This window comes from Garra rufa, chromosome 13 (genome assembly GCF_049309525.1).
Source record: "Garra rufa chromosome 13, GarRuf1.0, whole genome shotgun sequence".
Classification (NCBI taxonomy): domain Eukaryota; kingdom Metazoa; phylum Chordata; class Actinopteri; order Cypriniformes; family Cyprinidae; genus Garra; species Garra rufa.
In genome coordinates, this window is record NC_133373.1 from 5178820 (window position 1) to 5250908 (window position 72089).

The 72089-nt window shown below is 38.0% G+C and overlaps 2 protein-coding genes across 2 annotated transcripts; both read left to right on the forward strand.

Annotated features, from left to right (window-relative positions):
- The first annotated feature begins 10221 nt into the window (after positions 1-10221).
- Positions 10222-11745, forward strand: gsx2 (GS homeobox 2). The gene is made up of 2 exons (XM_073817050.1): positions 10222-10699; positions 10918-11745. Exons 1-2 carry the CDS (start codon positions 10312-10314, stop codon positions 11256-11258), a joined length of 729 nt encoding a protein of 242 aa, XP_073673151.1. The 5' UTR covers positions 10222-10311; the 3' UTR covers positions 11259-11745.
- Positions 11746-19255: 7510 nt separating this feature from the next.
- On the forward strand, positions 19256-51590 carry pdgfra (platelet-derived growth factor receptor, alpha polypeptide). The gene is made up of 29 exons (XM_073816435.1): positions 19256-19403; positions 21752-21830; positions 22585-22845; positions 22934-23185; positions 24909-25060; positions 26633-26795; positions 26931-27117; positions 28074-28189; positions 28276-28566; positions 29749-30015; positions 32030-32160; positions 32278-32446; positions 32566-32755; positions 34410-34525; positions 35890-36016; positions 36198-36394; positions 37139-37233; positions 39599-39731; positions 40122-40226; positions 40344-40454; positions 40658-40811; positions 41380-41540; positions 42734-42849; positions 43476-43598; positions 43744-43855; positions 43948-44047; positions 44145-44250; positions 47222-47460; positions 49454-51590. The coding sequence occupies exons 2-29, from the start codon at positions 21773-21775 to the stop codon at positions 49596-49598; spliced, it is 4377 nt and encodes a 1458-aa protein (XP_073672536.1). The 5' UTR covers positions 19256-19403; positions 21752-21772; the 3' UTR covers positions 49599-51590.
- Positions 51591-72089: the final 20499 nt, after the last annotated feature.

Below are 72089 nucleotides of genomic sequence, written 5' to 3' on the forward strand. Positions count from 1 at the left end.
CTAAGCAAAAACTCACTCAATTTTAACTTGTTTTTTCTGAAAACAAGAAAATAATTGAGTGAGTCCCGTGCAGCAGTGCAGCCGAATGAAGCACGTTGATGGGTGTGCTCTTGCACTCACTCTGGTCGATGTGTGCGTGGGCGTGCTCTTCCGGGAGAAATGATGATACAAGGTGTCCCTTCAGGACTTCATGAAGACCCATGATCAGAAAAAAACTTTCCAAAACTTGTAAGAAACCTGGAAGTATGTATTCGGCACAGAAATACTCTTATACATCCAAATCGTTTTTTGAAACTTTGGCCATGTTTAGCATAAGAACCCAACTCTTTAATAGTGTAAATAACTTAAAATGCATAAAACAGCATTGGACCCCCTCTTTAAAGTCTTAAAGAGTCCAAAATTCTCGTCTGAAATTTTCTTATGTTAAAAAATAAATACAACCTCACGATTTTCTGTTTTAGCATCCATAGCAAGCATTGGAATAGGAAAGGATGATGAAACTTGTCTTGTTTTCAGAAAAATCAAGTCAAAATTAAGTGCGTTTTTTTGCTTGAAACAAGCAAAATAATCCGCCAATGGGGTAAGAAAAAAATAAATCTGTCAATGGGGTTTTCTGTTTGAAATAAGATTATTTTGCTTACCCCCATTGGCAGATTATTTTGCTTGTTCTAAGCAAAAACTCACTCAATTTTAACTTGTTTTTTCTGAAAACAAGAAAATAATTGAGTGAGTCCCGTGCAGCAGTGCAGCCGAATGAAGCACGTTGATGGGTGTGCTCTTGCACTCACTCTGGTCGATGTGTGCGTGGGCGTGCTCTTCCGGGAGAAATAATGATACAAGGTGTCCCTTCAGGACTTCATGAAGACCCATGATCAGAAAAAAACTTTCCAAAACTTGTAAGAAACCTGGAAGTATGTATTCGGCACAGAAATACTCTTATACATCCAAATCGTTTTTTGAAACTTTGGCCATGTTTAGCATAAGAACCCAACTCTTTAACAGTGTAACTTAACATGCATGAAACAGCATTGAGTCCAAAAATTCTTGTGATGATCTTTATTCTTCTAGTTTTTCGCTATAGACGTTTTTTTCCCATTGAGTATGTCACAGTTTGCTCAGTTACCCGGATGCACGGCCATATTGGAGATACTCGGATGTAAACCACAGCATGGATTGCACGGATAATGTACTACTGAATAAATTGTTCTGCTAATTAATGCTGTCTAAATCATGGAACAAAAACTTGCGGAACCTGCTAAATCACACAGAGTAGGACTCAATAAGCAGGAAATGGCACACTATTGGAAATTTATCGCAGGAAATTTGACAAACTAAAGTTAATAATTGGAAAGATATGTACGAGCAGTATTAATAGTAATTTAATCTACCTGACCAAAAATGTGACCCTGGACCACAAAACCAGTCATAAGGGGCATTTTTTAAAATTAAGATTTATACATCATCTGAAAGCTGAAATAAATAAGCTGTCCATTGATGCATGGTTTCTCCAGAAAATCTGAAATCTGAGGGTGCAAAAAATTTAAATATTGAAAATTTTAAGTTGTCCAAATGAAGTTATTTGCAATGCATATTACTAATCAAAAAATCAAGTTTGATATATTTAGGGTAGGAAATTTACAAAATATCTTCATGGAACATGATCTTTTGGCATAAAAGAAATATCAACAATTTTGAGCTATAAAATATTTTTTGGCTATTGCTACAAATACACCTGTGCAACTTAAGACCAGGGTTCAGGGTTGCATATTTGTTTATTTAGTTAGTTAGTAAGTACATGCTGTCGACTGAGCTCAACTGCAATATTCCTTTAATATTAAGTCTATTTTAGAAAAAGGAAAATTCCAACCCAGACTTTGTTTTTCTTTGACAGTATCAGGTTAAGTCAGGTGTTTCATCCAGTTATGCCTCTGTTGTTTACTAAGCTCCATTAGAGTTATAACTGTTGCTTTGGTATCCAACAATCTCCTACATTTGCATCTATTCCTATTTGTGAACCTTATGTAACCATGTGTTTTGGAAAATCTGGAGCAAGAATGCATCAAATGAATAAACCAATAGCTTTGAGGATAAAATCTGTAATCTAGGTGGTATTAAGATGTCTGTGTGCAGCTCCAGAGTAATTATTACTGTATTGCACACCGTGTTAAAAACACAAGCACTTCAGTTCACTTACCGTAGATTTGGCTTACTATCCTGCACAGCTTAATTCATTCCAGAACTACTTATCCTGGCTTCAAAGCGACGCCTATAGAACACACAGGTTACTAGTGTAGATTGATGTTTATGTAAACACAGAGAACCTCAAATGACTCAATAAGCAGTTCGACCCACTGACGCACGACAGGCCAGGCTAACCTTGGGAACTGGATTAAACATACAAACAGAGCACAACACTGCTGCAAAAAGAAGTGTTTTCATGAATTCGAGGATATGTACGCTCTTAAAAATAAAAGTGCTTCATGATGCCATAGAAGAAGCTTTTTGTCTAAATGGTTCCATTAAGAACCTTTAACATCTAAAGAACCTTTCTGTTTTACAAAAGGTTCTGTGTGGCGAAAGAAGGTTCTTCAGATTATAAAAAGGTAATAAAGAGATGGTTCTCTAAAGAACCTTTGATTGAATGGTTCTTTGTGGAACCAAAAGTGCTTCTTCTATGGAATCACTGTGAAGAACCTTTCAAAGCACCTTTATTTGGCGTTATTTTTATATTTGAGTGTAAGCGAGGATTTAAGTAACAGAAAAGTTATCTGAGACATAATATTATAGATGTACAAAGTACAAACAGATTTTAGGTTAATAAGGTTCTTTTTTTATATATGTAAAATATTATATTCAGGATATTACCATTCTGGCTGATTCTGATAAGCCAATATTTATATTTTATATTTTTTTAAGACTTACCTTAAAATTCTGTGCAATTTTGTCTGGGAAAAAAAAAACCCTGAAAAACCCAAATAATAAAATCAATCATTTTACAGATAGTTTGCATTTTACAGATGCGTCTTCACATGACAGAATAATAAATAAATAGTTTAAGATTTGGAGTTAATGCCTCTTTTTAAGATCTGTGTTAACCTGTGTTGGTATTTTATTAAAATGATACATGCATCTTTTATGACGTTTAAACAGTAAACATATTATTGTGATAATCATTTAATAATTTATTTTTCATATAGTTAGAGAAAAAAAATCTGAAAAAATCCAAATAATAAAATCAATCATTTTTAATGCTGCACACGAATTTTGGCATCACAAAATTATAATGTACATTATGAAAAATGTATTATTTATATGGAGATTTGCTCAAGCTTATATTTAGCAGGGTTATTAAATATTAAAATCACTTAAGTATTTGTTTTTCATGTACATTCCAAGAATGTCAGTGAGGTATGTTTTCCAAAGTGCATGCAAAGAGGATTGAGAAGGGTTTAGTGGTACTTGCAATACATAGAGGGCACTATGCTATAACGCTACCAAAAATAACCACAAACAAGCAAGTAAGTAATGACAGTCTGAGACTGACTAAATGAAATGATGCCCCTAACATTGACCAAATGGGCTCTGGATGGCCTGATCCCAATTTATAACAATATCTTGACACTACTGACCTCCTCTCTCAAACTAATCTCTAACAATCATTCTCATAACTAACACAGTAAAAGAACACAGCAGATAATATCTCAAAGTGGCAGTATACACTCATTTATAACATGTGTGCCCTGTTCATCCAGAAAGAAAGTGATGGGGGTAAGAGAGGAAAGGGTTGATGGCAGTCATTAAAGTCAACTAGTGCTCCCTAGTATGAGGGCAATCTGGGGAAAGAGAGAGAGAGAAAGAGAGAGAGAGAAAGAGAGAGAGAGAGAGAGAGAGAGAGAGAGAGAGAGAGAGAGAGAGAGAGAGTGAGTGTGTGTGTGTGTGTGTGTGTGTGTGTGTGTGTGTGTGTGTGTGTGTGTGTGTGTGTGTGTGTGTGTATAACAATGACGTGCGGTAATGAGGCATGATAAACATTACTGTAATTGACAGAAAAACACCACACTTACACTCCAGTCATGATAGAGTCAATCAATAAAGTGTGCATCTGCTCACAAGAGAGTGAACAGAGAAACCCCTCATCAGAATAATGAAACACAAATGAGCATCAGTGTCTGCCGAATCTGTTCTATGATAACTTTCTAGTAGTTAATTCCTGAGAATATGAAGTAAAATTCAAATATAATTTCTGACAAAAGGAACCGTTCTTTCCAATTGATATGTGACACAGTTCAGCTTAAACTTTTGAAACCAAAAATAAAATTAAAACCAAATCTAAACTAATGATGCTTTGCATTTTACAGATACTTCTTCACATTACAAAATAATAAAAAGTATCATAATAATTTAAGAATTTGAGTTTTTTTAAGATCTGTGGTAACCTGAGTACATGAGCACATTATGTTACAGATGTCTAGTAACATATTAATGATTATTTATTAATTTATTTATTTTTCAGAACAAACCATACTTTTTTATTTATTTATTTATTTTTTGGGGTGCACATTACTAATAAAAACAAACCAAATTTGTGACCCTGGACCACAAAACCAGTCTTAAGTAGCACTGATATATTTGTAGCAATAGCCAAAAATACATTGGGTAAAAATAATCAATTTTTCTTTTATGCCAAAAATCATTAGGATATAAAGGATATAAGTAAAATCATGTAAATTTCCTACTGTAAATATATCAAAACTTCATTTTTGATTAGTAATATGCATTGCTGAAAACTTTTGGACAATTTTAAAGGCGATTTTCTCAATATTTAGATTTTTTGCACCCTCAGATTACAGATTTCTAAATAGTTGTATCTCAGACAAATATTGTCCTATCCTAACAAACCATGCATCAATGGAAAGCTTATTATTATTATCTATAAATCAAAGTTCAAAGTTATGATATTAAATGCAGATGCTAAATAAAGTTTATTTTTAGATTCACAATGATTTAAACAAAACGGGAATTAAATTGGAAAAACATGGAATGCATTTGATTATTATAATGTGGTCATATTTATCTCGGACCAGTAAACGTCTATTGTGGCTAATTTACAGCACCGGACCTCCCAAGTGCATATATATTTTAAAAGAGTGGTTTGGATATAACTCTGCAACTCTCTATGGCGCTTTGATTAAGACCTTTACATATTTACTACATTTTATTTCAGCACGTCAAGCGAAACGCAATCGGCTTAAGGGCTATTCGGTCCCGCGTCTCGCCTGTTGTGGTTTAGTCATGAATGTTTGCCTATTCGTTTGGAAAGAACTGTTGGCTATTAGGAAGAGTTGTGCGCTCTAATAAGGTGATGAGAGAGAGGATTGTTTTAATGATGTTAGTGGAGTTTCAGTTTGAGTTCAGCATCAACGAATCTGTCGGCATTTATCTTGTTTTCTGGCCTTTCCTAATTGCGCGCTGTTTCCGTGGCTTCTCATACAGCCTCAGCCATTCTTTATGTGTTTATGAACTCTTAATAAATATATGTTATCGTTTATTCGTGAAGGAAAACGTTGGAGATACGCAACAGTTGCAGTTTGCTGTGGAAATTCCTATGTGTGTGGCTCCGGCTCCTTTTCATAAAAATCGTATCCGTCATTAAGACATAAATTAGATTTTGACACACACAGGCAATTGAATTTAAGCCCCCCACTCAGCCCCCAAAACGATGAAATGAAGAGCAGGCCCTGCAGCTGCTATTCAGATGAAGGAGATAATTGGCAATGAAAAGTCACTGCGCCGCATTATGTTGTCTGCGGGATCATTGTTCATTTTCCCCTTGCTATTGAAGACTATATTGAAAACCCGAGTGTTTCTTTTCAGTTTTCAGTATTCACCGTGTGTTGCTTAGTTACTGGGAATGGGGGAATCACCCACTGTATCAGTCGGGATGGGCCGCAGGCTGGCCCCTTGCGCCACAATGCAACTTTTGTGAGGAGGCGTTGACACAAATTAATGACACTTATGCAATACTGCAGTTATGGACCGCTTATAGCGCAATATTGCACGGGAATGAACTGAAGGTGAGAGCTTTTGCCACCATAAGCTGACAACTGGGTTCATTTTCAACGCATCAAATTAGAGATACTCACGCATTCGATGCAAATATAATTAGTATAAAATAGTTGCTAACAATAACGATTTTTTTTTTTTTTTGTATGTAGGCTATGCATAGTTTCTCCCAGCACAGTGAAAAACCTTTAATATCCAAAGAACCTTTCCATTGCACAAAAGGTTCTTTGTAGCACAGAAAGGTTCTTTAGACTATATGGTTCTTCACACTCAACATGTTGTAAATATTTTTCTGCAAAGTCAGATGAAGTGAGCTAAATTGTCCTTTCTGGTCCAGAACTCATTCCAGACTCAAATGAGCATAAATAGTGCAATATAAAGTGTTGATTTTGAGTTAGATATATATAGTGTTGTGGTGTTTATTAACAGTAGATTAGTCCTTTTATATCTATTATATCTATTTTTATGTATCCAATGCTGTTTTGCATGACTCAGAACATAATATCACTTATGTCAATTACTAGGCTAACTTACGGAAGATGTCGCTGATTGAATTATTAATTTGCATTTACATTGTCATTTTAACAATTTTTTTTTATCCAAAGCGACTTACAAATAAGGACAATAGTAGCAATCAAAATCAACAAAACATCAATAATATGCACGTGCTATTTATTATAGTTATTAACTATTGTTGCGCAGTAACTCACATAAACGAACTGCACCCACCTCCGTTCCTTGAATTGAAATCTATTAGAAATGCATGCTTTTTGATTAGAATACAAAAGACATTTATTCAATTTTGATAGAGTAACCGTTTAAGTAATGATGTGGTGAAGAATTCTGGGCCAGCAAACGCTGTCAGTTTTTCTTGGTTTTGTTAACAACTTCTGTATTGTGTCAATGTCAAAAAACAAACTCTATTATGACTAGAGCAGTCAGTTTGGACCCACTTTGCACAACCGTCACAAAAAAATCCTTTCACCTCCACTTATGCAAAACAGTTTTGTAAGTATTAACTACAGGTGTTTATGAAAGTAGTGTAGTTTTAGTGCTTTGACAGAAAATTACATGCAGTGGGCCATTTTCCCCAGGTGTTTCCCTTATGTTGGCATAATCTTCGAAAATGTAAAATGGCCATGTGAGGATAATATTGAAAAGGCAAAAGACCATTTCTTCTTATTAAAAAAACTTTAATTCTGTTCCTTTACATGTTCTTGACTATATCACTTGGCTTGGTTTCAATACCAAACACCTTGCGCTATTTATAGCTTAACGAAGATCTAAGGAGAATGGAAGATAAGGTTTTCTTTAAACTTTAAACATGTTTTTGTAAACTTTAATGTAAACTTAGTTAATTTGAAGCAGAACCCAGGCTCCATATAGACCCTATAGCAACCACTATAAAGTGCAACTGAAAGGGGGATAGTTACAACATTTTATCTGCAATATTTGCGTTATTCAACCACAATCGCTTTTCTTTGAAATATGCACTTTGCTGCGCGTTTGTTACACTCTCCGTCTTAAACCAAGCTGACAAAGATGTATTCCTATCACCCGGAGCAGAATGAAAGGAATCAAAGGATTTTTTTTTCCTTAAATGGGCTAATTTTCCCCTTGAATTATGAAAGTAATGGCTAGGTAACACTCTGTGCACAGTACCCGACGGCTTAAGTCTTAAATCCTTCCACGTGGCCCGGCTAGTCGTGGCAATTAGAGCTCATTACAGACTCATAAAGGCTCTCATTTGTGGGATTACTTAATAGACAATGAAATTTTATCTTGAAGAATTATGGAGGGGAAAAAATAATATTGAAGACTGGACGGTATGATGGGCGCGCGCCGCGAATCATTCCGCATGGCTTGTCGTTCATCTCTGTCTCTCTTTCCCTCTTCTCTCGCGTCTCATACGCCGTGTTTCCTCCATTACAACAATTACAGCCAGAATGACAGATGTGTTTGTTTTTTCGCCTCCAAAATTCAGCCCACTTTAAAGTCATATTCTACCTCGTTTAAGAATGAGACTTAAGCAATTAAATGCCTATGAAAGCAAAGCACCCAATAGCATCTTCTCACTAGCACTAAATGCAGATATGAAATCGTCATTACTGCGCTTGAGCTTTGGCCTCAATCATCATTAGTAGACGTTCAGTTCTATTTTAACATCAATAAAAGCCATCCCAAATGAGAGCCCATTTTACCATGTTTTGCATGTTATTGAAAAGCTCAGGTGTCAGGCCTGTAATTGAGTGTGAGCTGAGGTAATTGCAGCCTACATGCACAAGCAACAGAGCTCTTATAGACTGACAGCATTACTTTCACTGTAACCTTCAGACAAGATTTGACGAGGTTAAGTCTTTCCCGACAGAGTAGGAGGTAGAATAATGCCAGACCTACCGTTTTGGTTAGACTTAACCTCGTCAAAGTTCGCTCGCTTGCGCCACTGGCCTCCTCGCGGAGTGTCTGGAGGAAAGAGGCGTTTGCGCGCAGATGAAAGTGGAAGCTCAACCCGCTGCTGACCCGCCGAGAGATCAAACTCGCTAATTATTGTCACAAGATGAGGGATTAACGCATTTCTGAAATAGCTGGCTGTTTATCCACTCCAAAACCTCCACAATAAACACTTTCTAATTGAATCCTAATCGCTATCAAATTGCAAGTGCCCAGACTCCACTGAGAATCATAAATCTTTAATTGCCTGCCCGAGATCTTTCCAAACTGAGGCAAACCAAGATTATACGTCCATTTGGAAAACATAGACAGTTTTATTCTATTTTTCTCAGATGCTTTTAGTCTTTGGATAAAAGTTTTATCACAAACAATACTTGACAAAAATTGGTTTATTAGAGTCATATTTATGGGTTCATTGGCCACTACAGGGAAATAACGAGAAGAATAACAACGTGCAGTAAACGGTAAAACCAATGTGTTCATAATTAAGATAATACATTAAAACAATATAATGTGCAATATCAAGCAGCAAAACCATGCTTGTACAGCTAAAAATAGCTGAATGCAATAAGAAGCCAGACCCATACAATTTACAAATGGCCGCACCCACTCTTACAGCAAGAAACTGTATATAATTTCTTAAATACAGTGAAATAGATGTTTATATAGCCTATTTGTTAAAATAAAAATGTAAAAAAAATAAAATAAGTTTGTGGATGTGACCTATTCAATTTAAGTTTAGGTCAAGATACCTTCATACAGTGTTCAAATACATAAGAGAACCATAGAAAGAAGAACGATTGAACTCTTCTTATATACATGTTTTTGGTCAACAATCTCTTTAGTTATATACTGAGGTCTAATTTTTCATCTAAAATGGAGATTATATTTTTAGAATTCACCATTGGTATAAACCTTATTCTTTAAAGCTGAAGTAAACCTATTGGTGATTCTTCTGGTACATTAGCCTCTATATGGAAATAACAAGAAGAATAACAACATGCAGTAAATGGTAAAACTGTTTGCACTACAAACCAGTGTGTTCATAATTAGGATTATACATTCAAATAATATGGTAAGATACACCAATTTGCAATATCAAACAGCAAAATGAGCTGTTTATACAGCTAAAAATAGCTGGAGGCAGAGATGGAAGACCCATAAAATTGACAAATGGCTTTTGTTAAACGGTCTAGAATTTATTAAATAAAGTTTAAGGTTAAGTCAAGTTATAGGGATAGCCAAATACAACATTTAAACACATGGATGAAAAACGATTGTTAACTTGGCCAACGATCTCTTGAGTTATATGCTGAGGTGTAATTTTTAATCTGACATGAAAGTTACTTTAATTTCAACACAAAAAAACAATGTAAACATAGGCCTGCCTTTCTTCAACATCATCTGAAAATCTAAATAATAATGCCTTATATTAGACCAGGATTATAAAGGGATAATTGTTGATATCTCAGTAGGCGCACTTGCCAAAGCTGTTGTGCCACTTTGCCTGTCGAGGAGCGTATACTCGCGAGCTAACAAGACTGTATGGGCAAAGATTTGATTGGAGGCTCTCATGGGCATCACGTGTCTCGGGACACCAGAGGTACTAAAGCCCCTAGGCCGTGAGCGCACGTGGGTGACGTTAGGGCCGGCCCTCTCCGGGGTCCCTTTTGTTGAACTATCAAACATAAGCCAGCTCCCGAGGGCTTTAGAACAGTGTTAAGACCACTGTGTGCTGGAGCAACGCCATCAGTGCGGTACCACTGACACCATCAGCATCATACGCAGACAGAAGCGATCATGTCGAGGTCTTTCTACGTAGACTCTTTGATTATCAAGGATCCCGCTCGCCCGGCTTTGAGCGAGCACACGGCACAGGACTTTCTCATCCCCATTGGCATGCACTCTCCCGGAGTGATGAGCGTCACTGCGCCCATTTGCCCGTCCCGGAAGACCGGCACCTTCTGTGTCTGTCCGCTGTGCGTCACCTCGCATATCCACTCTCCCCGCGGCGGAATCCCACTGCTGAAGGGACAGGGCTTCTCCGCCGGTGACGCGGCTTTCTGTCAGAGGGTAGCACACCAACAGAGCTCCGCGTTAGCGCACCCGGGACACGGACATGCGCCTGTCTGCACGCCCACAAGCTACAGCGTCACTGACCCTCGGAGGTATCATTGTCTGACTCTAGGTGAGTGAGTGCGCGCGCACGCTATGCACCTGTTACTTCTTCACGCTTGACTATTTGACAGGAAAACAATGTGTAGAATGCCTTTACGCATTTTATCTTGTTGCTTTATTTCACTTTTAATGAGGCGTCTTGATCATGTTTGGCACATTTACTAATGATTTTGCAAAGTTAGTTGACACTGGCGTGATTTTAAGAGTTTCTTGTTTTTTCTCCAATAGGTGCGTCTGACAACAGCCACATACAGAACGGCAAACGGATGCGCACTGCCTTCACCAGCACTCAGCTGCTTGAGTTGGAGCGCGAATTCTCCTCTAACATGTACCTATCCCGCTTACGCAGGATCGAAATCGCCACATATCTAAACCTGTCAGAGAAACAGGTGAAAATATGGTTCCAAAACCGCCGCGTTAAGCACAAGAAAGAAGGCAAAGGCACTCAACGGAGCGCGCACGCAGGATGCAAATGCTCTGGCAGCCACTCGCACTATCCGCGCTCAGAGGACGAAGAATCCCTGTCACCTGTGTCAGCAACAGAAGAGAAGGAGACTTCACCTATCTAGGAGCGTCGCGAACATTATAGACTTAAGTTTGTTTATTCCCTGCATGGCACGGATCTATTAAAAATACTGAATTTATTGGACACTGTCTTCCATATTTCCATAACCCGAAGGGTATGGAAGTTTAGCTACTACCAGTTCCTCTCTCTTTCCGCTTATTGTTTCACCCTGAAACTCAAGTCAGTTATTTGTCTTAAACTGTGAAATAATATTTCAGTGATGCAAGTAAATAACGTTTTGAAAGTGAAAACATTTTCGAAACGACCACGGATAATCTATGCTGTCATCCCTGTTCTTTGAAGAACATGTTGGATATATAGACAAGATAAAACACCCCCTGTGTGATATTGTACATATGCAGACTGTTGATCCGACCTGTCCTAGACTACTGAGAAACTGTGATTTTTTTCACCTGAATTTTATGTGCATATTAAAGAAAATGTGTATATTTGTATTTATTTAAATAAATAAAATGACTTCTGTTACTATACTTGTGAGTTCTGAAATGTATTCTTTGTCCTACTGGATCAAGGCACCTGTTGATATATTACCAAAATTAAAAACATAATACATAAAGCATCATTAGGATGGAGAAAGTTGGGCTGGGAAAAAAGACTCAAATGTGACCCTGGACCACAAAACCAGTCGTAAGTCGTACATTGTATGGGTCAAAATTATATATTTTTTTTCTTTTATGCCAAAAATCATTAGGATATTATGTAAAGATCATATTCCAAGATATTTTGTAAATGTCCTACCCTAAATATATCAAAACTTCATTTTTGATTAGAAATATGCATTGCTAAAAACTTCATTTGGACAACTTTAAAGACGATTTTCTCAATATTTAGATCTTTTTGCACCCTCAGATCTCAGATTTCAAATAGTTGTATCTCGGCCAAATATTGTCCCATCCTACCAAGCCATACATCAATGGAAAACGTATTTATTCAGCTTTCAGTTAAAATAAACCATGCATGGTCACAAATGTAAAATACACTCCAGTTCAACCACATATTTATTTATATATATCTATCTATTGTGAACTTTTGTTTACATGACAGATAGTTTTAAATGCGCCAATCGCATTTGTTTTATTAAGAAAACATTTAACAGCCTTCTGACCTCTTGAACAGCCTACATTTCAAAGAGAACACGATAACGCCTCCTAAAGTGTACCGCTATATGTGAATCTTATCTGTTAGCCAATAGTGTTTGTTCAATCCTTTCATTTCATTTGGTGTTTAAGTGTCATTTAAACATATACGAGATATATTTTCACTTATTTTCCAGTGTTCCGCTCATATATTTCCTACTAGTGCACAGGCCACAAAAGGCCTGAGAGAATTTGTATCTCACGAGCCAGGTGATAGTCAATTATACGTCGACCCTATTCTGTGTGTGCTTTTCAAGAGACGGTTGTCCCCCTGTTAAGTTAATCCGAAAGGAGTTTAATTGCAGTTTTTGTCCCACGTTGGTTGCTTATGTAGCAATTCCTTCAATACGAGCGAGGGGGAAAAAAGCTACGCAGAGCTGGCCAAAGGCTTTGACAGGTTAGATTGTCCTGCCAGGAACTCGCATTTAGCCGGCGGACCCCCGACGGCGGCGAGCTCAAGGCCTTTCACGAGACGTCTACAGGGTTCCTCCGCGCGCGAGAAAACGATTTAGTCACTGTTTCATTAGGCACTATTTGAACCTTTCAACTTGGGCCAAATTGAGGGGGCATGCTGAAAATTGAGGGATTACGTAGGAGGGGTGATAGGAAATTAGCGAACGCTTAATTTAACTCGTGTTCCGTCAGAGTTTGGGATACATTCCTAATTGAGAGGGGAAGCAGGTGAAATTTTGGTCCCACGCAGGTCCTTTCAGACGGGGAATAAATGGCCTCCTTTCACGTCTCGCTTCACGATCATATATTATCGAGGGAAGGCACCTAATGAATATATATTGAATTTCTTATTAATCGAATTAGACTTCACCCCTCGCAGGTGTGAGAGAGAAAGACCTCCCGACAAAAGACTTTTCAACCGTTTCACGACTGACTCCCGTTTTTCACACGTGACACGGTTGACCCCGGACACTTGTCACTTTATTAATATCAGAATTAACTTTTGAGTTTAAAACTTGAAAACTTTGAAATGGCTTTAACTGAGGCTCTTAAAAATAAACAAACTTAAGATAAATCTATAGGTCTTTTTGGTTATACATGGAAATATATTTTTAGCTATTTCTTCATTTAGGTAGGCAGTTACTTTGTTCTGTACTCTGTATTAAGCTATGTGTAACCCTGGACCACAAAACTAGATATAAAAATAAAAATAAATAAGCTTTCTGTTGATATATGGTTTGTTAGGATAGGACAATATTTGGCAGAGATACAACTATTTGAAAATCTAGAATCTGAGGGTGCAAAAAACATCTAAATATTGAGAAAATTGCTTTTAAAGTTGTCCAAATGAAGTCCTTAGCTCTGCATATTACTTATCAGAAATTAAGTTTAGATATATTTACAGTAGGAAATTTACCAAATATCTTCATGGAACATGATCTTTACTTAATAATGACAAAAATCGATCATTCTGACCCACAAAATATACTCTAGACTGGTTTTGTGGTCCAGGGTCACATTTAGGATGTGAGGCAGGGTAATGCAAGCTTTCTGTTGGTGTTATGGCATGTAATATGAGTTGGTGGTGCAGTTGAGTACCAGATATATTAGAGAATCCGATGCTTAAAACCAAATATTAAATGGAAACAAAGTACAGCTCAGCTTTTAAAAGATTACGCACTGTCGCAAAATGGGCAATTACGCATGACAAAGAGCAATTAATAGAAGCCCCTTTTAAGCGCTTGCAGCTGCTTTCGCCTTGAGAGAAGCGGGGCACTCGGGCAATGAATGCCTCCAAAACCTGTTTTGTCTGCAGTCGCGGAAGCCGCTTTTTTAATAGTTTAAACTGCCAAGTGAAATGCCGAAAAACGCCGTTAACGTGCACTCTTGAGCTCGAGGACATCGTTTGGGCATTCCGTCCAAACCCGATTGTTTCAAAGATGATGGAACTGGGAATTCTAGACACGTGTCCCATCAGTGCTGTCCATGGTGACTTAATTTAGTGGGAACTCGGTCATCACACAATATGTCCCGAGCCCTTTTGTCGGGCTCTCTAGAATGGGCCCTTTCTGAGACGTGTCAGCTCCTCTTTAAGGCGTCCCATTGTTGTGCTCCTGAGCGTGCCCACTATATTATCAAGTGTGCTTAGTGGCTTTGCTGGATTAGAATGTATGGCCGTTGTAAAAAGAGGTCAGCTTTGAATGAGATAATATATGATTATATTATATCCATCACACAATGTTAGAGGACTGAATATTATTCATTACTTTGGCCAGCTCATTCAGGTGGAAATAAGGGGAATCATGGTCTGGTACAAGTGGCCTTGTATAGGCTATAGGAGTAAAAATATTTTAAAGTCTCATAGATAGATAGATAGAGCTGTGTGAGACCAACCTGTGGAGTTGATGAGCCTGAGGAACAGGTGGCATTTCTATTTCTCAGTCCTGTTCAGTCAATTCCAGATAGTGTGAGTTCATAATGGCATATGTAATTATTTAGAGAATGAGCAAATAAAATGTCTGCTTCCTCTCTGCTGGCTGGTGTTTTTTGTTGGTTATATTGAGGTTTGGAAAGCAGACCTGAGGCCTGTGAGTAATTTCAATGAATCCAGAAATGTCAGTGCTTGTCATTGTAATCAGTTGTAAATGTTGTATTTTGAGGAGCATTTAAGGAATTATTTCTGCAAGGACTAACAGGAGGAGCCAAACCACATGAACAGCAGGCCTCGGCTTCTGGAACTGGAAAAAAATGTTTATTTTTATCAAATACATTTCCCTTTGAGGTAATAACTGGGCTTAACACTAAAGCTGAATGAGCAAGATTTCAAAACTGCATATTAATTCAAAATAAGGGCAAATCACATGTGAAAAAATCAACACTGAAAATTCCTTTATGGAAATAGCATATACACTACCAGTCAAAAGGTTTTGAATAGTAAGATTTTTAATGTTATTAAATGTCTGAAAGTCTTGTCTGCTCACCAAGCCTGCATTTATTTGATCCAAAGTACAGCAAAACAGTAAAATTAGTAAAACTATTTAAAACAACTGTTTTTTACTGGAATATATTTTAAAATGTAATTTATTCCTGTGATCAAAACTACATTTTCAGCATCATTACTCCCAGTCTTTAGTGTTACAAAATTCTTCAGAAATTATTCTAATATGCTGATTTGCTGTTCAAGACACATTTTTTATTATTATTTTTATCAATATTTAAAACAGCTAAGTACGATAAGAACAGTTTAGGACTCTTTTATGAATAGAAAGATCCAAAGATCAGCATTTATCTAAAATAAAAAGCTTTTGTAACGTTATACACTATACCATTCAAAAGCTTATATCAGTATATATATATATATATATATATATATATATATATATATATTATTTATTTATTTTTTGCGAAAGAAATTATAGAAATTAATACTTTATTTAGTAAGCTTTAAATTGATTAAAAGTGATGATAAAGACATTTATAATGTTACAAAAGATTTCTGTTTCAGATAAATGCTGTTCTTCTGACTTCATATTCATCAAAGAAACCTGAAAAAAATCTACTTAGCTGTTTTCAACATAATAATAATAAATGTTTTTTAACAGTAAATCAGAATATTACAATTCTTTCTGAAGGATCACGTGACTAGAGTAAGATGCTGAAAATTCAGCTTTGAAATCAGGAATAAATTACATTTTAAAATATATTCAAATTGAAAACAGTTATTTTAAATAGTAAAAATATTTCACAATTTTTCTGTCTTTGCTGTACTTTCTATCAAATAAATGCAGGCTTGGTGAGCAGAAGAGACTAATTAAAAAAAAAATCTTCCTCTTCAAAAACTTTTGACTGGTAGTGTATGCCAAATTATCTTATGCTTTCTATGTTTCATTGTCTAATTCTATGATAGCAGCAAAGAAATGCTAAAATTTCAACTTTCTTGATCGAAAGGTTGCAGTTATCAACATTTTCTGTTATAGCGCAACCTATAGGTGAAACTTGGTGCGTGTCCTCAGAATAGCCTCTTGCCTAAGTTTCCTGCAAATTGGCCTTTGTCTCTCTGCAGCTCATGGCTTTCCTTTGAAACTAAACAGTGTTGAGAATCTGGAACTCTAGCCCACACTTTCAGAAAGTAAAAAAGAAAAACATATGGCCATTAAAATCTGGACAAAAACAAGAGGGTTACTTTTATTGACCCATAATGACAGAAAATAACAGGGCTATTTTCAGCACCCAATAATTTAGCCATACAGATTTGAACAAAAGGTAAAATTATTGTTTCACTCTTGCCTTGACATTTCAGATCTCCAGGCAACCAAACCCCACCGAAAAGCGTGTTCTAAATGTTTACTTTAACATTTTACACCCTCCTGTGCCAAACGCCTTATATGCTGACTCAGTGTTTGCGGTCAAGGTTAACCATCATTCATTATAAAGCTTTTCTCCGCGCAGAGCAGAAGCGCTTCTGCCCAGCCCCACGCCCACAAATATATAGCCTAGCAGATATAGAAACAACTGTGAGCTTCAGCACGCTGGACAGCGCGTCTGTGAAAACACCGAGTCAGAGCCAGTGACAACTGACCAACAGTCTTGACTCCATATCAGCACAGATAACAGAGAAACCTTTTTCTTTTGGAGTTGGAATGCTTCTTTTTTCTTAGGCTGAGAATTAATAGAAGTGGGAATAGAATTCACAGCTGGTTAATTTGTTAAATCAGTTAAAAACGTTGTAACAGTAAAAGCAGAATGTGCTAAAAAGCACTAGTAGTCTATGTTTTTTTGTTTGTTTGTTTGTTTGTTTTTACGTTCGTAGGCAACGTATTCTTGTCAAAATGTCAAACCTCAAATCGTTGCTGTTATTGTGCCCTTTCTTTATTAGTCGTTATAGTGCTAATAAAGTTAAATCCATTTGTTTTGATGTGGTTTGTACTTCGATTCCATTTTTATTACTCCCAGGGGGGCTTTAATTCGCTGTCTCCGATTCTCTCTTTACTTATTAGGTTTGAACTGTAATGACAGGAGAGAGATGGATGCTGGCTATCCCTCCAATGGACATATACGCCACCATGTGGTTAGGTTATATCTCTCTGAAGTCGTACTACACTTAAAACTCACGCCGCGTTTCTTCATTCAGACATTAAAGATAAAACTTAGTTGTAACATCAGCCAGATTCTCTCTGGATGTGCATGTTCCTGTGAAAACGATGTATTCATCGTGGCGTCAGACATACTGTGAAGAGATAGACTAAAGTGCTGGTGTCCCGTAGCTTAGACAGATTCTCCCTCCCGTTTGCGCATTCGTCCCATACTGGACATTCTTTTGAACTGACCTGAAAGTCAAATTATATGCGCTATATGCGGAATATTTTAAGTTTATCTTAAAGTTTTGCTTTTATTATACAGAGCAAACGAGTTATGCTGTTTTCTAACAGGTCTGCTTCTTAAACTGAAATAGCCTTTCATGCAGAAATCTTAAGCAAACAATAGCAAAACTACGGTCGAATTAGACCCGCGTAATTGCGCGTATTGGTTGCCAATCTTTTGCTCACTTCAATGCATTTAAACGATTCCAAACTAAAGCACCGATCAAGGTATCCCGCGCTGTTTCTGAAGGCTTCAGTTTTAGTCTCAGAGATTAGAGTCTTTTGTTTCCAGAACAAGGGACTCTGTTCTTTTGAGCGGCCGGGCGGCACGAACATGTGGAAATAATTGTGCTGAGCAACTGGAGATGTGTGTTTCGCTGCGAGGGTGAGCTGCTCTGGACCGGCTGCAGGAAGAACGGAGAGGGCTAGAGGGGGGCCAAGCTTGCCCTGGGGCTTCACTCACCACATACCGGGTCAGTCATCTGCACAGAGCTGCGAAATCACCGTGTGCAGGGACACGTAGGGTACTAATTCATAATGAGCCATTATCTGCAGTCTGGTATGTCTTAGAGAAAACCTGAAGGGCAGAACAGGAGAAGAGGTGGTGGCAGTGCTGTTGTTGCACACAAAAAAACTATATAACGTTCACATTTCACGAGTGGAAATGTCTTAGAAACTACTTAAACGTTTATAAACGTTTAAAAAGAAGGGTATAATAAATGCTATACAGGGAGAGAGAGACCGAATTTGTTTCTTATGTTAGAGCGCCCCCTTGCATGCGTCAGCATGTGCTTTAGATGGACCCCCAGTTTTGCAATTCCTCTACTGAATGAACTATAACTATAATAAACTTTGTTAATTGAGAATCCCAGCCATTAATCCCATTTTGTCTTTATATAAAAGTGTAATATTCGAGCTGAGTAAACTAAAAAAGCGCAAGGTCGTTGTGGAAATGACAGGAGAGCCACAAATGAAAGTCATTTAAAATGAAAATGCATAAAAGAAAGTGCAAATAGTTGCTGCAGCAGCAGCAGAAACAACCACAACTGAAAAGCGCAATCGAAAAAGCTGAACGTGAAGAATGGAGCGTGATGACAGGGTTAATCGAGTAACTGAATGTAATTGTGCATTCCCAATTCTTTGATTTCTTTCCTACCTAAGCCTCTATAAAAACACTTTTAATGGGTCACTTGACTTCATTGTCCCCACAAAAAGATCCCTTTATTCCAAAAGGGCCCCTCTTGGACTTACAAAAAACATATGGTCCTTTTCTTCCCTGCTCAACCTCTTTTCATGCACCTCCTTCAGAACTGCAGAGCGCGGAGAAATCTGACTCCTCTTCGGAGCGGCAGTGTGAAAACATGGACTCTTATTTTGAAAGGGCGCCTGGGGTAGAGGGAGAGGGGAGGGGCCGTTTCCTGAGAGTTATTTACTTTGAGCCAGATGATTAGTTCTCTGGGAAGGATGGACTGTAACATTGAATCAATTACAGGTTGCTGTTGCAGAGGCGCATTTGTGTGAGTGGCCGTGGAGCAGGACGGAGGAGCGCAGCACAAGGGAAAGGATTACTATTGCTTTACAACTGAGGACCCTTGGGCTGATTAGAGTATTTTACAAGAGTTTTACTATTCATTTTGGCTGTTCTTTTATCAAAGGGAACAACCAAAAGGGATTAAAAAGGTATTGTATGTTTAAATTAGTTTAATTAGCTTCTTTTGTGTTTTCTTTCATGGAAACGTTCAAAAACATTTAAACCTTCAAGCATAATTGCACTTACTCAGGATTAGACCAATTAAAGCTGTTCTTTTATTTCTTTTTTAACAATTGATTAAATTAATTAGTTTCCTCTGTATTTCTAAAAAAACAGTAAAAAGAAAAGAGTAAGAAAAACAGTTCAACACTGTATCAACTCGAGAAGTTGTTTTAGTCTTAAACGATACGGGGATTTTATTTTTTTATTTTTCATCAACGCTCACAATGGACACGTCAATCATTCGTTTTCATCTCAGAGAAAAGAAAACGGATTTTCAACACTTTTGAGCAATTTTGCATCGAGCAGGATTATATACTTTTTTCAGCCAAAAGGAATCACCAGTAAAGTCAAAGCCTGGTTGTGCTGGCTCTCAGTTGGAGCCGCTGGCGCGCAGCTGGGGGTGTCTCAGCCTGTGGAGAGGCGCAGTACTGGCATCTAATGGCAAACACATTTCGGACTAGATCTGGAAACTTGTTTACCCATCAAAATTTAATTGGGATGTCCATAACCACACTGGAATACCATACTGGAGATTTGTTTATGGCGGAGCAATGGGGTCAAAACACGATTGAGGAGTTTGGAAAACTTATTTGCCGCCTTCTGCACTCAAGTCCGAGTCGATGATGAAGCATGAATGGGAACTTCTCTCACATCTGGATTAACTTAATGCAATCTAGGTACTGTTTACAAATGACCAAAGAGACCGTGTTGCTTTGCTTTGACTGGAATTAGACTAAAACTGGATGAAATGAAAGAAAATTATAGTTTTCTTTTTTTCTTTCCCTCTGCAGGGCACTTAGTAATTGTACCTCAACAGACTATCTTTAGACCACTTTCTTTTATTCCCATGGAAATCGCTTTTACGCGTGAAGTGTTGGAGGGCACCCCTCGACTCAGCTGTTGCCCGAAAGTGTCAAGCGCAGCGGATCGGTTGCGTTTGGCAGCCAGTTGCGCATCTGTGTGTGGGCGCCTGGCGATGGGGGGTGCGCGGAGAAAACTGCGGGCCGAAATTTGCGCTCTAGTCACCGCTGGACAGATGAGCGACACCAAAAGCGCACCCGTCTGCCATTGCAAAATTGATTCCCACAGCAATTCAATGGATTCCCAAATTGCGGCACAGAAAGGGGTCGACTAATTACAGCCTTTCTCAGCACCCCCGGATTCACCAAGGATAATTAGCTTGAGAGGGCTGACATGAGCAAACGGCAGAGCTTCAGTCTTCTCTGGGCTGTAAAAAGAGTTTTTTCCTTCACTTTGAAGTAGACTTTGTGGGACCACATAGCCTATCTTAAAAAAGTGGACATGTTTTTTTTTTTATTTACCTTGATTTTTATTTATTTGAAGAGGGATAAATTAAATAACTGGTGCGTTTCCTCGGGATAACTGAGTTTTAACAGAGCTGACCACTTCAGATTGAGTGGCATTGACTGTCTGCTGAAGCGCTGATGGAACCCAGGGGTCTGAGGATCAGACAGACAGAGATAAAACACGCGTGCTCGGAATGTCTGATTAGAAATTTGCCAAAACAAGCGCTGATGGGACTTTTGAAATCGAAAGAAACAAAGACAGAATGCAACAAAGTGCTGCAAGACTGCAATCTGATTTACGCGCTGTAATCTCAACGTTCAGAAAAAGTTTGAATACCAGTTTAAATTCAGAGCAATTTTTACTTAACATGTTAATTTATATCGCGATTTAAAATTAAGAAAACAGTTACAAATAGTCACAATAATCGTAATGCTGATATACATGTCCATGCGAGCTGTCGTATGTTTTATTTTGCAGTATCCGTCTGTTTTAAAACGTTACAATTGTGCGAATGTAGTGAGAAAACACCATTTTTTCCACATGTGGATTATTGAAAACTATCAACTATCCGTTGATTATACTCTCTGCGGTGGTCTCTCTTCGGGAAAATGTGTGCTGTGTCTCCACCTGGTGGTCGAGCAAAGCTGAACCGAACTATCCAAGCGCTCCGCCGACAAAGAGTCTGGCGTCGGTTTACTGACTGAATAGCGTCCAGACTTTTAAAGACCTTTTATGTCTTGGCACTGAACCTTTCCAAAACTTTCTGCTGCCGATTATTCAATGGTCTCCCTAGGCTACCTGAGTTATTACTGAATAGAGGTTCATCTTTTATACTGGATTAACCGCAAGAGATCTATGCAATACAAATCCAGAATTGACACAGAAACTGTCTGTGTTTGGATTTGCTTTTGATCGTTTTCATGTTCTGTCTATTTTTAAAAACGATGTTTATTTTCTCCTCTTTCAGCTGAGCACGATCAAAGTGGTCATGGGGTTCCTGGAGACACATCTCGTTTTGGGGATTGTCTTATTAGGGGTGTTTTCAGGTATGTGGATGTTAAAAATCAAGGATAATGTGGAAAAAAAGTGATTGTTGTTTTTTGTTGTTGTTTCATTTACATTTATATGTACCACTGTTATTAAAGATACATTTTAGAACAGTAAGAAATCTCTTCTGCTCACCAAGCCTGCTTTTATTTGATCCAAAATGCAGTAATATTGGGAAATATTTCACTATTTAAAATAACTGCTTTCTATTTGAATATATTTTAAAATGTAATTTATTCCTGTGATCAAAGCTACATTTTCAGCATCATTACTCCAGTCTTCAGTGTCACACGATCCTTCAGAAATCATTATCATATGCTGATTTGTTGTTGTTCGAGAAATATTTATTATTGTTATCAATATTTAAAACAATTGAGTAAGTTTTTTTTCAGGATTCTTTAATGAATTAATGAAAGATCCAAAGATCAGCGTTTATCTGAAATAAAAAGCTTTTATACACTTATAATGTTACAAAAGATTTCTAATTCAGATAAATGCTGTTCTTTTATACTTCTATTTATCAAAGAAACCTGAAAAAATCTACTACTAAAAATTCAGCTTTGAAATCACAGGAATAAATTACATTTTAAAATATATTCAAGTAGAAAACAGTTGTTTTAAATAGTAAAAAAAAAAAAAAAAAAGTTTTTGCTGTGCAGAAGAGACTTCTTTTAAAAATCTTGCTGTTCAAGAACTTTTGACTAGTAGGGCGTAAGCTGTAATTAATCAAATACATTAAATATCTCCCTGCAGATGTTTCAAAACCCTGGCCGGTTATTAATTCAGATAAAAAGGAATTTATTCTGACACCTAATTCTGAGTTGATCATCACTTGCTCGGGTGAGAGGAGAGTGACATGGGTTGAGCCGCTACCGCAAAACAGTGATGTCCATTACGGAATTAATCAAAGCACTTTGGTGATCACTGATGCTGAGGCCTCTAACACAGGATACTACACCTGCTTGTATGAGGATCCACCTGAAAAAGACATTGACATCTACGTTTTTGTTATAGGTACATCATTGTGACTACTAATACACATGCACATAATAATTACCACATTTTGCATTTGTTAAACGGACTCCCAACTCTTGTTCCTCAGATCCTGAGGTTCCGTTCGTGTCTGAACCTGCTGTTGAAACAGACGAGACGGGAACAACTATCCCCTGCCGCGCGACAAACCCACATTCTCAAGTGATACTTAGAGACCTGCAGAGCGGGGATGAGGTTTCTCTGCTTTACGACCACAAAATCGGCTTCTTCGGTGTATTACCACCAGGTCGCTATGTTTGCGAAACGAGCGTGAATGGCAAAACAATGCAGAGCATCGTTTATGATGTGACAAATCATAAGTGTAAGTAACGTGTTTAATATTTTAAACAGTATGAGTTGTTTTTGATTGTGACAAAGAAAAGTGAAGCATTAGGTCATAGCTTTGACATGACACAAGTACCAAGGGAGATGACAAATTCTTGTTAGTGAAGAGTGATGACATTTTGAGTCGGGGTGGGCCGCAGGTGTGAGATGCTGACGCACACTTGCTTCATTTTGGATCATCGTACACTGCAAGTAAAACGAAAAGAACATTTATAGCCTGTTGAAGGCACCGCTTAAGCAATAAGCAAGAAATAGAGTGACTGAGTGTTTCTGCATTAGTCTTAAAGGAGAAGTTCACTTCCAGAACAAAAATTTACAGATAAATGTCATCCAAGATGTTCATGTCTTTTTTTTTTAAAAGTCTTAAAGAAATTATGTTTTTTGAGGAAAACTTGTCAGGATTTCCCTCCAGATAGTGGACTTCTATGGTGCCCGCGAGTTTGAACTTCCAAAATGCAGTTTAAATGCAGCTTCAAAGGGCTCTAAATGATCCTAACTGAGAAAGAAGTAGAAACGATTGGTTATTTTCTAAAAAATGACAATTTATATACTTTTTAACCTCAAATGCTCTTCTTGTCTAGCTTTGCGTCAGCTCTGTGTAATCTGGTTTATGACAGCTAGGGTACGTCAAAAAACTCACATCTCATTTTCTACTCCAACTTCAAAATCATCCTACATTTTTTTAGAAAATGACCAATCGTTTTGCTAGATAAGACCCCTCTTCCTCAGCTTTGAGCCCTTTAAAGCTGCATTTGAACTTCATTTTGGAGGTTCAAACTCGGGGGCACCATAGATATCCATTATGTGGAGAAAAATCCTGAAATGTTTTCCTCAAAAAGAATAATTTCTTTACAACTGAAGAAAGAAAGACATGAACATCTTGAATGACAAGGGGGTGAGTACATTGCCTGTACATTTTTGTTCTGGAAGTGAAGTACTCCTTTATATGTAGCTTCAAATCTAGCAAAATTATTGGTTATTTTCCAAAAAAAATCTAAACAATTTATATACCTTTTAACCTCAAATGCTCATACTGTCTAGCTCTTCATCAACTGTGTATTCCGGTCAAAAAACTCCCATCTCAGGTTCTTCTACAACTTCAAAATCACCCTGCATCGCTGTTTTACCTTTTTTTTTTTTGTAAAGGCTGTTTGATCATCTTTGCATGTTCACTTAGTAAACACTGGGTCAGTACTTCTGCAGCGATGTAGGACAATTTTGAAGTTGGAGGAGAAAATGAGATTGGAGTTTTTTGACATAACCTAACTGCCTTGAACCGGAATAAACAGAGTACACAAAGAGCTAGACGAGACGAGCATTTGATGTTGAAAAGTAAATAAATTGTCAATATTTTTTAGAAAATAACCAATTGTTTTGCTAAATAAGACCCGTCTTACTTGGCCGGGATCTTTTAGAAACCTTTGAAGCTGCATTTAAACTGCATTTTGTAAGTTCAAACTTAGGGGCACCATAGAAGTCCATTTAAATGTTGTCGTCAAAAAACATAATTTCTTTATGACTGACTTAAATAGGGGTTAGCGAATTATCTGTAAATTTTTGTTCTAGAAGTGAAATTCTGCTTTAAGTACTTGACCCTGATTTCACTCATACATGTTTTTAGTATTATTAGAAGACTAGTAAGCAAAATGAGTTTTATTGTAGCATTGTTCATGTTTTGAATGATTTGTATTGTATTAAAGATGCAGATGATGATGATGAAGAAGAAAAGAGCTTCAACATAGATTTGAGAGCCAGTATGGAGGATGTGAAAGAGGGGGATGCTGTCAATCTTACCTGTGAGACGCCTCCTGGAAATGTTTTCAACCAGCAATGGTTGCATCCCCAAAAACAGGCAAGATGCTAATCTGTTTGCCGTTTCTCTCTCTCTCTTTCCATTTCTGTTTTGTCCGTAACTAATATAAACAAAACTTACTTGAGGTGTGACGCAGAGTTGCAGTGCTTTCTCGTTTTTTTATATAACGGCTGGAGGGAAATATAAAAATGTAAAGAAGTTAAGGTAGGAACCTCAAAGGAAAGGAGTGACACTAATTTACTATGTACTTTGACCTATGACCTGTATGTCCTGTGAGTGTTGAAGACAGATGTGCCTTTCTCACCTCTGTGAGCCCTCTGTGGTTTGGTGAATCCACATGTGTGCAAAATTCACAAGACCACAGATGTCTGTTTGTATTAACATGTTTAATAAAGGGTTTTTCTTAGTTTTACGTAATGTTTTTGTGCATTCCAGATGTTTGTTAGTTAGTTAAAATTATTGTTTATTTGATGAGACTTGTACGTTCCTAATCAAAAGAAATTAGTTTGTTAGTTTTACTTGATGTAATGGTTGTGATAGTTAGGTATATAGTTAGCTGGTGCAGTTTTTGTTTGGTTGAGGAACAATGTGAGTTTCAAATCAAAAGATGTTCGTAGGTTAGTTTGTTTTTTCGTGCATTTGTGCATTCGTGAATATTAATTCCAAATCAAAAGATGCTAGTGAGTTATTTTGTAAGTTGGTTGGTTAGTTATGTAGGAGTTGGTTTAAGTTTATGAAATTTGTGTGTGTTTGATGTGTTTATTTGTGACCCTAGACCACAAAACCAGTCTAAAGTAGTGCAAAATACATTGTATGGGTCAAAAGAATACATTTTTCTTAGCAAAAATCATTAGGATATTAAGTAAAAACCATGTCCCATGAAGATACTTTGTAAATTTCCTATTGTAAATATATCAAAACTTATTTATTAGTAATATGCATTTCTAAGAACTTCATTTGGACAACTTTTCTCAGTATTTAGATATTTTTTCAACCCTCAAATTCCAGATGTTCAAATAGTTGTATCTCAGCCAAATATTGTCCTATCCTAACAAACCATACATGAGTGGAAAGCTTATTTATTTAGTTCAGTTTCAAAAAATGGACACTTATGACTGGTTTTGTGTCACATTTGGTTGTGGAAAAAACATGCCGGTTAGTTTTTGTGTGTTTCCTGAAAAGAGGTGTTTATATTTCAGTGAGTTTGAATGTACATGTAGCTCACCATCCGAGTTTGTTTCAACTTCTGTCAGAAGCATTATCTTTAAAAATAAGAAAGCAGTGTGGAATTGTGTAGAGATGCTCCAAGTCCTTGTCTGGACCGGAGCCGTTCTGGGTTCTGCTGGGGTTGTTTGTGATGAGTACGGGCCTTTAAAAGACTTGTGTAGAGCTGATTTATCTCCTGCAGGCTGCCCTGAAATGTGGACAGAGACATGTGTTACAGACACTAATGTACATCTTTGCAAGGAAAAGCTTAGTTGATGAATTGGAATTTAAAAAAAGAACGAAAGAAAAATTGCAATTGATCGCTGTCATGTCGTCATCATTCCACATGTGTATTTATAATAAACTCAATGTGTGTAATACTGCTCTTATTATTACTCTGTTCAGGCTAGAGAGGCTGTTCCAATGAAGTTAACTTTCCCAGACAAGGTTCAATACATCCTCAACATCCCAAAAGCCTCTGTGGAAGACACTGGACACTATGAGTGTGCTGTAACCAACCAATTAACTGGGAAAACCAAGTCTCTCATCCTGGGAATCACAGTCCACGGTGTGCACTTCTCTTTCTCACTTCGACTCTACACACCTCTGCTTTCACCATTAAAACCAGTAAACGGAGATGGGCTGAACAGATGTGGAGTGGACAATCAATCAATGTTCTTTCTTTCTTTCTTCTGACCTTTAGAGAGCTCTTTTGTGGAAGTAATATCTAATGGCATTGGGCCAGTGGAGGTTGTGTCGCTTTTGGAGGAAAAAGAGTTCACTATTTACATCGATGCTGACCCTGAGCCAAAGGTCAGGTGGTTTAAAGATGGCCTTCAGCTAAAAGACGGCTACATCTCCACCAAGACCTCTCATCTGGAAGGCCTCAGGTAGAAATTCACAAAATTGTTCATAAAATAGACAATATTTGTCCTTCTGTTTAAAATAGCAATGTTTTATCTCATAATTTCAACCACTGATAATATTTCTATAAAATACAGTGTATCATAATACCCAAATAAACAGTGTATTAAATAAATACATACATAAGCTGTGAAATTATTTTATTTTTGAATCTTAATATTAAAACAAATATTTGAAAAATATTTTTAAAACATATTATGTTAATATAAAAAAATCAATAAATTCTATATCAAAAACATTTGTAATATTTAGAAATGAACATAAACCTAAATAAATACTGTAAAAATATATATTCAAAAAATATTTATTTAGGTTAATGTTAATGTTAGATCATTTAAAATATACATTTAACTTAAAAAAAATATTAGTGCTGTCAAATGATTAATTGTGATTAATTGTATCCAAAATAAAATTTTTGTTTACATAATAGATGTGTGTGTACTGTGTATGTATTATGTATATATAAATACACACACATGCATGTACTGTATATATTTATAAAAATGTTTAAATATAATAAAATATGTGTATATATATAATATTTAAATACTGTATATACATGTAAATATATGAAAATATTTTCAAAATATATACTGTATGTTTGTGTATTTATATATACATCAAATATATACAGTATACACGCATATATTATGTTTACGATTAATCATTTGATAGCACTAAAAAACTATATATCATTAAATGTGAAAATGAACACTGACCTAGATTCATAAATGCTATAAAATATAAATACAAAATATAAATAAAATATTGTTGTGTTGTGGTAATAAAGTACAGTTATTATGAGCTAAGTACTGTTATTGTTGCATTTACTTTTGTTACCAAACTGAAGCTTATTAAAAGTGTCACTAGTTTCATAATTCCACTGAATTAATTTATAAGAATTATGTTTTTTCTTATAAAGGTATGAGAATATTTTGGTTCTTCGCCACCCCATAGAGGAGGACAGTGGCGTCTATGAGATTGTTGCCTCCACTGGTTCCAGAACTTCAAGATTTGCATTCAAACTGCTAGTTGAAGGTATAATTCATTCAAATCAAACAGCAAAACAATGTATAAAATGAATCAGAAACCCAAATCTAAAAACTTGCTCATGTTCTGATCAGCCACGTATCCAGAGCTGCCACAGTCAGTTTTGGCTCCAGTCGTGTGGCCACAGAGGGACAGCATGGAGGTGACTCTCCACTCCACTTTCAGACTCACATGTCGAGGTCAGGTCGAGCTCTCCTGGCACAGCCCTGTTTACCTCCACGATCAGATCGACTCTGAAAAGAAAGGACTTTTCATCTCCACCGTGACTGTTGGCAACGCGACAGCCGCCCATACAGGAGACTACATCTGCTACTATGACTCCAGCAACAACACTGAGGAGACATCCATCTATATTTATGTTCCAGGTGAGTACTTTTTTGTGACACTGGACCACAAAACCAGTCAGACGGGTTGATTTAACACATTTGTAGATTAATAAATACATAGAATGAATAAGCTTTCCATTGATGTATGGTTTGTTAGGATAGGACAAGTTTGTTAGGACAACTATTTGAAAATCTGGAATCCGAGGATGCAAAAAAATCAAAGTATTGAGAAAATTGCCTTTAAAGTTGTCCAGATGAAGTACTTAGCAATGCATATTACTAATAAAAATTAAGTTTTGATATGTTTATGGTAGGAAATTTACTAAATATCTTCATGGAACATGATCTTTACTTAATAGCCTAATGATTTTTGTCAAATAGACATTTAAATTTCGCATTTAATGAAACAATATTTGTCCTTCTGTTAAAAAAAGCAATGTTTTATCTCATAATTTCTATTTCTGATAATATTTCTCTGAAATACAGTGTTTCATAAAACCCAAATAAACAGTATAATAAATATATAAATAAACAAATTATTACACAAAAAAGCTGTGATTTTTTTTATTACTTAACTTTAACATGAAAAGATACATACTGTAAAAATATATTTATTTTTTATATTTTAAAAAATATGGAAAAAAGTTATATTAAAAAAAATTATCAAAATAAATTCTATAACACAAATATTTTTAATATTTAGAAATGAACATAAACCTAAATAAATACTGTAAAAATATTTATTTAGGTTAATGTTAACGTTAGGTCATTTTAAATATACATTTAACTTAAAAAAATATTAGTGCGGCCAAATTATTAATTGTGATTAATCACATGCACAATATTTTTTTTTTGTTTTCATAATATATGTGTGTGTACTGTGTATATGTATTATGTATATATAAATACACACAAAATATATATAATATCAATTATATGAATATAAATACTGTATATACATGTAAATATTTTCAAAATATATACTGTATGTGTGTGTATTTATATATACGTAAAAATATATACAGTATATAATGATTTTTGGCATTAAAAAAATCTATAATTTTGACCCATACAATGTATTATTGGCTATTGCTACAAATATATCTGTGCTACTTAAGAATGGTTTTGTGGTTCAGGGTCGCATTTTGTCTTTTTTTTTTTTTTACATGTTGTTTGAAAAATAAGAACTAACATTTAATTTCTTTCCAACAATGCACACAGATCCAGAAATGCCATTTGTTCCATCCATGGCCCCCTTTGAAAACCATGTCATGACAAATCACGAAGACATGGAGATTCCCTGCCGTGTGACGGACCCCAGTGCCAGCGTCTCTCTGATTAACATGGAGACCAATCAGGTTCTACCCAGTGTTTATGACAGCAAGAGAGGATTCATTGGCCTCTTCAGTGCTGGGACGTATGTCTGCAGGGCCCTCATTAATGGACAGGAGCATGACAGCATAGAGTACATCGTTCACGGCTGGACAGGTGAGAACAAGTTTGATAGTGTGAATTGCATGTATAAAGAATATTGCATCACTTATAATATCACTTGTATGGCCTCCTACCTGTAAATTGTTTGTCTTTACTGTGTTTATTGTAGGGCTGGGTGATAAAACAATAATTATTGTGATATAACATTTTTGCTAAAACAATGACAAGAGTTTGATAAATGTTTTAAGCAACAAACGAAACCGCACCACATGGACCGTTTATATGTTCGACTCAAAGCTCAAGCGGAAGCGCAGCATGAGCTTACTAGTGTGGAAGGCCAAATAGTTCAAAAACACATGAGTTTTAACTAGGGCTGTCAGTTTAATGTGCTAACTTAATTAGTTATGGAAACATAACATGATTCAAATATTTTAACACCGGTAAAATAAAGTTAACGCAGACCTGAATGTCATTTTATATTTCATAATGTTGACTGTTGACAAATAGGATGCAGGGCAACAACTCCACAAATGCATTTATGCCCTAAAATTCAAGATATTAGTACAAAAAATGCCTCTATATGTGTTTTGTCTCATATTTATATATTACATATCACATGGGCAGCAAGAGCAATATGACACAAATGCTGATTTCATCCTTAAATGTGCTTTTATACAACAGTTCAGTATGAGAAGTTGATATTGAGTTATATTTTAAACACAATATTATGTTTTTGCTCAATTTTGCAGAAAACATGCTACCTTTGAAGCAGAGCAAAATTGTGGTGTTTAGTTTTTGAATGTATTCACGTTTTGAACAAATTGTGTAAATCAATGATTCAAAAGCCCATTCATAAAGAGAGCCATTTATTTAATTCCTGAATGAATCAGCTGTTTGAACGAATCAAATGATTGACTTATAAAGACATTTACTGCAGATTTAGTTTCTTATTTAGAGAAAATAATTATAATAAAATAATAATTATAATAAAAATATTAAAAGGATAGTTAACCCAAAATTTTTTAATTCTGCTATTATTTACACACCCTAATGGGATATTCATATCAAATTTTACTATATTATTAAAACCAGTCTCAAGCAGCACAGGTATATTTGTAGCAATAGCCAAAAATACATTGTTTGGGTCAAAATTATTATTTTTCTTTTATGTCAAAAATCATTAGTATATTAAGTAAAGATCTTGTTCCATGAAGATATTTTGGTAATTTCTAACCATAAATATATCAAAACTTAATATTTGATTGGTAATATGAATTGCTAAGAACTTCTTTCGGACAACTTTAAAGGCGATTTTCTCAATATTACGATTTTTTTTACACCCACAGATTTCAGACATTCAAATAGTTGTATATCAGGAAATATTGTTCTATCCTAACAAATCATACATCAGTGGAAAGCAAACAAATCATACATCAGTTTCTAAAAAATGACCCATATGATTAAGCCATAGTGCATTTGTTTTTAGACTGCTTTCATACAAATATCTTTTTATTTTTACAATAAAAATTAGTCATAATTAGTCATAAATGGTCAATTTCAATATAAAAATAAGGTTGTTACAATTTTTACAGATGCTACTGGTTTTGGTAATGAACATAAATTGATCTAAAATCTTCATCCTAACTCAAGCTACTGTCAAATGTGCATTTCTAAGAGACCAAAAATTGTAATATTATTAATATTGCAGCCTGCTCTGCAAACTGTGCTGAAGATGTGCCATCAAAGTCAGTCAACAAAAAAACTTGTTTCACGATTTGCAACAACTAAAACATGCAGAAACAAAGAAATTAATCTTTCTATTCAGATTTTTATTTTGTTAAGGAAAAATGACCACTTACTTAGGAGCAAAAATCTTTAAGGAGTCTTTAAACTAAATTAAACAATAAACCTTATTTATTGTAATGTTGTTATTGCATGTGTCTACTGTAATGCATGTGATGTGCTGATCTTGTAAAGACAAATGTGTTTTATGAAAGAATGAATTTAAATAATTCCCCTGCAATGCATTAAAACCTATTTAACTTGCATTCATTATATTTTCCCTCAGGAGGGTCTGATGTGCAAGTTGAGCTCCGAGCAGAGAAGAAAGCTCTGCTGGTGGGTGAGACCATCACTGTTGACTGTGTAACCAGAGGCAGTGAGATGCTGGAAGACCACTGGAAATACCCTGGGAAACTGGTGAGGCAGAAACAGAATAATAAAGAACAAATTTGCTTCACATCGTGTGAATAAAATCAATATTAAACTCATTAAAAATAAATATATTTAAATTCTCCCTCTGTCGTTCTCTCTTAGGCGGATCGAGGAGTAAAGACCGTAAAGGAGAATAAGCGAGATCTTGAGATCCATTATACTCTGACAGTGGCTAATGCCTCACCCAAAGACAGCGGCGTCTACGCCTGCTCCATCACTGACATAATGAGCAACGAGAGCCAAACCAAACAGCTCACTATTACAGTCTATGGTACAGAGATGAAAAATACACAATAAAATACCCATGATTTTTAATGCATATGGCAAAATCACACAGTTCTGAGTGATTCATTTGCAGTCCTAATCTGCCCTTATGGTTTTCATATGCAGATCGTGAGTTTGTGAGCATAAATCCAGTGACTGCTCCATTGGAGACTGCTAGTCTGGATGAGGTACGAGAGTTCAGGGTGGACATACAGTCTTTCCCTGCCCCTAAAGTCACATGGTTAAAGGACGGCTTGGTCCTAGGAGACGTTACTGCAGAGATCACCACCACCCTCCTAAAAATCGATGAAACCAGGTGACTAAAATAGCTTTGCCTTAAAGGATAACTATTGCCAAAATGCAACCTGGGCTGTTTTTTTTCCTGTAAACGAGACAAACTTGTATCTAAAAGCATAATTACGACAAACGTGCCGTTTTTGAGATTGACCGTGATTTCGTTTTGTGGTCAATGGCCGGTGAATGAGAGTACTAAGGGCATAAATTTGAGTGCATCAAAATCGATATTTTTACAACACTAAGAAGGCTCGACACACCATGAAACTTTGCTCGAAGTATCGCCTGGGTCTCTACACATGAACTCGAGCATTGAGAACATTGTTTGTGTATACAGAGTTTACTAAAAAGAAAGTTTTGAACAACTCACTTTCACTGTTTAAGTTTCCGCTCGCGGCCGTCTTGCCAGTCTAGAGGTGTCGATCTCAGAATGCGAGGAGAGTAAAGATGGATAGCTCCTAAAGCATATTTCGATATAAATGCACGGCTAATTCGTTGTTTTGTTGCAAGTGAAAAACAATATTAACCTTCTAGTTGTAAAAAGAGCCTCATATAAGCCTAATATTTCGTCCTATGGAGTCCATTCATTCGCATTCGGAGATCGACACCTCTAGACTGGCAAGACGGCCCGCGAGCAGAAACTCAAACAGTGAAAGTGAGTTGTTCAAAAACTTTCTTTTTAGTAAACTCTGTGTACACAAACAATGTTCTCAATGCTCGAGTTCATGTGTAGAGACCCAGGCGATACTTCGAGCAAAGTGTCATGGTGTGTCGAGCCTTCTTAGTGTTGTAAAAATATCGATTTTGATGCGCTCAAATTTATGCCCCTAATATTCCCATTTACCGGCCATTGACCACAAAACGAAATCACAGTCAATCTCAAAAACGGCTCGTTTATCGTAATTATGCTTTTAGATATATGTTTGTCTCATTTACAGAAAAAAAAAAAAAAACAGCCCAGGTTGCATTTTGGCAATAGTTATCCTTTAAAGGAGTAGTTCACTTTCAGAACAAAAATGTACAGATAATGTACTCACCCCCTTGTCATTCAAGATGTTCATGGCTTTCTTACTTCAGTCGTAAAGAAATGGTGTTTTTTGAGGAAAATATTTCAGGATTTCTCTCCATACAGTGGACTTCTATGGTGCCCACGAACTGAACTTCCAAAATGCAGTTTAAATGCAGCTTCAAAGAGCTCTAAATGATCCCAGCCGAGGAAGAAGAGTCTTACCTAGTGAAACGATTGGTTATTTTCTAAAAACATTTACAACTTATATACTTTTTAATCTCAAACACTCGTATTGCCGAGCTAGACAAGACGAGCATTTGAGGTTAAAAAGTTTGTAAATTGTAATTTAAAAAAAATGACCCATAGTTTTACTAGATAAGAGCCTTCTTTCCTTGGCTGTGATCGATTAGAGTCCTTTGAAGCTGCATTTTGAAAGTTCAAACTCAGGGGGCACCATAGAAGTCCATTATATGGAGAGAAATCCATAAAAACATAATTTCATTATGACTGAAGAAAGAAAGACATTAACATCTTGGATGACAAGAGGGTACATTATCTGTAAATTATTGTTCTGAAAGTGAACTACTCCTTTAACATATTCACCATTTTATTTTTGTGCTTAAGTAGAAAAAAGTGTTGAGTTAAAGCTGTTGTGTTGTTTGTTCAGTTACCAGGGGGTGTTGACCCTGATCAGAGCTAAAGCGGAGGACAGTGGGAACTACACTATCAGGGCAGATATAGGCAGCCAGACTGCCAGCAACAGTTTCTACCTTCAGGTTAAAGGTGGGACCTTTTCTCTTTTCTGTACCTGCAGGTTGTTTTTGTCACACCATTGTTTACCTACATTTGCATGTGTTTGCTTTTCACTCTGCTTGATGTTTGTTTATCTCGGTGCACCTCTATATCTTTCTTAACCACTCTTTACATACATTTGTTTAGGTTTTTCTTGTTGTCAACTGGAGGATCTTTGTCAAGCAGTGTGTAGCTATATGTGCAGACAGTATAAGTGCTGGTTCTGTCCTGACCAGAAGTGTAGAAAATAAAAATCTGTAATCAGGTTTTATATTAAATAGTAGTTAAAAATGTGAAAAAAAGGAAGCATCAAATAAATAAATAATCATTTTATAACAAGTGTGTGTATAAAGTCATCATACATTATGTTTGTATGTGTTGCACTATATTGTTTCAAATGAAAAAAAAAAATAGTGGTATATTATATTTTTGGTAAAGAAAACATTACACGAAAAATAAAAAAATATGTATTTTTCATATATTTAGGAAATCTTCCTGATGTCTTTAACTTTATGTTTACTTTAATGTATCTGACTTTTTTTTACCTAAACGTTTTTAGCACCCGCTTTTCTAATTCTATTCAAAAAAACTTGCCCTTTTAGACTTATACTCTATTCATTTACTTACTGCTTGTTTTCTAAAAAAAAAAAAGTATCACTAGCCTCTCTGTTTCTGTTGTATTCTGTCTATTTGTTTTTAGGCATCTAACACTAGCTTTGTTTTCTTTTCATTTCTTTTTATTTATTATATTATATTATATTTATTAATAAAAAACTTGATACGTTTACTGCATTAGGCTAAATAAATAATTTTGATTGCTTCCAAAGCGATCGAAGCGTCTGCTAAATGTAATGGAAATGGAAATATAAGTTTTGGGTCAGTAAGATGTTTTTAATGCTGTAATTTTTTTTATCAAAATATAGTAAACCACTGTGCAATTAAAAAAAATGTAAATTAAAAAATATATATTTTAAAATGCAATGTATTCCTGTGATGCAAAAGCTACATTTTCAGCAGTCATTACTCCAGTCAGAAATCATTTAAAAAATTGCTGCTCAAGAAACATTTCTTATTGTCATCTTCATTGAAAAGAGTTTTGTAATATTGCATGCATATTGCATGATGCATTTTTTTCATGATTCTTTGATGAATTGTAAGTTCAAAAGAACAGAGCATTTATTTGAAATACTTTTGTATCTTATAAATCTTTTGTAACATTATAAATGCCTTTACTGTCACTTTTGATCAATGTGTCCTTGCTGAATAAAAGCATAAATTGCTTTTTGTTGTCAAATAAATAGTGGGGCCAGTGAGAGTGTTTGGCAGGAAAAGTAAACATCTTTCTCTTCTTACAGTTCCCCCTGTGATTGTGGACTTGATGGACATCCACCACAGCTCTGCTGCAGGTCAGGAAGTGGTTTGCACTGCTGGAGGCTCCCCTGTGCCTGATGTGGACTGGTATATCTGCAAAAACATTAAACAGTAAGCTCACAGTTTCATTCTGCTACCATATAGTTATTATCTCTATATTTCTGTCTTTTCTGTAATTTCTCACTCTTTCCTTTTATGAAATCAGTTCAAAATAAATGACACAGTCTCATCCCTAGACATTAAAGTCACCATAATGACATCAGGCTGAGCTCACTTTTCTTCCTTCCACCAGCTGTGCCAACGATTCCTCCCAGTGGATGCCACTTCCGATCAACTCAACGGACATCACAGTGGAGCTGCAAATGGATGTGGACAACCATATTGAGAGTCACATCATTTTCCATCATCTGGAGAGCACAATTGCTGTGCGCTGTCTGGCCAGAAATGAGATGGGCGCTGTTTCACGGGAAGTTAAACTTGTGTCAAATGGTAAGAAGCTTGTTTTTGTCTCCTCAGAGACGTCTTTTTTAAATTTTAAGAGCAACTATGTTGATTTTATTGAGCTGGCCATTCATTTCAAGTGTTCTAAGTCTCTTCAGTGTTCAGTGTTCACTGTTTGTCATGAGTAGACAAAGTAAACAAAGTCTCAAGCTGATTTGAAACTAATTTGAATCACAGGTGTACAGTTTATTTAGGGATGAATTGCTGGCAGTAGATCTGCACTGAGGCTAGGTTTTGTTTGTTGTGGTTTCAGTCATTGTAAGGAAACATCTTTGTATTTATGTGCTTTTGTGTGATTATCATGGTTCTTTAAATTTAGCAATTGCTACCTTAGTAGTCTTTACATCTGTTAGTCTCATTTTGTAAGCCGTGCCTGTCTTGTCAGGCTCCCCATGTCTTTTTCCTGTGATAGATTCCTCAGGTGGACCGTCCATGGTCTTTAGAAACAAATCCATATGTGTTTACACTAGATTCTGTTGGCAGGGGTTTTGCTTCACTAAGTTACCGTTTAAATAAATTGCTCGCACTGGGCACCTTGATTAATACAGCATACGAGAGCGATGCAGTTCAAAATATTTATACTATTATGATGACATTATTAGGGATGTAAATTAAGCTGTAGCTCATTACGACAAGCTTTGTTTTGGCCGTTGTTAAAGTTTAGTTTTGCACCATATCTTTCCATATCTCCACCCTCCTCCTCCTCATTGCTGCTGCTGCTGGTGTGTTTAGGTCCGCACTCGGAGCTCACTGTGGCTGCTGCTGTTCTGGTGCTGCTGGTCATTGTCATCATCTCACTCATTGTGCTGGTCATTATCTGGAAACAGGTACTTACTCATTCATCCACTCACTCACTCATATGCATTGACTCAGTTACTCTCATTCACTCACTCGTATACACTGACTCACTCACTCACTCACTCACTCACTAACATTTACTCAATCACTCACCCATTCAACCATTTACTCACTTACATTTTCTCACTACCTTGCCTACCCATTTTAACACTTGTTCATTTATCCATACTTATCAAAAGTAAAAAAAATTCTAAGAACCGAATACTTTAAATTGTGCAAAGGTGACAGTAAGGACATTTATAATGTGACAGTTTCACTGTTTCAATGTTTCAATGTTCCCAAGACATTCTGTTCCTTTAAATGTTCTTTTTCTCAAAGAATCCTGAATTAGCAAAAATATTTGTTTTTTCTAAAAAAAAAAAAAAAAGAAGCAGCTCAACAGTTTTTAACATGGATAATAATAAGAAAATTTTCTTGAGCACCAAATTATTTCTGAAGGAATTATGTGACACTAATGAATTGAGAAATGGCTGGTAAATATTCAGCTTTGTCATCACATAAATTACTTTTTGAAATATATTAAATAAGAAAGCAGTTGCTTTAGATTGTAATGTTTTACAATGTTACTGTTTTTACAGTATTATCAAATAAATACAGCCTTATTTTAAAAACATTACAAAACTTTTTAGTATTTTAATTTAGTCATTCATTCACTCACACACTCACTCACTCACTCACTCTTTTACGTATTCAGTTATACACTCACTCACCCACTCTCTTATGTATTTAATCACTCACTCACCCACTACCTTTATGATTCATACATTCACTCACTCACCTACTCACTCACTCTTACGTATTCAATCACTCACTCACTCGCTTATGTTTTCAATCACTCACTCACTAACTCACTCACATATCCACTCTATGTATTCAGTCATTCACTCACTCACCCACTCTCTTATGTATTCAATCATTCACTCTCTCTTATTCAATCATTCACTCACTCTCTTGCTTACATTTTCAATCACTCACTCACTCACTCACTCAATCATTCACTTACCCACTCTCATATTCAATCATTCACTCATTCACTCTTTTATGTATTCAATCACTCACATATTCAATCATTCACTCACTCCCTCATACACTCACTTTCTCAACCACTCTCTTACGTATTCACTCACTCACTAACTTTCTTACATATTCAATCACTCATTCAATCACTCAGTTTCTTACATATTCAATCAATCATTCACTCACTCACTCACTCACCCACTCTCTAACATAATCACTCACTCACTCACACAGACACACACACACACACACACACACTCACTCAAACTCACTCACTCAACCACTCTCTTACATATTCAATCACTAACTCACTCACTCAATCACCCACTTTCATACGTATTCAATCATTCACTCACCCACTCTTCTACATATTCAATGACTTACTAACTCACTCAGCCACTCAACTCACTATTACACTCCCTCTTATGTATTCACTCACTCATACATATTTAATTACTAACTCACTCACTCACTCACTCACTCACTCACTCAATCACCCACTCTTTTATGTATTAAATCACTCACTCACTATTACACTCCCTCTTATGTATACAATCACTCACTCATACATATTCAATGACTAACTCACTCACTCACTCACTCACTCACTCACTCAGTCATCCACTCTTTATGTATTCAATCACTCATTCACCCACCCACTCTTTTACGTATTCACTCACTTACTCACTTACTTACTTAAACTTAATCACTCACTCACTCACTCTTATATGTTCAATCATTCACTCACTCACTCACTCACTCACTCACTCACTCATCCATTCTCTTACATATTCAATCACTCACTCACACACACATTCACAAATCACTAAATTCACTCTCTCACTCAGTCATCCACTCTTTATGTAATCAATCACTCACTCGCCCACCCACCAACCCACTCTCTTACGTATTCACTCACTTACTCACTTACTTACTTAAACTTAATCACTCACTCACTCACTCTTATATATTCAATCAATCATTCACTCACTCACTCACTCACTCACTCACTCATCCATTCTCTTACATATTCAATCACTCACTCACACACATTCACAAATCACTAAATTTACTCTGTCGCATTCAGACTTGTAGTCACTCATACACAAGCATTAATATACATAATGCATAAGCACAGTCAAGTTAGCATCTGTGAAGGCTGAAATGAAATTGTTGATTGAACATCTATCATATTGCTTGTGTGTGAATGGCACCTCTCTCCTCTCAGCCTGAGCAACAGCCTGACCGTTCTCCACTATCTGAAAGCTCTGTTACTGACCAAATGAGAATTAGTCTCTCCTTGTGCATCTCTTGCAGAAACCACGTTATGAGATCAGATGGCGTGTGATTGAATCGGTCAGTCCGGACGGTCACGAGTACATCTATGTCGACCCCATGCAGCTTCCATATGACTCCCGCTGGGAGTTCCCTCGGGATTCACTTGTACTGGGTAAGTCACAGCTGTAGTGAATCAGTCGACCACGACCCTGTCCTGTGGATTCTGTGTGGTTTAACCATCTTTAAGTTACACTTTATCGTGGTTGTGTCCTTGATAGGATTGTGGTCGTCTTGATAGCCCATCCTAATATGACATCATCACAATCTACTGCACAGATCATATTTAGGAGCTTTGTGTGGTGACTATACAGACTGATTGAGGTTTTTAACTCAAACATCAAGTATGTTCTTTTACTAACAGGAAACCACTGCGGTAATACTGAAAGTTACAGAAAGTGCTTTGACTTTGCATGCTTTTTTTAGACTAGATAATGTTTCAGTGGCATCCTCTGGCTATGCAAATGATTTCAAGTTTGTGTTTATGTGTTTGTTTCTGTTGCAGGTCGTGTCCTGGGCTCAGGTGCTTTTGGGAAAGTGGTGGAAGGCACTGCCTATGGACTCAGTCGCTCTCAACCCGTGATGAAAGTGGCTGTCAAAATGCTTAAACGTAAGTTAACTGAAGTTTAACTAGAAGTTGCTTGTATAAAATATATGATGGCAGTTCCCTTTTGGAAGCTTTATTTTCAAGAGTGTATTAAAGTGGTTAATATGATTGCTTCCTCAGCGACAGCACGCTCCAGTGAGAAACAGGCTTTGATGTCAGAGCTGAAAATTATGACCCACCTGGGCCCTCACCTAAACATTGTCAACCTTCTGGGAGCGTGCACCAAATCAGGTGAAAATGCACAAACACAAACACTTGGTCTCTAGGGTGGTGTCTTCTTGGTTCATGGGTGTTTATAGTGTGGTGTTTTAACAGGCAGAGTTAAGTGCAATGTAGAACTTTAACCTCCTGCTTTTAGACATTTTACAAGTCTCTGATAAGATTAGACCAGTTTTATTAACACTGCTCTCACACTTTCTCTTTTTGTCTCTCAGGACCAATCTACATTATCACAGAGTATTGTTTCTATGGAGACCTGGTGAATTACCTGCATAAGAACAGAGATGGGTTTCTCAGCCGGCACACAGAAAAGGGCAAGAAAGATCTAGACATCTTTGGCATCAACCCAGCCGATGAGAGTAGCAGGAGGTCAGCCAACACGCACACCCACACAAACGATCTGAATTAATTAAAATGAATCGTAAAAATGCCATTTTAGGTCAAAACATGATGTTAAGAAATGTTTATCTTGCTCTTTAAACTGATTGAAGACTGAGATTGGCAGGATTTCAGTCTAATTGGGTAAGTGAAGTAATTTATGAGAGACAACAGGCAAGGAAAGGCTGTAAACCCTTTGTTCATCTTCGGAACACAAATTAAGATATTTTTGATAAATCTCAAGAGCTTTCTCACCCTACATAGACAGCAACAAAATTACGACGTTTAGGGCCCAGAAAGGTAGTAAGGACATTGCTAAAATAGTCCATGTGACATCAGTGGTTCAACCATAATTTTATGAAGCTATGAGAATATTTTTTGTCCACAAAGAAAACAACAATGACTTTATTCAACAATATCTTCTCTTTTGTGTCAGTCTTTGACACACGATCTGATGATTTATTAGCATGACTGACAATACAGACAGTGTGAGTGTTCATTTGGCTAGAGTGACCTTACACAGCATGATATAATTATTTCTATATGTATATGTGTACAGCTACGTCATCCTGTCTTTCGAGGGGAAAGGTGATTATATGGACATGAAGCAAGCAGACACCATGCAATACGTCCCCATGCTGGAAATGAACGAAGCTTCAAAATACTCCCCCATCCAGAGATCAGACTATGACCATCCTCCCTCTCACAGACAGTTCAACGGTAAGAGAAATGCGAAATTCTGGTGGCGTGGACTGATGGGTCGTTAATGCACACTGATGATATTCACATTTCTTTGAAACCCTCCGCCTCCCCAGCTCCACCTGTATAGATCTGCTATGGGTTTTTATATATGCTATTTGTGCAGCAGCATTATGTCTTAAATACTCCTAGCACTGTATCTGCTTATGTATTGGCAGTAGCAAGTTCCTGTACTTGCTTTGCAGCAGTAATTCAACAATGTAGCAGATATATTCCACCAAAACCTAATACATTAACATTGTCATATCATTACCATTCTAAAATCTTCTAAGAGTTGTCATGACAGAATACTCTTAAATACATAATATCCTAACACAAAATCAGGTATTTTGAAGAATGCGCTGATCGCTCTTTTCTGTCCAGTACAATGAAGCACTAAAGCTTTCAAGCTTTAAAATTAATGTAAAAGGACCATAAACGTATAATTAAGGCTGGCTTTTGTGCTGTATTACAAGTCTTCTGAAGCCATACAACTGCTTTGTACAAGGAACAGACTGTACAGCATTAGTCCGATCAAGTGATTCACTGAAAAGTATCATTCATTCCCAAATCATTAACTTTTGTCAAGCAGAGCTAAAGCTCATGTCACGATTTTTAATTCAAAAGCTACAGGTTTGTAATTGCATTGAAAAGAGCATGAAAAACTATTTTTTCCTTGGTTAATGGAAAAAAAGAAAGTCAAATGGGTTTGGAATTAAATGAAGGTGAAGAAATGATGACAGATTTTTTTTATTTTGGGGCGAACTGTCCTTAAATCACATGCTCTACCTCATTCCCTTTCCTGTTTTCTCATTCTTAATCCTCCTGATTTTTCCCTTCAGCACTTTATATTTCGATCTGTCCTTTGCTTGCTCCACATACTCATGTCGGTTTGGCATGCTGTGGTCTGGTTTGGCTTGGCCGGTCATTATAGGACACACACACACACACACACACACACACACACACACACACACTGATGTTTAGCTAGTGATAGCAGAGGTCCACCCATGTCACTGCAGTCTGTGCACCCTACAATTACAGAGGGTAATTGCAGCACAAACGTCGTAATGCATTCATCTGCCTGCCATTCCTCAGACTCTACACACAAACACACACACACAATCATTTTCAGCATGCAATGCTAATTCAAAATGTCTTTTTGTGAACAACAGATAGTGAAGTTGAGAACCTTCTCTCAGATGACACCAATGAAGGCCTGACGACAATGGATCTCCTCAGTTTCACCTATCAGGTGGCTCGAGGGATGGAGTTCTTGGCCTCTAAGAATGTAAGTTAAATCTGTTTGTGCAGGATAAACCACCTCTGTCAGTTTGTCTATAAACACTTGCATCGAAACACTTTTGAACTGACACATAACATTAAAGTGATTTAGGAAGTCTGTGCGGAGGAGGTGATCTGATGGCAGGTTTCTATATTTGAGAAAATGCTGGCTTGTACAGTATGTGCTGTGGCGGTCTGGTTAAAATTCATAGGACTGAGGGTTTGCAGAACTTGCTTGGTTAAATAAAACCTCTCAGGAAATAGGCCAAGCATTGGAAATTATGTTGTTTCATGTTATGTTACAACAAGCATTAATTAGACTTTTTCTGTTTAAAATTTGGTAGCAGAGGGTTTACTAAATCTCATTTTACAAAAGTGGACTTTCCAGACCACCCTTGAAGAAAATCGAGGGTGGGATTGAGCGCTGATGAAAGGGAATAGAGCATGAACAGACAGTTACAGCTATGATTTCCAACCAGGGCTTACTTAAGCAGATTCTAGAAGGTTCCTGGAGATGTGAAAATGAAATAATATCTCAAATAAATAATCTATATAATACAACCCACTTTAACTGAACTGAATGTCTCTGTAACACACGCTCACTCGTTTAGTTCTCTCGTCTGTTTCTCACAGTGTGTGCACAGAGACTTGGCTGCACGTAATGTCCTGCTGTCTCAAGGCAAGATAGTGAAGATCTGTGACTTTGGGCTGGCCAGAGACATCATGCATGATAACAACTACGTCTCCAAAGGAAGCGTGAGTGCTTGTCTCAGTCCTAATGTGGTGTTCTTGATTATTCGTCTTTGATTATAGGTATTTGCAATGTTTTAACATAACCTTTTTTGGAAAGAAGAGCTGGAACGATCATCTTTTAATACTTATTTTTGTCTTTTACACACAGACCTTCCTTCCAGTAAAATGGATGGCTCCTGAGAGTATCTTTGATAACTTGTACACTACACTCAGTGACGTCTGGTCTTACGGCATCTTATTATGGGAGATCTTCTCGCTTGGTATGATTATCTCTAAACTTTACAGTGTTTTCAACACATTTAATTTAGTACATAGTTAATAAAAATACAATATGTAATGGGTTTTTTTCTAGGAGGGACTCCTTATCCAGGTATGGTTGTGGATTCCAGCTTCTACAACAAGATCAAGAGTGGATACCGAATGGCGAAACCCGAGCAGGCTTCCAGTGATGTGTATGTTCCATTACAAACTTTGCATGACTGTTTCACTGTGGTTGGCTTCAGTTGGAGCAGATGTCTAAACAGTGTGTTGTTGTTTGTCTATGTGCAGCTACGAGATTATGATGAAGTGTTGGAACAGCGAACCAGAAAAGAGACCATCTTTCCACAACCTGAGTGATACGGTGGCCTCTTTGCTGCCCTCAGGATATAAGAGGGTAAGCCTGCAACATAAATACACAATTTCAAGTTTCTCAGTTCTTTCTTTCTCTGTTTATCACTCACAAATGGTTTCAGTTTTTTGGGGGAGCAAATTATTTTTGTCATCTGAAACTGAATAAATAAGCCTTCCATTGATGTATGGTTTGTTAGGATAGGACAATATTCGGCTGAGATACAATCTGAAGGTGCAAAAAAATCTAAATATTAAAAAAATCACCTTTAAAGTTGTCCAAATGAAATTCTTAGCAATGCATATCACTAATAAAAAATTATGTTTTGATATATTTATGGTAGGAAATTTACTAAATATCTTTATGGAATATGATCTTTACTTAATATCCTAATGATTTTTGACATAAAAGAAAAATCAATAATTTTGACCCATACAATGTATTTTTGGCTATTGCTACTTAGGTTTTGTGGTCCAGGGTCACAAATGTGCACTAAAATATGAACAAAAAACTTAAAATCTGATGTAGTAATTAATCTGTACCACAAAAAATATTATTTATGATAAAAAAAAAAACTTTAATAGCTAAAATAGCTTTCTGTATGTTTAGGGGTCAATAAATCTTGTGCTATAATTACAACGTAATTTCACAAATATTTTAACGTATTCTTATTGTATATAAAATAGTATGTTATCTAAAATAACAAAAATGGATTTGGGGAAAAAATGGCACAAATTAAAAGCACAAAAAACTATAAAGTGCACTACAAAAGCATCTAATCAATGTATTTTTTAGAAAGGATCTGACTGATATTTATTAAAAAAAAAGTTTTTTGTGAAGTTTAGGAGCAAATACATCTTAAATAGATCATAGATGACATCACAATAATAAAAAAAAATTAAATTAAAAACAAAAATAAATATCTTAAAATGAAATTCTAAATAAGTAATTTTCAAAAATAATTTAATAAAATAAAATTTAAGAAATTAAATAAATGCTGCTTATACTCCCTCTACTTATACTCCTGAAACTGAAATTGAAAACTATAATATAAAATTATAATGACAAATAGTGACTAAACTATATTTTTCTAAGTTATAATAAAATAGCCCGCCATGCCCTAATAAATGGCCCATATAAAAGTATGGTGGAAATGGCTTCCCACTTCCTTTAGCTTAAATACAGTGCCTCAATCTTGGCTTTGAGGCCTCGGCTACGTGTATGTCATCTTTGCCAACGCTGCCAGACCGCTAACAGAGATTAGCACAGCAGCGCTCCAGCTGGCTTACACCCCAGCAAGGCACAACCCAGCAGTGCTAATGACCAGGAGCATACAGTTAGCGTCCGCCAGCTAGCCATAATTGCTCTATTAAACAGACACCACACGTGGTACTTCAAAACTTTGTTTCCCAGAGTCACATGGCAGAGGGAATAGCTAGCTCCTGTTATAGCACCTTGGGCTGGGGTGTGGTGGCAAATGCGGTTCGTAAATGGGCCAGTAAGCCCTCAAGTAACCACAGAACGCTCGCAGAAATGGGGCAGAACTTCAACGTTGAGCCGTGTTTATGGTGGTGTTGAAGTGCTATTTACAACTACCAGAAATGATTCAATTTCTCCCTCATTTCCTTTAGTACAATGAATTAGAACAGTGAATTGCAAGCTTAATTTGAGATAAGTGTTTCATTTACAGCTACAATCTTTGTCACGTAAAGCCTATTCAAAAACTCTTTTTCTGGTTTGTTTTATTGTTATTGCACATGCTGTAATACTCTTTTTGTTTTAAATATTAAATGATTAATTTATATGATTTAGCACATACATACATAGTGGTGTGAAAAAGTGTTGGCGCCCTTAATGATTTTTTTATTTTTTTGCATGTTTGTCACACTTTAATGTTTCTGATCATTAAACAAATATTAAATATTAATCAAATGAGAAAGAAAGTAATTGAGATCTATCAGTATGGAAAAGATTATAAAGCCATTTCTAAAGCTTTCCAGCGAACCACAGAGAGCCACTATCCACAAATGGCGAAAACATGGAACAGTGAGTGGCCGGTCGACCAAAATTACCCCAAGAGCGCAGCGACGACTCACCCAAGAGGTCACAAAAGACTCCACAACAATATCTAAAGAACTGCAGGCCTCTCTTGCCTCATTTAAGGTCAGTGTTCATGACTCTGCCATAAGAAAGAGACTGGGCAAAAATGGGCTGCATGGCAAGACAAAAACCACTGTTGAGCAAAAAGAACATACCTGTAAAGGCTCATCTCAGTTTTGCCAGAACACATCTTGATGATCCCCAAAACTTTTGGGAAAATACTCTGTGGACTGACGAGACAAAAGTTTAACTTTTTGGAAGGTGTGTGTCCCATTACATCTGGCGTAAAAGTAGCATTTCAGAAAAAGAACATATCAACAGTAAAATATGGTGGTGGTAGTGTGATGGTCTGGGGCTGTTTTGCTGCTTCTGGACCTGGAAGACTTGCTGTGATAAATGGAACCATGAATTCCGCTGTCTACCAAAAAATCCTGAAGGACAATATCCGGCCATTTGTTCGTGACCTCAAGCTGAAGGCAACTTGGGTTCTGCAGCAAGATAATGATCAAAAACACACCAGCAAATCCACCTCTGAATGGCTGAAGAAAAACAAAATGAAGACTTTGGAGTGGCCTAGTCAAAGTCCTGACCTAAATCCTATTGAGATGCTGTGGCATGACCTTAAAAATGCGGTTCATGCTCGAAAACCCTCCAATGTGGCTGAATTACAACATTTGTGCCAAGATGAGTGGGCCAAAATTCCTGCACAGCGCTGTAACAGACTCATTGCAAGTTATCGCAAACGCTTGATTGCAGTTGTTGCTGCTAAGTGTGGCCCTTCCATTAAAGTTTGCCAAACATGCAAAAAAAGAAAAAGAAAATCAGGAAGGAGACCAACACTTTTTCAAACCACTGTAATTGAATGTTATATATTCATAGTTTTTCATATTGTATGTATATTTCTTTTGGCCTGCAGTGCTACGAACGCGTGAATCATGACTTCCTGAAGAGTGATCACCCCGCTGTGACTCGGGTGCAGTGCATTGACAATGATGATGCCTACATGGGCGTGCTCTACAAGAATCAGGGCAAAATGAAGGACCGTGAGAGCGGCTTTGACGAACAGAGACTCAGCTCTGACAGCGGGTACATCATTCCTCTGCCGGACCTCGACCCGCTGTCGAATGAAGACTATAGCAAGAGGAACCGTCACAGGTAGCCCACATATTACATCACATTTTCACTCTGGCGTGTTAGGATGATTATTCATAAGCATTTTGAATAATTGTGTCATTCTAAACCTTTGTTCTAGACCTTTGTTCATCTTCGGAACACAAATTAAGATATTTTTGATGAAATCCGAGAAATCTTGTGAATATGCATCGAAGGCTGACAAGGAAGAGAAGAAATTGTTGAATAAAGTCATTGTTTTAGCTTCCTTTGCACACAAAAAGTATTCTCGTAGTACCACTGATAGGGTTAGGCGATATGGCAAAAAATTAAAATCTCGATTTTTTTTCAGAACATTTGCCTGATTCTCGATTTCTTTTTAATGATTTTTAATTAGTCAATTTGAAAATGTATCTACAACATGATTTCAGTAACTTTTTCTTTATTAACCCTCTAGTTAAAGAAAATTCTATTCCAAGTGCACTGCACACAAACTTGCCAATATGATGTAAATGTTAAACAAATATCTTTGCAGAACATATGCATGAACTACAAGTACGTCTTGTACAAACTTGTCTTATACAAATGATATGTTCAGGAGTAATACAAGGAAAATACTTTAAAAAATCTCAAGGTAATTCAAATTCAGAATGACTGAAGGTCTAACATCAGTAGATTATTAATTATAAATGTACTGTAAAAACAATGAACTGCAGCTTTCAGCCTGTCACCATGATGCAGACATGAAATATCATAAATACAGTAGTAGTTCTTCATAAGTGTTTTATTTGTGTGTGCTGATTTTACATTGTTTATTCTATGTAAACATGAATGCAGTTGACTGTTGCTCTCATGTCTTAATCATGCAATGGCATTCTAAAATTGACGTGTCAATAAACTGAGCAGAGTCAGTAAGCTCTTGGATTTCATCCAAAAAATCTTAATTTGTGTTTTGAAGATAATCAGAGGATTTACAGGTTTTAAATGACATGAGAGTTAGCAATTAATGACAGAATTGATTTTTTTTGGGTGAACTATCCCTTTAAGTTTTTATTTATCAAAGAATCTTGGAAAAAGTTTTGTGCTTTTCACAAAAATATTAAGCAGCATAACTATTTCTACTGTATTTTTGATTGAATAAATGCAGCGCTGGTTAGCATAAGAGATTCTGAGACTTCTTTCAAACAAATTACCAAATCTTACAGCCCCAAAATTTGACATATTCAATTTGAAAAGATTCAATTTTTTAAAAAGACAGCTAAATACAGCACAAGCAGTGCTATTCTGAAATATTTTGACTTATTAAAATAACAGTTTTATATTTTAATATATTTTAAAATGTAATTTATTCCTTTGATTTCAAAGCTGATCCTTAAGAAATAATTCTAATATTCAGGTTTGCTGTGTAAAAAAAAAAAAAAAAACTTTTATTATTATTTTTATGTTGAAAATATATGTAGACCCCCCCAGTTTCTGGACAACATTGGTCTGAAATAGAAATTCTTTGTAACATTATAAATGTCTTATCCCTTTTGATTAATTTTAAAACATCCTTGCTAAATAAAAGTGCTAAATTCTATAAAATCTTTCCCCTTTAAAAAATTGCACTGACTCCAAGCTTTTGAATGGTATAGTGTATAATGTTACAAAAGCTTTTTATTTCAGATAAATGCTGATCTTTAGATCTTTCTGTTCATCACAGAATCCTTTTTTAAATATTGATAATAATACTAAAAAATGTTTCTTGAACAGAAAATCGGCATATTAGTATGATTTCTGGAGGATCATGTGACACTAAAGACTGATGGTGAAAATGTAGCTTTGATCACAGGAATAAATTACATTTTAAAATATATTAAAATATAAAGCACTTATTTTAAAATAGTAAAAATATTTCACAATTTTCTTCTTTTAACTTCTTTAAACAACATTAAAATCTTATGTACAATTTCAAGTTGAAATGTTTTCAGTATTGCATTTATACTTAAAAGTCCTGTTCATTGAGGCTTTACTGAACTATCCTGTCCTTTCTCTGTAGCTCTCAGACGTCGGATGAAAGCGCAATAGAGACAGGCTCTAGCAGCTCCATGACGAAGCGTGAGGGAGAGACCCTGGAGGACATCACCTTGCTGGACGAGATGTGTTTAGACTCAGGAGACCTGGTGGAGGACAGTTTCCTGTGAGAGAAAAGATGCAAAGAGTGAGAGAGACATCTACAGACAAACATTCCTCAGAGTCATTCCAAGTTGTCTCTCTGCGGCTTTTTGCCATATTTTCCTCACTACACTTTCTTGGAGCCTTCAGAAAGAAGAAAATCGAACAAACTTTGATGCGTGAATGTCATTGATAGTTTTCGGAATAGACATCGCCCTCTAAAGGTCTGGAGGAATGAGCAGTGCACCACAGGACTCTATGAGCGCTCTTGATGAGCCTCAGTAAGTGACTCTAATGGAGCTAAGACCAATGAGGAGGGCAAGTGGAAGACATATTTGTTTTGTATATCATTTCTGTATGTGTTTGAGTGGATTGTATGGACTTTCCCTGCTGAATATTTTTTGGTGCTGGGATGCTGGTTTTAGCTGGTTTATGCTGGTCCTTTGCTGGTTTATGTTGGTCCTTTGCTTGTTTATGCTGGTTCTTAGCTGGTCTATGACCAACATGACCAGCATAGACCAGCTAAGAACCAGCATAAACCAGCAAAGGACCTACATAAACCAGCAAAGGACCGGCATAAACCAGCTAAAACCAGCATCCCAGCATCCCAGCACCAAAAAATACCTAACCAGCATATGCTGTTTTTTTCAGCAGGGTTATTTTGACGGGCATTCCGATCAGCAATATAAGCATGTCATTTATACTCATATCAATGACCTGAGTGGTTTGACAACTGCTACCTTTTACAATCAATCCAACTGAGCTACAAAAACCACTATAGACATTTAGAAACCAGCACAACTGAGTCAACATGGCCACTGTTTTTTCCCTTCACTCCCACAATTTCACAGGATCTGGTCCACCAACTAAACAGCACATAGAGGTTTTATGTAACTGATCATATATTGTTGATGTCTCAATAAGTGTGGCAGTTTGAATTTTATTTTTGTACTGGATCGCTTTTGTTTGGATAGTGTGGATATATTATTTGTGAATACTGGGCTGGGTAGGGAGAACTTATGTAGTCCTAAATGAAGTAAATGGCAACTGTGTTTTGACCTGTGAGTCGCATGTATTTTTGTGACTTCAACCTTTATAAGATGCTGATAAGACACTATTTATAACATCTTTAAGTCAGGCCAAAGTTTTTACCAATTGTATCTAGAGGCATTAGCTATGCTTTTGTAAAAAAAATGATTCAATGGCTTATTTCATGACCATAGTTTAAAGAATGTACTCCAATGCAAGACTTTGTGATTCAGTGAAATTACTTGCTCATGTTGAAAAGTCGGTACCTTTTTCTGTTTCCTCAGATTCCTCAGCTCCTACCTTCCTGTTAATTGAATTTTATATGTGAGCATTATACCAAATAAGATAATGGAGATAGTCATGCCCTGACAGACGTGGTAGTTTGCTGCTTGTGAAGATTTCTGTGACCTCCCTAGAGCAAAGCAATTGAAAACCAAGGTGTAGATTTACACATAGCCAAATCCTGTAGTCTTGAAGCATCTTAGTGACACGTCATTTAGATTTTTTTTTTACTTTGATGTTATACATCACTGTTCATTGTAAATGTGTATCATTGTATATCAGGACTTCAGCATATCACTGCCTGCCCCCCGTCTTCACCCTCTACTGTGGTCTGGTTCACGGGCATGTCGAGAGGAGATATAAATATATATTAAAACTGTTGCACTTTTTAAAACTCTTTTTTTTAAATGCTATTTTAGCTTTTCTTTATTCTGCTTTTGTGTGTATGTGTGTGTGTGTGTGTGTAGATGTTCAAAATTTGTCTGTGGTGAAAAAGGAAGGGAAATGATTTCTAAAGACACAATGGAGTGAATGTTCTTGTTGTGCAGGACGAGCGGAAGCAATGGAGAGTTATGAAGTATATTCTATGGTACAATATGTGTAATTGTAGGTAGTTATTCCCTTTAACAGATGTTATTCTTTCGCTATAATATGCATAATGTCCATGTACATTGAAAAGATTTATATTTCAATAAATGAGATTTAATGGACTCCGTAGTTTGTTTGTGTGTTTATTTTTTGGAGATATTGCACTGATTATAGGGGATAATGGGGTAAGTTGAGCCACCCCTTGTATCTTGGCAACTGTACACATTTACTGTCATGTGACCATGTATTTTGGAATCACACATTATTTCTGCCAACCTGTGAAAAGGAGAAACACATGGGAAAAGTGGAAGGTGCACATTTACTGTTTTTTTTTTTTTTTTTGGCTTGTTAAAGTAATATATTAGCATAATAGATGTAATGGTTGTTACATCAAAACAAATTTATCCAGGTCTAAAAATGTATGATGCATATAGGTGATTTGGCAACTTAAAATATTAGCCTGACTTGGTAAGCATTTTTCAAAATGCCAGCTATGGGGCAAAGTGAGCCAAATGCTGTGGGGTAAGTTGAGCCAGCACTTTAACTTGCCCCACCATGAGACACTGAAATTAAGTACAATCTCTGAAGTATAAACTGGTATTTTAATGTGATATTATGCAACCTGTTTTAGTTTATCATATTTATATATTTATATCATATTTATAGTTTATTTGATAGGGACAGTGTACAAGTGCACTAAATCCTTCTCTGAGAACCAAAAGATGCTTTTTATCACATTATAATCATGTACATCATCCCACCTGTAGTCCCTAATGGTCTGTTCGACATTGCAGAAAAGCTTCCATGCCAAGAGTCTTTTGACTAAAATATTTATTAGTTTCAGTGACATTTATTCCTTCATTCTTTTTCAGTGTTTATTTAATTTTACTTAACAAACTCTCTGTTTATCTGTTTTTGGGAAGGTTAAAACTTTGGCGTTTAACATATTGTTTCAGAAAAGCAAACACTTAAAGATTGAAAATTAAATTTTATTTGATTGGTTGTTTTTGTTTAAGCTTTAAGAAAAGAAATATGACTGTTTGTAAAACTAAATTTGATTATTAAATGTAAAATATCGTTTGAATCACATTTGGTCAGATGATCGGTTTTCACCCAGATGGTTCATCTTACTGACTCAGGTCAATTTTTTTATAAGAAGCCATCATTTTAGAACCCTTTGTCATAGATGCCCTCTGGTAATTTAAAATGATGGGTAACATCCTGAAATTACTTAAGACTGTACTTCTGCCTCATTTCCTTTATCTTGAGGACCAAATAAGTAAAAAATGACTAATTTTACCTCACTCTCCCCCACATAAGTGCCTGAGTTTACAGATTTACAGAACTTAAGTCCAGTCATGTGTAATTTGTGTTGGTTTCAAACACCACAATCAGAAATGTTTTAAATCAGAATGTTTGGCAAACTATATCACAAACAAAAAATCCAGTTAACTAAAGTTAAAATGGGGTCATAAAATATCGACTGAAATAATTAAACTGAGATTTTTTTTAAATACAACTAAAAATAAATATGTGCGCATGGTTAGGCTGAGAGTTAATTTGACTAAAAACACCAAAAGCGGAAATGGAAATACTTTTTTCGTGAAGCTTTATGAAGCAGACGAGACTTCCGCTTTCAAGAAAAAAGATGGATATCTGGATAAAACCACACCGGCATATTTATTCAGACAAGACTTAGCATATGTGACCCTGGACCACAAAACCAGTAACACGGGTATATTTGTAGCAATAGTCAAAAATACATTGTATGGGTCAAAATGATCGATTTTTCTTTTATGCCAAAAATCATTAGGATATTAAGTAAAGAGACTGTTCCATGAAGATAATTTGTAAATTTCCCACTATAAATACATCAAATCTTTTTTTATTATTATTAATAACATGCATTGCTAAGAACTTCATTTTGACAGTATATATATATTTTTTTGCACCCTCAGACTTTAGATTTTCAAATAGTTGTATAAAAAAATACTGTCCTATAACAAACCAACAAAAAGATATATATATATATATTTTTTTTTTTTTTAAATGACCCTTATGACTGGTTTTGTGTTGCAGGGTCACATATGTCATTTAACTTACAGTATTTTTAAGAGTAAAAATATATTACGGACGTTTAGAAGATGTACCACACACAAATTGACCCTGAGAAAAATAATCACTGGAGTAAAAAGTGATTTTTGTCGCCCTCGTTTGGTGCAAATCATGCACTGTAGGTGCATGTCAAGTTCAAATATCAAGTGAACTATTAAAGAATGATGTTATAGTGCAGGGATCATCAAATCTGGACCTCGAGGTCCATTTTCCTGCAGAGTTTAGCTCTTACCCTAATCAAACACACCTGAGCATGCTAATCAAGGTCTTCAGGATCATTAGAGAATAACAGGTAGGTAAGTGTGATCAGGGTTGGAGCTAAACTCTGCAGCGCATTGGACCTCCAGGGTAACCATGTGGCCACTAGAGTGCGCAATGACATCACCTGTAAGTGTGCACTTGTGTGTGTGCGCGTAAGCGTGTGAGTGTGAGCGCGCGCTTTTCTCCGTCTTTTGCCTGGTGTGTTTTGTAACAATTCTAGAGGCGCCGCCTTCGTCTTACCTTGTGATACCAAAGTTAAACATTGAGTGAGTTTCTGGTTTTACAACAACAGGATATGCAAATGTGTGGATTAGGATAGAGAAAGAGAGAGGGTGTATGATAGATGTGATATGGGTTCCGTGAAACGGTGTTTATTCAAAGGTTCACCGGTTTGAAAGTTGTCATCCCTGGGCCCACTTGGGGAAAACCCTTAAAAGGATATCTCTGAAGAGCCCCAGGGAATAGGGATGTAGGTCTACAACTGAGATGCAGACGAAAGGAGACAATTTACAATGTTTTTATTATTGTGTAAACATTTTTTATTGCTGAAAAAGGCTGTGATGCTGAAACGTTTAGATCTACACTTAAAAGATTTAACCCAGTTAATTTAAAGGCTTTTTTAGTATATGAGTGCCTTTACTACAGGTAGGCTATATGAGTATTTCATCTTCCCAGTTTGATATTTACCTCCAAATATCCAAAGAGCATCATTGACTACATTAAGAGACCAGTGCAGCATTCTTGGCCCTTGTTATTTTGTCATGTTTTATTGTTTATTTTGTGTGAACAGTGCATAGCCTGTGAGGAGAGTTATTGAAGTTTTTTAAGATCTGGTGGATGCACTTGCAACAGTATCATCATGAAGAGCCATTTGTGGCAAGCTCTTGCACACATTTTAGATAGGATTGTGCTATACATGATGCCTTAATGAGGATGGTTTTTAAAGGGTGCCATGTTGGTGTTCAAAAAACTGCATTTTGATTTCAGCCTTTATCACTTTTAGCCTCACCAGTAACACAAATGTGACCACAAAACCAGTCATAAGGGTACATTTGATTGAAATTGATGGAATAGCTTTCCATTGATAAACAGTTTGTTAAGATAGGACAATATTTGGCTGAGATACAGCTATTTGAAAATCTTGAATCTGAGGGTGCAAAAAAAATTGAAATATGGAGAAAATCACCTTTAAAGTTGTCCTTAACAATGCATATTATTAATCAAAATTAAATTTTTGACATATGGTAGGAAATTTACAAAATATCTTCATGGAACATGATCTTGATTTAATATCCGAATGATTTTTTGAAAAGAAAGAATAATTTTGACACCTGCACTGTATATTGGCTATTGCTACAACTATACCTTTGCTACTTAAGACTGGTTTTGTGATCTAGGGTCACATATACATATACATTCAGTTTGCAATATCATGCTGTATTATGCATTACTTTTTGTGCATAAGAGTGTTGTTACCATTGATCCATTGTTACAAAACACATTTTGGATGGATGGGAAAGCTTAAAGAGATACCCGAAAATAAAAGTATAAATGTATTCACCCTCAGATTGTACTTCATCATAAAATATTAAAGATTTGGGAAAATTCATAATTGCATCACTTGTTCACCAATGTATCCTCTGGAGTGAATGGGTGCTGTCAGTAGAGAGACCAAACAACTGATAATAACAGCACAGTAATCCACAAGTAATTAACACAACTCCTGTCCAATTCAGTTAATTTCTTGTAAAGTGAAAAGCTGCGGGTTAATAAACAAATCCATGATTAATGCGAACTTTAAGCCATTGCTGCTTGCCAAAATACAAGTCTATAATCCATAATAATGCTTCTGATATCAAATTCTAACCAGCATATTTGTTTATTAGTGTTTTGGGCAGTTTTTGCTTGTAAATGTTGAAAGAGGACTATTATGGATTTGTTGTTTTTTTATAACCATGCATCTTTTAACTTCATATGATTGTAAATGATGGATGAGTGTGGATTATTGTGATGTTTTTATCAGCTGTTTGAACTCTCATTCTGATGGCACCCATTTACTGCAGAGGATCCATTGGTGAGCAAGTGATGCAATGCTAAATTCTCCAAATTTGTTCTGATGAAGAAACAAACTCCTCTACATCTTGGACCCTGAGGGTGAGTATAGACCTTTAGTAGATTATTATTTTTGGGTGAACTATTGTTTTAAGACAACTGATCTGTGGTTTATTTGCAATACCAGTGTTATGTATGTGCAAAAAAATCTTCTGAAACATGAAGAGTCCTCTCATTATCAATCATTTTTCTGTGGCTCAGTTCAGTACCATATCATAGCCACTGTCTTTATCTGGTGTTATATGGAAAGAAAGATCTGTTTTTGCCTTCCAGGGAATGGGAGGTCCTTCCAGCAAACCTGTGCGTGTGTGCGTATGTACATATGCAAACTGCAAAGCTGCATAGTATCACTTGACAGTTCTATGCAAAAGAGGAGGCAGTGAAAGATCATGTAAACAGGGCGACAGGAGTGTGTGAGAAGGAGAGTATGGGAATGAACCAGAAAGAGAAACCCGTCAACCACATAAGAAAATAAAATCACGCTTTGGTAAATAATTATGATGTAAAAAGCTAAAAAAGATGACGTGGTGGTCGATTTGTGAGATAAAGTTGAAATTATGACACAAAAAGGTGAAACTATGACAAAAATTGAGATAAAATAATAAATAATTATGAGAAAAAATGTCAACATATTTAGCTACTAAGTCATAGTTCTGATATACGAAGTTGTATAGATACTAAATCACAAATATAAAAGTCAGAAGTATGACATAATTCAAAAGTCATAATTATAAGATAAACCATTTATTTACTTCATAATTTTGACATTTTATCTTGTAATTACCTTAATATGTCACAATTTATTCAGACCTTTTATGCATTTTGACTTGCCATAATGACTTCATCTTATAATTTGAACTTTTTTTCACAAAATGTATCTCAAAATGTCTCTTTTATTTAACTACAACTCATAATAGTAACATTTTATCTCATAATTATGAATTTTCACATTGTTTTTCTTATGTGACAGACAAGAACATCCATGCGTTCATTTATATATGTACCGTACATGCTAAATATATCTTGTTTCTTGTAGATCTGGAAATACAAGATCGATATGGAGGCCAATCAATCTACTGTTACGTTCAGCTTCCCCAAAATACATCAACGAACATCACAGCTACACCCAAGGTAGTCACATTAGCCACACCTATGTGTCTCTCATTAAAATGGGGATGAAAGTCGACTATGTATATATAATCTTAACCGTTTTCTCACAATATCTTATTGATGACAGTTTTACTCCCACCTTATTGTTCCATCTTTCAACAATCAGCTTGCCTTCCCAGCCCAGACCTGCCTAAGAATGACATCATCACTGAAAATAAAGCACGAGCTAGTTCACTTAGCGTTGTATAGCTAAATACACCGGCATGAACTGGTGAAGAAGTGAATTCAACAGGTCTTGTAAACATGACCTCACCATATGCGTTTACCTGCCAGCGGTGCTTTTGGGGACTGAGCTCAGCTGTCATTTATTTATGAGACATTTGCATGTTCAGTCGTGTGAAAAGAAAGAAAATCTCAGCAAGAACATTTGGACCTATTGATTCAAACACCGTAGGCCGATGCCTGGCGCTTTCTCGCAAGTGTAACCCGTATCAAAGAGCCCACGGTTTAACTCAATCCGTGGAGAGCAATGAACTGAAATGAGATATTGGTTTGTTGTGCTTTATGCGAAAACAGCGGGGTAGAATTGAATTTATGATGAATTTGGCTGCAGATGCATGTGAAGGATAATCACATTAGCAATCTCTCAGTCTTTCAGGTGTAACTGAATCCTCGCTTTAATAGTGCTGCTCTCTCATCACCTCTCATCGCTTGGCTCGGTCGAGAGAATATCGCTCTGAGAGGGTTCGGATGGGCTTTTATGCTGTGTTATTCGTCTTTGGACCCCGCAACCTCCCCGGAGCCTGTCTCTCATTACCAGCCCGTCTCCATGGCCCGCTGCTCAGACCGCTCTTGTTGTTTGAACAGGGTATCGCATTTAGATTAAAACGCCATTTCTGTAAGTGATACCATGATTGATTTATCACTCAGACAATAACAGCCGCAACAAAATACAAATCGAAAACTGACCAAAGGTGCGCGGGGAAAGCAGCCCTTCCATCAGCGCTGTCTTACATAAAGCTTAAGATTAACTTTAAATACCATAGTTGCATGAAATTCTCAGTATGGAACGATGTCAATATTCATGTAGCTTTCTTTGGTATTTAAATGGTTCACTAAGATATTTTACAATTTCAAGGTAAATGTCTAAAAATCTAAAGTATTACCTTGTAACAGGTTCTAAAACATTACAATAGAAGCATGTCCACATGTTGTTACTATTTTTTTTTTTTTGTTGTTATTGTTGTTACTTCATTAGTAATTGACCCCTGGTCAGATGTTTGATTGACAGGCATTCTGACCAATCATAATGCATAGTCTGACATTTTGTTTGACAAACAAGCCAAACAGGAGAGATAATAACTGTGGTTACTGTGATATTTTAACAGAACCTGTAGGTACATTTTCTACGTTTGCACTCGAATTACATAGTGTCATTAGTAATTGACCCCTAGTCTGGAGTTTGATTGACAAGTGTTTTGACCAATTATAACAGAATCTGTCATTTTGTTCGACAAACCAAACAAGACAGGACAGTAGATTAACATCAGTAGATTTTAACTTTTGTTGTTAGTGTTGTTACTTCTGTACAATTCATACAGATTAACAAAAATAGTGGTTACTGTAATATTTTGACAGAACCTGTAGTACATTTTTGATATTTGCTCTTACCAATTATATAGTGTCATTAGTAATTGACCCCCATCTAGAGTTTGATTGACAGGCGTTCTGACCAATCATAACGCCAAATTTGCTATTTTGTTCGACAAACAAACCAAACAGGAGAGCAGATTAACATCAGTGGACCAGAACCTTTTTTTCTTAAAATTATACGGATTAACAATAACGGTGGTTACTGTGATATTTTGACAGAACCTGTGGTAATTTTTTTACATTTGCACTCACAAATTACATAGTGTCATTAGTAATTGACTCCTCATCTGGAGTTTGATTGACAGGTGTTTTGACCAATGATAACAGAATCTGCCATTTTGTTCGACAAACCAGACAAGACAGGAAGAGTAGATTACTATGAGTAGACTTTAACTTTTGTTGTTAGTGTTGTTACTTCTGTAAAATTAATACAGATTAACAAAAATTTGTGGTTACTGTGATATTTTGACAGAACCTGTAGTACATTTTTGACATTTATTAGTAATTGACCCCTCATCTGGAGTCTGATTGACAGGCGTTCTGACCAATCACAATGCCGAATCTGCCGTTTTGTTAGACAAACAAACCAGACAAGAGAGTAGATTAACGTCAGTGGACTTGAATTTTTTTTTAATGTTGTTACTTTTGTAAAAATCATACAAATTAACCCTCTGCTATTGTTCGGTCATTCTAGAAAACAGTTTAGAATTTTTAAAAATTCAATTAGAATGTTTTTAAACTCGATGACTTTTACGGCAGTCGCTATGTGACAAAAAGCTAAATAAACTTCATTCGGAAAAAAAAAATATAGTCACACTTGTGTTGTTCCCGGGCAAAAATAACTGCCATTGGTAATAAATGGGAAATAGGTGAAAATACAGATAAGTTTTTGTTTGTACAATCCATAAATCATTCATGATGCAAAAAAAAGAGTGTGTAGCAATGAAGGGTTGACACTATAAAATATCAAGAGTGTAAAATAGACAAAAAAAAAATTATTCACTCTTACGAATTGCATAGTGTTAGTAATTAGTAATTAGTAATTGACCCCTTGTTGGAACTTTGATTGACAACTTCTGTCTGACCAATAATAACACAGAATCTGCCATTTTGTTTGACAAACAACCCACAACTTGAAAATTGTGTGTATTGACATATTTTGGAAGATACTTTTTGATGTTCATTCATGTTTTTTTTTTCATGCTGTTTCTAAAAGGAAGAGATGACCGATTCACGTGCTGCTTTGAGGTGTTGCAGCACTCTTTCGTACATTAAAGAGCCACAAAATTGCATTAATTCTTTTAATATCTTTAAAAAAAAAGTCATACCAAAAGTATCTTGTTCTGTCTTGTCTGTTTTCATTTTTAGTGTCCTCTTTGCAATGTATTTTTCACTGTGTGAGAACATGGTGTGTGGCATGAGAATGCCATGGCTTGTCGGACATAGCAACAGGAACTTTTTCAGTAGGCATGCATACTTTATGCTCATACTTTATTAGTAGTATAAAGGTATTTGCCGGCGAATGACTAAAATGACTCATTATGTTGTTTTATCTATGACTTGTTTTCACAGCATATATTACGGTTGCTTGATACTATTAATCCCTAATTGCTCAGCAAACATTATTAGCCTTTTTTCTACACTAATCCGTTCACAATACAACGCGTTGGCAGGCAAGAAATGTTTGGCTGGTTTTCAACAGGTTGTCACCTGGTGTATAGCTTTAGACATCCTGGTTAAGTTAACAAATCAACTGCCTTAAGTACAAGTAAAACAACTTGGAGGCAGGCATTATGTACACATGCAATGAATACAAAACACATCTACACACAAATACCCTGGTGTTTTCTTTTTGTGCTGTAATTTAGCTAAACAGAAGGTAGAGAGACTAATAAAGGGACTACTGAGTCTTATGATCTAAGATCAAGCTTTTCTCTATCATGTGAATATGTGCTACAGGCAAAGTATACGCTGAGAAACAAACACTCTTTCTCTTTCAAACACAGATATACATGCAGGGAGACAGTAAAGTAATTCACTTTTGAATCTTGCAAAGGTATTTTTGATTCAAATGCAGTGATGCAGATACAATGACAGCGCAAAAATTGACAATATTCGGCCGGGGTGACAGCTTGACAGCTCAGGTTTACTGCAAAAAAATGCTTTTCTTACTTCTTTGTCTTGTTTCAAGCCAAAATATCTAAAAATTCTTCAATCAAGAAGGAATTTCTAGACAAGTCAAAAATGTTTTCTTGTTTTCAGAAAAAAAAGTTAAAATTAAGTGAGTTTTTGCTCAAGACAAGCACAATAATCTACCAATGGGGTAAGAAAAATAATCTAGTTGTCTGTTTATAATAAGATTATTTTGCTTACCCCACTGGCAGATTATTTTGCTTGTTTTAAGCAAAAACTCACTTAATTTATATGTATTTATTCTGAAAACAAGACAAAAATTTTGACTTGTCTAGAAAATCCTTTTTAATTTAAGAATTTTTAGATATTTTGGCTGGAAACAAGACAAGTAAGAAAAGCATTTTTTTTTTTTTTTGCAGTGTATAGAATGAGGTTTTCCCTTTTATATTATAATAGATTTATTCTTTAGGGGTAATGCTTTTTAAACAAAAACAGTAAAAAATTTTAAAAGTGCTTTATGTATGGCAGTGCGGCAAAACCGGCTAATCGTTTTCGGCAAGAAGTGATCTTCGATTACGACTTGTGCTTCAAACGATCATGAAAATGTACTCCAGATGAAACGATTATTGTGCCCCATTTCACCCCCTTTCCAGTGGTGTTCTTTCGCTCCTCCATAAAAGCCTAATTTCACATGCAAATCAGCAAAATCATGTAACGTGACTTTCATAAAACGGGACGTGCTTGACTTATTAATGTTTCTTTGATGTTGTGTTTTTAATAGCGCGTAAGAAAACTTGCGCTGTTCTGTGTATGTGCTCAGAGATGGAGAAGAACATGGACATGTAAAGTTTTCTTTTAGCTCAAGGTGCGCGCCTAAACGGTCAAATACACACAAAATATTTCAAAATGAGGCGCTTGGTAATTATTCATAAACTCTTGTCAGTTATGTCAAAGTCCCTTTAAGGCAAGTCATATCACTCGACGGCCATCTTTGAAACGCTACTCGGACAGGCATGTGCAGCTCCTATCTCTTTAAATGGGGAAACATCAAATTCTCCAAAACTGTTCACCAAGCTTACGATTAAATTTCATATTTTAAATCTCCAAAGAAATCCAACAAGAACTGCCTCATAACGTCTAGGTTACGTAGGTAACCCTCGTTCCCTGAAGGAGGGAACGGAGACGTTACATGGGAATTCGCTTAGAATCCAATCATCTCTGAGCCTTATACAAAAGGCCAATGAAAATTGGCGAGTGGCATTTGCATGACGCGCCACGCCCCGTACATACGGGTATAAATAGCGACGTCATGCGCCAGTCAGACAGGTTCTTCGCTGAGGAGCCGGGATGAGCCGGCGTCAGCGCGACGACAGGGACGTGGCAGGGGATGTAACGTCTCCGTTCCCTCCTTCAGGGAACGAGGGTTACCTACGTAACCTAGACGTTCCCCTTCAGTCGAATCACTTCGACGTTACATGGGAACTGACCCTATGGAACAAGCCACGTCCCTGCGCCGCGTTACGCAACGACCACGTGCCGGCAGGCGGACGTGTCAACAGGCGGACGTTAACGTAACCTTCCCAACGCCCCGGGGCCCGAAAGGGGGGGTCCCCGGGGATGCCAGAAACTGAAGCAGGGGTTGGGGGGGCGGAGACATGAATTCTGTCCATGTGAAAATAAGAAATTCAATATATCCATAAGGGGGTTTTAGGGATATACGAGGGAAACAGAGGCCTTCTGGTTGACCCCTGGAAAAATATAGAGAAAAATAGCCACAACCTGCGGGGCGAAGGAGACCCGGCAGGAGCACAGTCAAGAGCTACTCCGCGTCTAGCCCGGACTGAGGGGCATGGAGGACCCAGGTTCGCCGGAGGGAACAGACTGGGAGATAGCGCACGGATCCACGTGGGAATGGCGCAGCAAGCCGACACTAGCCGTCCTCCCGGTCACCTGTCAGAACTCGGGAGGACACGGCCTCTAAGCGAAGGTTGTAAAACCTGGCAAAGGTGTTTGGTGTCGCCCAGCCGGCAGCTCTGCAGATGTCCGCTAATGAGGCGCCATGAGCCAAAGCGTAGGAAGATGCAACACTCCGTGTGGAGTGGGCATGCAAGCCTAAGGGGCAAGGCTCTCCCTGATACAAGTAAGACAGGGAGATGGCTTCTACCACCCAATGCGCCAACCTCTGTTTGGAGACAGCATTCCCTTTCTGCTGACCTCCGAAGCAGACAAAGAGCTGCTCAGTGCGTCTGAAGTGCCGAGTGCGGTCTACGTAAGTGCGCAGAGCACGGACTGGACACAACGATGCTATAGCTGGGTCTGCCTCCTCCAAGGGCAGAGCTTGCAGGTTCACCACCTGATCGCGGAAAGGCGTGGTGGGAACCTTGGGCACATAGCCGGGCCGGGGTCTCAGGATGACGTGAGAATCGCCGGGCCCGAACTCCAGGCACGCTTCGTCGACAGAGAAAGCTTGCAGATCCCCCACCCTCTTGATGGAGGCCAACGCAGTCAGGAGCGCTGTCTTCAATGACAGAAACTTAAGCTCAACTGAGGCGAGGGGCTCGAAGGGAGGTCCCCGCAGGCCCTGGAGGGCGACGGAGAGGTCCCAAGAGGGTACGAGGCGCGGTCTGGGAGGATTGATCCTCCTAGCGCCTCTGAGGAATCTCACGACCAGAGGGTGCTTACCTAGGGATGATCCATCCACTGCATCGTGATGTGCGGCAATAGCGGCGACATACACTTTGAGAGTCGAAGGGGACAGCCTGCGCTCCAACTTCTCTTGCAGGAAGGAAAGCACTACTGCAATCGTGCATCTCTGTGGGTCCTGTTCTCGTGAGGAACACCAGTCGACGAATAGACCCCACCTCAGTGCGTACGCCTGCCTTGTAGAGGGGGCTCGGGACTGAGTGATGGTTTCTACCACGGCCTGTGGAAGGCCGGCGAGGTCTGAAGCGTCCCGTCCAGGAGCCAGACGTGCAAGTTCCATAGATCGGGACGTGGGTGCCAAATAGTGCCCATCCCCTGAGAAAGAAGGTCCTTCCTCAAGGGGATTTTCCAGGGAGGGGCTGCCGCGAGGGAAATGAGTTCTGGGAACCAGGTCCTGGCAGGCCAGTATGGGGCGACCAGGAGAACCTGCTCCTCGTCCTCCCTGATCTTGCACAGGGTCTGTGCAAGGAGGCTCACTGGGGGAAAGGCGTACTTGGGCCCCGGAGGCCAGCTGTGGGCCAGAGCGTCCCTGCCGAGGGATACCTCGTTGAGGGAGAAGAACTGCTGGCAGTGGGAGGATTCGGGGGAGGCAAACAGATCTATCTGGGCCTCCCCGAAATGCCTCCAAATCAGCCGGACTGTCTCGGGGTGGAGTCGCCATTCTCCAGGGAGGGTGGACTGCCGTGAGAGCTGATCGGCTGCACGGTTGAGTTCCCCCGGAATGTGAATGGCACGTAGCGATTTTAGCCACGTTAGACTCCAGAGGAGCAGACGGCGGGCGAGTTGTGACATGCGACGGGAGCGGAGGCCGCCCTGGCGGTTGATATAAGCCACAGTCGCAGTGCTGTCGGTACGCACAAGTACGTGCTTCTGACGCAACGTCGATCGGAAGCGACGAAGGGCCAGAAGCACAGCCAACAACTCGAGGCAATTGATGTGCCACTGCAGTCGAGGTCCTGTCCAGGAGCCCGAAGCTGCTTGCCCGTTGCACACAGCACCCCAACCCGTGGTGGAGGCATCCGTGTAAACCACGATGTGCCTGGACACCTGTCCCAGGGGTACTCCGGCCTGGAGAAAAGCAGGGTCTGACCACGGGCTGAACAGGCGGCGACACTGCGGGGAAACGCCAATCCGGAGTGTGCCACGGTGCCATGCCCGTCTCGGGACTCGGTCGTGTAGCCAGTGCTGAAGCGGTCTCATATGAAGCAAGCCCAGCGGCGTTACCGCGGCCGCAGCTGCCATATGCCCCAGGAGCCTCTGAAAAGTTTTTAGAGGAACCGCTGTCTTGAGCCTGAATAAATCTAGACATCTCAGCACCGACTGAGCGCGCTCGTTGGTGAGACGGGCTGTCATGGAGACCGAGTCCAGCTCCACACCGAGAAAAGAGATCCTCTGCACTGGGGAGAGTTTGCTCTTTTCTCGGTTGACCTGAAGGCCCAGGCGGCTGAGGTGCTGAAGCACCAGGTCCCTCTGGTCGCATAGCACCTCTCGAGAGTGGGCTATCAGAAGCCAGTCGTCGAGATAGTTGAGGATGCGGAAACCTGACAGCCAAAGAGGGGCCAGGGCCGCTTCCGCAACCTTGGTGAAAACGCGAGGAGAGAGGGACAGGCCGAATGGGAGAACTTTGTACTGGTATGCTCGACCCTCGAACGCAAACCGAAGAAAGGGCCTGTGGCGAGGAAGAATCGAGACATGGAAGTACGCGTCCTTCAGGTCGATGGCTGCAAACCAATCCTGGGGACGAATGCATGTGAGCATGCGCTTCGTCGTGAGCATCTTGAACGGCAGCCTGAGAAGGGACCGATTCAGGACTCTGAGATCCAGGATGGGTCTTAACCCACTACTCTTTTTGGGCACGATGAAGTAGGGACTGTAAAACCCTGACCTCATCTCGGCTGGAGGGACAAGCTCGATCGCATCCTTCGCCAGTAGGACTGCGACCTCTGCACGCAGGACAGCGGCGTGGGTGTCTGAGTGGACACGAGTGTGAAGGACACCTCTGTACCTGGGCGGAGCTTTGGCGAACTGAATCGCATAGCCGAGACGTACCGTCCGTATCAACCACCGCGAGGGGCTGGGGAGCTGAAGCCAGGCCCCCAAGCGCCTCGACAGGGGTGTCAAGGGAACGTTGACCGACGTGACCGTGGTGGGGCAGCCTAGGGGGGGAACAGGAAGGGGAGACAAGCTGCTCTGAGCAGGGCCTACCTTCTTCCCAGGTTCCCGCGCTGGCGAAAGACAGCTCCGAGTCCGGCTCCGAGAGGGCATCCTGGTGCCGCCCGGAACGGGAACACGGGGCCGAGGCCCCGGAGGTGAAGGAAATTGCTCTTTTATTGAAGTTGTGGGTACCGCCGACCCGTGGGCCGGCGGCAGCGTTAAAGTGCACAACAACCCCCGGCCCTCCACCGGGAGCGGGGACGTAGATGTTCTCGTCCCCTGAAGAACAAACTTCTCCACCTCCGGGTTGCCCGCGTCAGGGACGTTTCGCGGCTCTTTTGCGGGTGTTCTTTGCAGGTCCCTGAGAGGCGGGCGGCGCCCCACCCCCGCGGCCGGCTCGACGTCGGGCCGTCTCCTTCTTGGGTTCAGCAGGCGACGGAGCAGGTTTGGTGGGGGCCGCGGGGGGGCGCCCTCGGCGACGAGCGGAGGAAGGCTGAGCCACCGGCGGCGGGATGGACTCGCGGCGAGGCAGGATGTGTTGGATGGCCTCCCTCTGCTTCTGGACTGCCGAGAACTGCTGGGCAAAGTCCTCGACAGTGTCGCCGAACAGGCCACTCTGGGAGACAGGAGCGTCAAGAAAGCGAGCCTTGTCGACGTCTGCCATCTGGGCCAGAGTGAGCCATAGGTGTCGCTCCTGGACCACGGCTGTGGACATCACCTGACCAAGGGAACGCGCCGTGACCTTCGTCGCCCGTAGGGCGAAGTCGGTGGCGGCGCGGAGTTCTTCCATAACTCCCTGGTCGGGACCACCCTCGTGCAGCTGTTTCAGGGCCTGGGCCTGATACACTTGTAAGATCGCCATCGCGTGCAGGGCGGTGGCGGCCTGTCCAGCGGCGTGATAAACGCGGCCCGCAAGAGCGGACGAACGCTCACACGCCCTGGACGGGAGATGCGGACGATCCCGCCAGGTGGCAGCGCCGCGCGGGCACAAGTGCACCGCTACAGCGCGCTCGACCCGGGGAATCGCTGCATACCCCCTGGCCGCCCCGCCATCGAGGGTGGTGAGGGGAGAGGAGCTGGGGCGGGGCCGTGATGAAAAAGGGGCCCGCCAAGATCTTGTCAGCTCCTCGTGCACCTCCGGGAAGAATGGGACCGAGGGGGGGCGAGGTGGAGCCGCGGGGGCCCTCCCCAGGAACCAATCATCCAGCCTAGAAGGATCGGCCGGGGGCGCCTGAGGCACCTCCAAACCGATCCCCCTGGCGGCCCGGAGAAGCATAGTCGACAGCTCGACGTCCACCTCAGACGGAGCGGCCACCTCTGGAGGGGGTCGCGCCGCCGAAGCGTCCGCCTCACCGAACGACTCTCCCTCTGATGCTGCGGTCGACATCTCATCCTCCGCAGGAGCACCGAAGGAGACGCTCAGCCCGCTGGGCGGGGAAGCGTACTGCTCCGGGAACTCGACGGGACCATGCTGTGTGACAGAAGACCGCAGGGCTTTCTGGGCCGGCGGTGCGTTCTGCACGGTGACAGTTAAGTCCCCCCCGCGTCTCGCCGCGGTGGCCGAAAAGCATTGGCGGCTTAACGACGGACCGCGGGAGGAAGACGGGGGGAGCCGCCTCGCGAACGAGCGGCGGGACTTCAGCATGGTCATGGTCATGCATTCGCAATGAATGCATTCACCATCCATGAACGCTGCCTCAGCGTGCTCACTCCCCAAACACGTGAGGCAGTGATCATGTCCGTCCGCAGGAGGGAGGAAACTACCGCATCCTGAAGCGCACGGCCGAAAAGCCATTCTGAAAAGAACGTCTTACGGCCGCGAGAAATTGCTCTTTTAGCTCCCGGTCTGCCCAGGGAAAAAGCCGCGGGGCGGCTGTGCACTCAACGGGACTTTTATCGCTGGAAAGCAGAGCGGCTGTATGGCCGTGAAAACGGCAGCCCGCAGGAGATCGCTGACGGTTGCAAAAGAATCTCTTTTAGTAAGCAACACGTCAGGAGAGAGAGCAGGAACTCTTGAAGATACTGGAAGAACTTCTTGAAGAAAATCGGCTCTTGTAGAGAGACAACAAGCTCAACATCAGACCGGATCTGAAGCGAAGAAGCTGTCTGACTGGCGCATGACGTCGCTATTTATACCCGTATGTACGGGGCGTGGCGCGTCATGCAAATGCCACTCGCCAATTTTCATTGGCCTTTTGTATAAGGCTCAGAGATGATTGGATTCTAAGCGAATTCCCATGTAACGTCGAAGTGATTCGACTGAAGGGGAACTATGGTTCCTTGTGCTCCAGTAGTGTTAAAAACGCTTATCTTTTCCAGCTAAATGTGCCAGTAAGCATACGCAGTACTGAGCGCACGTCTTAGAGCGCCGATTGTTTCTATAGCAACCGGGACTTTTAACGGCAGCTGCAGTGATACGCTGACTTTACTAATCAACGATTGGCTCTTTCACTAAGAAGGCGGGGCTTCGCGGCCATAATGAACGTTGCATTTTTCCCCATTCAAAATTATACGAGTGACATGTCTTGGGTATTCTATAGTCTTTGGTTATGTCTTAAATTACCATTAACAGTTGAGAATGAAAATACATGTGTAACAGTATAATGGGTCCGTGTGGTTAAAGCGACAACACATAATATTTCTTCTGCTGTCTCTGTGCCTAATATGAATAAAACGTAAAAATACAAAGAGAAACAGGACTCACTGCTCTTGAATGAAGGACGCATGTTTAACTATTACAGTGAGGGCGCTGTTTTATTTTACATTCAAATAATTACATTCAATTTCTGTAGTATTGTTAGACTACTTTAGACTTGCATAAAAGTATTCAGTATTTTTAAAGCACTGTTTTTTTCACGCTATATTGCTATCTTTAAATTAATCACTATGTAAAATTTTGGAGCCTGTCATAATCGTAATTACAATATTGACCAAAATAATCGTGATTATGATTTTTGCCAAAATCGAGCATCCCTAATCTTAACTTTTCTCAAAGTGTCCTCAAGTTAAGAACACATTGGAAAAAGTAGATGTCCACAGTGGGACAGCTATAAAGGTCAGTGCAAATGATCCTACAAATACATGTCAAGGGGTTAATTGTCTACCACAAGCTGTCCTCTTTTGATGAGGTCAACATCTGATCAACAGTGACGTCCCGTGACACAAACTCTAGCAAACAGAACAGTAATTTGCAGGAATTCCTCATGTCAAAGTCAGGCCAAAGGTTAGGAAGTCAAACTATAGTCTAGTTCCTATAGAATACAATTCAGTTTTGTCATGTTTCCTCATGTCTCTTTGTATTTATGTATGTCCCTCTCAATTTTTCTCAAACATCCTCACATATTGTCCCTTGCCACTTCTTTAAACCAGCTCTCAGTAAAACAGGCCTCATGAGACTTGTTTCTTTCAAGCCAGCATTATTCTTCATGTTTTAACACTGATAATTTATCCATAAATAAATGGATTGTTACTCTCAGAATTTTTGTAGATGCCTTCTTACAATTATAGAAATTACGACTCAGCTTGGAAAAAAAAACTAAATGGCCCTTTTCTTATTTTGTTTCTACCTTCTTCCCATCCCTTCTGCTACACATTACATACTGTATGAGGCTAGGGATCAGAACTAAATTAGCGGACGGTCCATCGGCTTCTTTTACCAATTTATACACTACAGTTTGTATTTATCACAGTTTCTACAAAAATATGAAGTACCATTAGAGACTTCTTTCCAAAACTTAACAGGGCTAAAGGCACACCCTAAGAAAACAATTTGCTTTTCACTGTGCCCAAAGTGTATGATTGCAACAGATATTTTGTCAAAATAAGTCATACAAGTTGTTTATTTTGTTTATAAATCGTATAAATGTATGATGTGGCAAGGGAGATGAGGCAAGGATGTGGCAAAATCAGTATTGATACAAATATATAATGTCTGAGTTAATACTTGTTCAGAAGAATCACTTCACTGCAAAATATGTTTTTCTTACTTAGATCTTTTGTCTTTTTTTCCAGCTAAAATATCTAAAAATTCTAGAATCAAGAAGGATTTTCTAGATGAGTAAAAATGATTGTCTTGTTTTCAGAGAAAAATAGTCCAAATTAAGTGTGTTTGCTTGTAACAAGCTTAATAATCTGCCAATGGGGCTGGAAAAAATTATCTTGTTTTCTGTTTGAAATATATATTTTTTTCTTACCCCACTGGCAGCTTATTTTGCTTGTTCTAAGCAAAAAGTTACTTAATTTTGACTTGTTTTTGGCTGGAAACAAGACAAAAAACCTAAGTAAGAAAAGCATTTTTGTCAGTGTTTAGCAAAGTTTGTACTATTTTCTGCTTGTTTTGTTAAATAAAAGAATTTTTTTTTTTTGTTCTATAAATATACTGTCATTAAAATATTTTAAAATAAAACACGTGTGAGGATTTCAACCACCCGGAGCCATGTTGAGTACTTTTTATGATGGGCGAATGCATTTTATTGGACTTCAAAACCTCAACATGCATTTACTGCCATTATAAAGCTTGGAAGAGCCAGGATTTTTTTTTTATTTTTTTTTATATATCTCTAGTGGTATTCATCTGAATAAAGATAATACACCTATAGGATGGCATGAAGGTGAGTAAATCATGAGGTAATTTTATTTTTGGATGAACTTTCCCTTTGATGTTAATTAGGAAATATAATGTAATTGTGTAGTTTTGCATTGTCAGTAAGTGTTCATGTACAGTATATTCTTTGGAAATTATTTTTAAGTCAAAACGTATTACTGAAGCTTAGCTTCCCACAAAACAGACACAATGTGTCTGACCACTGTAGTAATATTGGCTCTGTTATGAGAATATAATGAAAAGAAATGAAAACAAATAACTGGCGTCGGACACAGTCAGGGAGTCTGAAAATCTGAAAATGAATGTTTTGTGTCTTAACATCAATAAAGGACAGTTGAAGCGTGTTATTGAATTGCCATTTTCTTCATAATTGGTTCTCATAAGATTCTGAAATGTCATGAAGTACCAGTGACTATAGCCTTGGGGGTTTCTCAGACCACAAGCAAAACATTGAGTAAGAGCATGCCGTGTGAATCCACTGTATTTATTAGACAATATACAGTAATCATCTAAAACAAATAATCCTTTCACATCCAGCTATCGTTTGTTTGGTTGCTGGGAAAGGAGGAAGGTGTTTAGCTCAAAGAGCTTAGGTATTCTCAGTACACCAGAGAAGTCAGGCCTTTGGCTTCCCTAGCCTTGCTTTGCAGTTTCTTGAGTCAGTGCTTGGACTGCTCAAACACTGCTGCTTATTGTTGCATTCTGGGACATTGACCTGAGGCTCCTCCCATTCTGGTTTATATGTGTGCGTTTGTGTGCATGAATATCATGTGAGTTCTCACAGATTGAAGCTGAAGGCACTGCAGGACTATACTGTGGGACTGTTTGTATGCATGTGCGTGTGTGTTGTGGTGTGTGCGTGCAGCAACCACTTTAACGTCTTTTGTGGTCTGCATTTTTTATTATATTTCAAACGTTTTACAGAGTCATTATCTCCTTAGTATCTAGTAAATCATGTGATATATAGCGGTAAGGGTGTCCTGAGTCAGGTCAGTTTCATTTTATTTGTGTAATGCCTTTAACAATACGCACTGTATTAAAAGTATAGCTTTACAGTAAATCATGATGTTAATATTATAATAATCTTCATATCTTAATGCCATCGCAATAGTAAAAAAAGTTGTAATTTATTTAAAATACATTTATTACATTTGTTTATATAAAAGTATGCTTCAAACCCAATAAATTATAAGTAAACATTACTTGGAGCATTTCTTAATTGCACAAAGAACATTTCCTAATAATATGCTTAAAATGTGTTTTAATCTTACTATTAATACAGATTGTATGATCTCGGTATAATATCAGTCTTTAAATGAAAGATATATAAAGTGTATCTGAAGTATACTTGCGATAGTTACACTTTAGCACAGTCAGATATACTTGAGTATATATTTAGTTTGATCTCAGCATGACTTCCATACAATTTAAGTACATAAAGGACAAAATAATAAGTTTCAATTTAGCTGACTTTAGGTACAGTTTAGTATGCCAAAAGTACAATTGCAGAGTATTTTTAAATACATACTTTTAAGATTTTTAACTTCAAAGTTTCATGTTTAAATCATTGTGTTACACACAAAAAATAAGTAATTTTGATATATTTTGTTTCACTTTTTTCGTGTTTCGAACATACCTATGTAATTTAAGTTACATCAACTAGAAAAAATGCTATAGTGTTTTCTAGATCATCAATTGGCCATATTTGTGGCACAGAACGCAAACAATACCACTGAACCAACAAAACTTTTACTGATTATTGCTGCTGAAAATGGTC

Excerpts from the sequence above, each read along its gene's own strand:
- gsx2 (XM_073817050.1), top strand. The coding sequence starts at position 10,312 with ATGTCGAGGTCTTTCTACGTAGACTCTTTGATTATCAAGGATCCCGCT. Across the intron at positions 10,700-10,917 it reads GTATCATTGTCTGACTCTAG|GTGCGTCTGACAACAGCCAC; the intron begins GTGAGTGAGTGC and ends TTTCTCCAATAG.
- pdgfra (XM_073816435.1), top strand. The coding sequence starts at position 21,773 with ATGGGGTTCCTGGAGACACATCTCGTTTTGGGGATTGTCTTATTAGGG. Across the intron at positions 37,234-39,598 it reads TGGTCATTATCTGGAAACAG|AAACCACGTTATGAGATCAG; the intron begins GTACTTACTCAT and ends CATCTCTTGCAG. Across the intron at positions 41,541-42,733 it reads CTCTCACAGACAGTTCAACG|ATAGTGAAGTTGAGAACCTT; the intron begins GTAAGAGAAATG and ends TGTGAACAACAG.